Source organism: Oncorhynchus keta, unplaced genomic scaffold (genome assembly GCF_023373465.1).
Source record: "Oncorhynchus keta strain PuntledgeMale-10-30-2019 unplaced genomic scaffold, Oket_V2 Un_contig_24173_pilon_pilon, whole genome shotgun sequence".
Lineage (NCBI taxonomy): Eukaryota > Metazoa > Chordata > Actinopteri > Salmoniformes > Salmonidae > Oncorhynchus > Oncorhynchus keta.
This window is the reverse complement of record NW_026283761.1, coordinates 1-69,981: the sequence shown is the minus strand read 5'-3', so window position 1 is coordinate 69,981 and position 69,981 is coordinate 1. Positions and strand designations below refer to the sequence as shown.

Below are 69,981 nucleotides of genomic sequence, written 5' to 3'. Positions count from 1 at the left end.
ATGAAGACATGCTAGTCTAGCCAGGGTACTGTAGGAGGGAGGGGCTGTTAGATGAAGACATGCTAGTCTAGCCAGGGTACTGTAGGAGGAGGGGCTGTTAGATGAAGTCATGCTAGTCTAGCCAGGGGTACGGTACTGTAGGAGGGAGAGACTGTTTAGATGAAGACATGCTAGTCTAGCCAGGGTACTGTAGGAGGGAGATGAAGACATGTGCTAGCCAGGGTACTGTAGGATGTTAGATGAAGACATGCTAGTCTAGCCAGGGTACTGTAGGAGGGAGGGTCTGTTGTTAGATGAAGACATGCTAGCCAGGGTACTGTAGGAGGGAGGGCTGTTAGAGACATGCTAGTCTAGCCAGGGTACTTCAGGAGGGAGGGGCTGTTAGATGAAGACATGCTGTTGTAGAGGGAGGGCTGTTAAGACATGCTAGTCTAGCCAGGGTACTGTAGGAGGGAGGGGCTGTTAGATGAAGACATGCTAGTCTAGCCAGGGTACTGTAGGAGGGAGGCTGTTAGATGAGGTCATGCTAGTCTAGCCAGGGTACGGTACTGTAGGAGGAGAGACTGTTAGATGGACATGCTAGTCTGCCAGGGTACTGTAGGAGGGAGGGCTGCTGTTAGATGAATGACATGCTAGTCTAGCCAGGGGGTACTGTAGGAGGAGGGCTGTTAGATGAAAGCTGTTAGCCAGGGGTACTGTAGGAGGAGGGGCTGTTATGAAGACATGCTAGTCTAGCCAGGGGTAGTGTAGGAGGGAGGGCTGTTAGATGAAGACATGCTAGCCCGGGGTACTGTAGGAGGGAGGGGCTGTTAGATGAAGACATGCTAGTCTAGCCAGGGTACTGTAGGAGGGAGGGGCTGTTAGATGAAGACATGCTAGCCTAGCCAGGGTACTGTAGGAGGGAGGGCTGTTAGATGAAGACATGCTAGTCTAGCCAGGGTACTGTAGGAGGGAGGGGCTGTTAGATGAAGACATGCTAGCCTAGCCAGGGTACTGTAGGAGGGAGGGCTGTTAGATGAAGACATGCTAGTCTAGCCAGGGTACTGTAGGAGGGAGGGGCTGTTAGATGAAGACATGCTAGTCTAGCCAGGGTACAGGGGGAGGGGCTGTTAGATACTGTAGGAGGGAGGGGCTGTTAGATGAAGACATGCTAGCCTAGCCTGTTAGGGTACTGTAGGAGGGAGGGCTGTTAGATGAAGACATGCTAGTCTAGCCAGGGTACTGTAGGAGGGAGGGCTGTTAGATGAAGACATGCTAGTCTAGCCAGGTTACTGTAGGAGGGAGGGGCTGTTGTTAGATGAAGACATGCTAGTCGAGCCAGGGTACTGTAGAGGAGGGAGGGGCTGTTAGATGAAGACATGCCAGCCAGGGTACTGTAGGAGGGAGGGTCTGTTGTTAGATGAAGACATGCTAGTCTAGCCAGGGTACTGTAGGAGGGGAGGGGCTGTTAGATGAAGACATCCTGCGGGTGTCCTGTTTCGGTGTCAACCTCTAGTTAGGAGAGACGATGTGAGGAATAGATGGATTGAGAGAAAGAGCCAATGCATTTACCCATGACCAATTTTCATTATAATGAATTACCACCTGCCGAGACCTGAATGGTGTCTATCTCGGTCTGAATGGTGTCTATCTCTGTCTGAATGGTGTCTATCTCTGTCTGAATGGTGTCTATCTCTGTCTGAATGGTGTCTATCTCTGTCTGGATGGTGTCTATCTCTGTCTGAATGGTGTCTATCTCGTCTGAATGGTGTCTATCTCGGTCTGGATGGTGTCTATCTCTGTCTGAATGGTGTCTATCTCTGTCTGAATGGTGTCTATCTCTGTCTGAATGGTGTCTATCTCTGTCTGAATGGTGTCTATCTCTGTCTGAATGGTGTCTATCTCTGTCTGAATGGTGTCTATCTCGGTCTGATGGTGTCTATCTCTGTCTGAATGGTGTCTATCTCGGTCTGGATGGTGTCTGGATGGTGTCTATCTCGTCTGGATGGTGTCTATCTCGTCTGGATGGTGTCTATCTCGGTCTGGATGGTGTCTATCTCGGTCTGGATGGTGTCTATCTCGGTCTGGATGGTGTCTATCTCGGTCTGGATGGTGTCTATCTCGGTCTGGATGGTGTCTATCTCGGTCTGGATGGTGTCTATCTCTGTCTGAATGGTGTCTGAATGGTGTCTGTTTCAGGCATGTAACCAGGTGGACACCTTTCTGGAGCAGCACGGAGGCCCAGGGATCCAGCACATTGATTGTACACACAGGACATCGTGTCCACAGCACAGACCATGGGCCGGGCAGGAGTCCACTTCTTCTCTCCTCCTCCTGCCTACTACACCGAGGTTTGTCTCACTCCGTCACCATGGCACCCCAATGGCACCATGGCACCCAATCATCCCCAAACGGAACCCCGATGACATATGTCAGAGTCAGGGCCCGCGGGCCACGTCCGGCCCGCGAGAAGGTTTTTACGGCCCCTGGGATGATCTTGATTTATTATTAGAACCGGCCCGTACTGCAGGAGGGCAGCCCGCAGATCTTTTACACGCACCAATACTACATTTCCCACAATGCAACGGTGACGCACTGTAGGAGCAGTAGGCTGCTTCATTTCAATATTTATTGGCACAGCAGTTGTCAGCATCACAGTAAAATTAACTTTCGGGATACCCATCAAAAATGGCAAACGGAAGGTGGACACTGAGAACCGGGGTTTCAAACAAGGTGGGAGTCGGAGTATTTGTTCACGGAGGTAGCTGGAAAACCTGTGTGTCTTCTGTGTGGAGAAAGTGTGGCGGTACTGAAAGAGTATAATCTGAGACGACATTATGAAACGAAACACGCGGACAAAAACAAGAATATGGACATGGAACAAAGGCTACAAAGGCAGAGGAATTAAAACGAGGCTCAAATCTCGACAGGCTCTGTTCAAAAAAGCCAAATCACAAGGCCAGGCTGCTGTCAAGGCCAGTTTTATTTTGGCAGAAGAGATCGCTAAATCAGCCCGGCCATTTACGGAGGGGGATTTCATCAAAAACTGCATGATTAAAGTTTGTGACGAAGTTTGCCCAGAAAAAAGGCAACTCTTTTAAATGTGAGTCTGAGCAGAAACACCATTGCCGAGAGAGTAGACCAGTTGTCCATCAATCTAAAAGAGCAGCTTGTGAAAAAGGGAAAGATTTCATTGCATATTCCTTGGCTGTGGATGAGAGCACCGACATTTCTGACATTGCCCAGTTGTCAATTTTCATCCGCGGAGTGGACTCCAGCCTAAGCGTGACAGAGGAGTTTTTGGTTTACGTCCTATGCATGGCACAACTACGGGGCATGATTTGTATGAAGAGGTGTCAATCTGTGTAAATGAGATGGAGCTGCCTTGGGAAAAACTGAATGGGTTTGACAACCGACGGAGCACCTGCGATGTGTGGACAAAGGAGCGGACTGGTGGCGAAGATACGGGAAAAGATGCAAGAGGAAAACGCGACAGGTGAGCTGACAGCTTATCATTGTATCATACACCAGGAAGCGTTGTGCGTAAAGCCTTGAAAATGGAGCATGTAATGAGCATCATCACGCGCACAGTTAACTTTATCAGAGCCAAGGTTTGAATCACCGCCAGTTCAAGGCATTTCTGACGGAGTTAGAAACGGGCATGGTGATTTGCCTTATCACACAGAGGTGCGATGGCTAAGCCAGGGAAAGGTGCTTCAAAGATGTTTCGAGCTCGTGAGGAGATTTGTCTGTTCTTGGACAGCAAAGGGAAAGACACAACACAACTCCGAGACGAAATGTTTCTGTGTGAAATGGCTTTTCTGTGTGACATTACGAGTCATCTGAATGCAATGAACTTGCAGCTGCAGGGTCGGGATCGTGTCATCTCTGATATGTACAGTACAGTGAAGGCATTTAAAACCAAACTGACTCTGTGGGAGACGAGATGCGGAAAGAAAATTTGAGCCACTTTCCCAGCTGCCAGACCATGAAAGAGAAGCTCTCTACCAGTGCGTTCCCGAGCGCACAGTTGGCTGATAAAATAGGTATGCTTGCCGCTGACTTTCGACGCCGATTTGCTGACTTTGAAGCACAAAAAGCAGGTTGGAACTGCTCGGTAACCCATTTGCTGTTGACGTGGAAAGCTCACCACCAAACCTCCAAATGGAGTTGATTGACCTCCAATGCAATGATGCACTGAGGGCAAAATATGCAGCAGTGGGTGCTGCGGAGTTCGCCCGTTTCCTCCCGACACAATGCCCCAGCTGCGCATCCAGGCTGCTCAAACGTTGTCTATGTTTGGCAGCACATACCTGTGTGAACAACTGTTTTCTTTGATGAACTTGAACAAAACATCACACAGAAGTCGACTTACTGCTGAACACCTCCACTCAATTCTGAGGATTTCCTCAGCTCAATGAGTGTCTTACCCCGAACATTGGTGAACTTGTGGAAAGATGGGACACCGAAGTATCACCCTCAACCTCAAACAAGTGAACATTACTGTGCAATCACATATTTAGAGTTTTTACTCAGTTCAAGTTTAAAAGTTAAAGTTTAATATTTGTTTTCACTGCATGTTACTTCTCCTAAACAAAGTGTTGTTTTTGATTAATAGATTTTTGCACTTTATTTTATTGTATTTCAATCCAATTATATTTTAAAAAATATTTCAGTTGAGTGGATGATAGAAAAATTGCTATTATTGTTTTTTCTTTGAAGTAAATTTAGCTCACTTTGCTAAAATAGAAAATATAGGCTACTGATGGTGCCTTGAATACCGGTTTCTTTTCATTTAATGTTCATGTTATGGGGATTTTATATAAAGGTTTGTCTTTTGTGTCTGTTGAAAATAAAGATTACTGACAGAGCCATAAGAAAATATTGCTTATTTATCTGATCAGTATTGGAATATATTTGTTAGGTTTTCAGTAGGTTCAATTAGGTTCACTAGACTATATGCGTCATTTAAAACATTTTTCAATGAACATTCGAACAGTCCGGCCCCCGGCTTGTAGCTAAATTTTTTTATCCCCTCCGTCCATTTGACTTTGACACCCCTGCCCTAGAGGATTTGATTGGTATAAGGACAATATGGTGAAACTTCCACTTAGCCTATCAGAGAGCAGGGTGGAGCTTCTACCATATTGATTGCACCTATTAATTATACATTTATTTAACTTTTTATAGCACTTTTCATAATCTACCACAATCTCCTTCACGCATGTCCGTCTGTCTCCTCACACGCATGTCCGTCCGTCTGTCTCTCACATGTCCGTCCGTCTCTCTCACGCATGTCCGTCTGTCTCTCACGCATGTCCGTCCGTCTCTCTCCCACGCATGTCCGTCCGTCTGTCTCTCACGCATGTCCGTCCGTCTGTCTCTCACGCATGTCCGTCCGTCTCTCTCCATGTCATGTCCGTCCGTCTCTCACGCATGTCCGTCCGTCTCTCACGCATGTCCGTCCGTCCGTCTCTCACGATGTCCGTCCGTCCGTCTCACGCATGTCCGTCCGTCTCGTCACGCATGTCCGTCCGTCTCTCACGCATGTCCGTCCGTCTGTCTCTCACGCATGTCCGTCTGTCTCTCTCACGCATGTCCGTCCGTCTCTCGCATGTCCTACGCTCGCATGTCCGTCCGTCCGTCTCTCACGCATGTCCGTCCGTCTCTCACGCATGTCCGTCCGTCCGTCTCACGCATGTCCGTCCGTCTCACGCATGTCCGTCTGTCTCTCACGCATGTCCGTCCGTCTCTCCCACGCATGTCCGTCCGTCCGTCTCTCACGCATGTCCGTCCGTCCGTCTCTCACGCATGTCCGTCCGTCTGTCTCTCCGCATGTCCGTCCGTCTCTCTCACGCATGTCCGTCCGTCTCTCACGCATGTCCGTCCGTCTCTCCACGCATGTCCGTCCGTCCGTCTCTCACGCATGTCCGTCCGTCTCTCTCACTCATGTCCGTCCGTCTCACGCATGTCCGTCTGTCTCTCACTCATGTCCGTCCGTCTCTCACGCATCCGTCCGTCTCACTCATGTCCGTCCGTCTCTCACGCATCCCGTCTGTCTCTCACTCATGTCCGTCTGTCTCACTCATGTCCGTCCGTCTCTCACGCATGTCCGTCCGTCTCTCCACGCATGTCCGTCCGTCTCTCACGCATGTCCGTCCGTCCGTCTCTCACTCATGTCCGTCCGTCTCTCTCACGCATGTCCGTCTGTCTCTCACTCATGTCCGTCCGTCTCTCTCACGCATGTCCGTCCGTCTCTCCTCTCATGTCCGTCCGTCTCTCTCACGCATGTCCGCCCGTCTCTCACTCGTGTCCGTCCGTCTCTAACTTGTGAATGAAACAGGTCTGTGAGATGCCCCAATGCATTGTGGTACATGGATCATTCAAAGGAACCCAAACAGTCCTCTGTAGCTCTACATGCATCTACAGGAAGTTGTTTTCTTGAAGTAGGAAGTTGTAGCGTGATTGAACACGACAGGAAGTTGTTTTCTTGAAGTAGGAAGTTGTAGCGTGCTTGAACATGACAGGAAGTTGTTTACTGGAAGTAGGAAGTTGTAGCGTGCTTGAACACGACAGGAAGTTGTTTACTGGAAGTAGGAAGTTGTAGCGTGCTTGAACACGACAGGAAGTTGTTTACTGGAAGTAGGAAGTTGTAGCGTGATTGAACACGACAGGAAGTTGTTTTCTTGAAGTAGGAAGTTGTAGCGTGATTGAACACGACATGAAGTTGTTTACTGGAAGTAGGAAGTTGTAGCGTGATTGAACACGACAGGAAGTTGTTTACTGAAGCAGGAAGTTGTAGCGTGATTGAACACGACAGGAAGTTGTTTACTGGAAGTAGGAAGTTGTAGCGTGATTGAACACGACAGGAAGTTGTTTTCTGGAAGTAGGAAGTTGTAGCGTGATTGAACACGACAGGAAGTTGTTTACTGGAAGTAGGAAGTTGTAGCGTGATTGAACACGACAGGAAGTTGTTTACTGGAAGTAGGAAGTTGTTGATTGAACACGACAGGAAGTTGTTTACTGGAAGTAGGAAGTTGTAGCGTGATTGAACACGACAGGAAGTTGTTTACTGAAGTAGGAAGTTGTAGCGTGATTGAACACGACAGGAAGTTGTTTTTCTGGAAGTAGGAAGTTGTAAGCGTGATTGAACACGACAGGAAGTTGTTTACTGGAAGTAGGAAGTTGTAGCGTGATTGAACACGACAGGAAGTTGTTTTTCTGGAAGTAGGAAGTTGTAGCGTGATTGAACACGACGAGGAAGTTGTTTACTGGAAGTAGGAAGTTGTAGCGTGATTGAACACGACAGAAGTTGTTTACTGGAAGTAGGAAGTTGTAGCGTGATTGAACACGACAGGAAGTTGTTTACTGGAAGTAGGAAGTTGTAGCGTGATTGAACACGACAGGAAGTTGTTTACTGGAAGTAGGAGTTGTAGCGTGATTGAACACGACAGGAAGTTGTTTACTGGAAGCAGGAAGTTGTAGCGTGATTGAACACGACAGGAAGTTGTTTACTGGAAGTAGGAAGTTGTAGCGTGATTGAAACACGACAGGAAGTTGTTTACTGGAAGCAGGAAGTTGTAGCGTGATTGAACACGACAGGAAGTTGTTTACTGGAAGTAGGAAGTTGTAGCGTGATTGAACACGACAGGAAGTTGTTTACTGGAAGTAGGAAGTTGTAGCGTGATTGAACACGACAGGAAGTTGTTTACTGGAAGTAGGAAGTTGTAGCGTGATTGAACACGACAGGAAGTTGTTTACTGGAAGTAGGAAGTTGTAGCGTGATTGAACACGACAGGAAGTTGTTTACTGGAAGTAGGAAGTTGTAGCGTGATTGAACACGACAGGAAGTTGTTTACTGGAAGTAGGGAAGTTGTAGCGTGATTGAACACGACAGGAAGTTGTTTACTGGAAGTAGGAAGTTGTAGCGTGATTGAACACGACAGGAAGTTGTTTACTGGAAGTAGGAAGTTGTAGCGTGATTGAACACGACAGGAAGTTGTTTACTGGAAGTAGGAAGTTGTAGCGTGATTGAACACGACAGGAAGTTGTTTACTGGAAGTAGGAAGTTGTAGCGTGATTGAACACGACAGGAAGTTGTTTACTGGAAGCAGGAAGTTGTAGCGTGATTGAACACGACAGGAAGTGATTGAAGTTGTAGCGTGATTGAACACGACAGGAAGTTGTTTACTGGAAGCAGGAAGTTGTAGCGTGATTGAACACGACAGGAAGTTGTTTACTGGAAGCAGGAAGTTGTAGCGTGATTGAACACGACAGGAAGTTGTTTACTGGAAGCAGGAAGTTGTAGCGTGATTGAACACGACAGGAAGTTGTTTACTGGAAGCAGGAAGTTGTAGCGTGATTGAACACGACAGGAAGTTGTTTACTGGAAGTAGGAAGTTGTAGCGTGATTGAACACGACAGGAAGTTGTTTACTGGAAGCAGGAAGTTGTAGCGTGATTGAACACGACAGGAAGTTGTTTACTGGAAGCAGGAAGTTGTAGCGTGATTGAACACGACAGGAAGTTGTTTACTGGAAGCAGGAAGTTGTGGCGTGATTGAAAACTGTTGGTGTTGTTGGTGGATATCCTCTCCACGACGTTGAGGACGCGTCCCAGGACTTACAGCTCTGGGAGACACCCAGTGTCCTTTTTACTGACTGAGGCTCCTTACGTCTACTACCACTGTGCCCTTTGACCCCTGTGTCTTGTCCTGTGGCAGGTGGGTAAGCAGGAGATGGAGGGGCGAGGTTACGACCCCAGATGCTGTCTCAGCACAGCATCCTCCTGGACAGACCTGCGCCAGGTCCAGACTGACCCCTCCTGTCAGACTACGGACATGCAGAAGAAAAGGTACCAGATTCATTAGCCTGTAGGTATCAAATGCTAGTGTTCCTTAAAGACTGTCGTGGGTTTTCAATATAGTACTTTATTTCAGCTCTGATGAGACCGCAGTATGTCTACTGCTCTGCTTCATCACAACACAGAGTGTAGAGGGTCAGAGTGTAGAGGTCAGAGTGTAGAGGTCAGGTGTAGAGGTCAGAGGTAGAGGCTGTGAGTGTAGAGGTCAGGAGTGTAGAGGTCAGAGTGTAGAGGTCAGAGTGTCGAGACCGGTCAGTCGGAGTATAAATGTTTTCTAATGATGATCAGAAACCACCTTCAAGGTAGGACACCCAGTGTCCTTTTGCTGACTGACTGAGGTCGAAGCTACCAATATATCTAACCTATGTTCCTCTCTTCTCATTCCCCTCTAAACAGATACCTGCTCCAGGCGTTCACCCAGTCCATCTTCTCATTCCCAGATACCCGCTCCAGACGTTCACCCAGCCCATCTTCTCATTCCCTCTAAACAGATACCTGCTCCAGCCGTTCCACCAAGCCCATCTTCTCATTCCCAGATACCTGCTCCAGGTGTTCACCCATCTTCTCATTCCCTCTAAACAGATACCTGCTCCAGGCGTTCACCCAGCCCATCTTCTCATTCCTCTAAACAGATACCTGCTCCAGCGTTCACCAAGCCCATCTTCTCATTCCCAGATACCTGCTCCAGACGTTCACCAAGCCCATCTTCTCATTCCCAGATACCTGCTCCAGACGTTCACCAAGCCCATCTTCTCATTCCCAGATACCTGCTCCAGACGTTCACCAAGCCCATCTTCTCATTCCCAGATACCCGCTCCAGGCGTTCACCCAGCCCATCTTCTCATTCCCAGATACCTGCTCCAGACGTTCACCCAGCCCATCTTCTCATTCCCAGATACCTGCTCCAGGCGTTCACCAAGTCCATCTTCTCATTCCCTCTAAACAGATATCTGCTCCAGGCGTTCACCCAGCCCATCTTCTCATTCCCCTCTAAACAGATACCTGCTCCAGGCGTTCACCAAGCCCATCTTCTCATTCCTCTAAACAGATACCTGCTCCAGCCGTTCACCAAGCCCATCTTCTCATTCCCTCTAAACAGATACCTGCTCCAGGCGTTCACCAAGCCCATCTTCTCATTCCCTCTAAACAGATACCTGCTCCAGGCGTTCACCAAGCCCATCTTCTCATTCCCTCTAAACAGATACCTGCTCCAGGTGTTCACCCATCTTCTCATTCCCTCTAAACAGATACCTGCTCCAGGTGTTCACCCATCTTCTCATTCCCTCTAAACAGATACCTGCTCCAGGTGTTCACCCATCTTCTCATTCCCTCTAAACAGATACCTGCTCCAGGCGTTCACCCAGCCCATCTTCTCATTCCCTCTAAATAGATACCTGCTCCAGGCGTTCACCCAGCCCATCTTCTCATTCCCTCTAAATAGATACCTGCTCCAGCCGTTCACCAAGCCCATCTTCTCATTCCCAGATACCTGCTCCAGGCGTTCACCCAGCCCATCTTCTCATTCCCAGATACCTGCTCCAGCCGTTCACCAAGCCCATCTTCTCATTCCCTCTAAACAGATACCTGCTCCAGGCGTTCACCCAGCCCATCTTCTCAGAGGACACCTTCTTCCTGGAGCTAATCGAGAGGAGAGGTGCGTCAGGGTTCGGAGAGGGGAACATCAAAGCTCTGTGGAGGTCTGTCCAGGCATCTTCATGGGACACAGAGAGGGCAGAGACTGAGGCACAAGGGAGAGAACACGACTCATTCCTCTAAACATAACCCCAGAACCCATCTTCTCTGCCACAAACGCCTAACATTTTCACAGCGATCTTCTCAGCGAACCTTCTTCCGCTACTCTTTTTCGTCTGTGTGAGGCTGAAATACACTGAGTTGTCCAGGGAAGCTGGGCTCGAGGGGCAAGCTGTGGCTCACCGGGGAAGCTGTGGCTAACCCAGAACCCGGGGAAGCTGTGGCTCGCCGGGAAGCTGTGGCTCTCTTTCGGAAGCTGTGGCTCGCCCGGGGGAAGCTGTGGCTCACCGGGAAGCTGTGGCTCACCGGGAAGCTGTGGCTCGCCGGGGAAGCTGTGGCTCACCGGGAAGCATTGAATGATTGTGTTCATGAGTCTCTTATTAAATGTGTATGTTTTAATGATTTTCATTAAACCCTGTATGACTAATATTTTTATGGCCTTTATAAATGAATTCATGTGGGCAGAATATTATACCTCAAGGCAACAGTTCCGGTCAGAAGTTGAGTTTTTCTTTCTTTTTACTATTTTCTACGTTGTAGAATAATAGTGAAGACATCAGAACTATATAAAATAACACATATGGAATCATGTAGTAAACAAATAAAAGTGTTAAACACATGTAAAGATATTTTAGATTCTTCAAAGTAGCCTCTATTTGCTTTTACAGTTTTCCACACTCTTGAAGTTCACTCAACCAGATTCATGAGGATCTCTTGTCCAATCGTCTTGAAGGAGGTCTTTGGTGGTGGAAAACCAGCTAGTTGCTGCTCCCATTCTCATTTCACCTCTTCGCTGCTGTCGTTGCAATGCCTCAGTGAACTTCCAACCGGTGGGTTATAGGGCTGTTACGGTGACCAAATTACCTCCACAACGGCGGTCAAGTTCAAAGTGATCGTTTAGCTGATGGTCATTAGTAGCCTACCAAACTTGCTAACTGTGGTACTCTGCATTCTGTCTCTAATCTCTCTGACATCAATGCAAATGTTGTGGAAAAAATCTAATCAAACATTAAAGTTTGTGTTGCGCAAAACTTTCATAGGCTATGCAATTGCGTGGCCTCTACTAAAGGAGGAGGATCCCATCAGCTTTCTATAGGCTAGGCCTACTATATTTATTCCTCAACTTTCCTAATATTAAGCACATTGCTTCTCTTTATAACAGGAGCATTGCCTACCTGGCTGGCATGAAAATGAACCGCAGGGAAAAGCACTGCCCTTGCTTCAGGTCCCGAGCTACATTTAGATTTGGGTCATTTCAGGCTAAAATGGAATCCAAAGGGGTACTGATCCTTGGGTAAGCACACCTAATACCTGTTGTATTTGGCGCATGTGACAAATAACATTTGATTTGAGAGTGCAGACACAACAGGGACATGTCACAAGGCAAATTAGTCAATATTAACTATATCTGCAAAGTCTTTTAACTTAAAAAATGATACTATCATTTTATCTAGTTACCAGAGTCCGATGAACTCATGGATTCCATTTTATGTCTTTACATGAAGGAAGCTAAGGTAGTTTTGCTCTCCAATGTTCACAAGTCTTACAACAATGACAGGAAGTCTACCGGTACAGAGAAGACAGAGACACAACAATGACAGGAAGTCTACCGGTACAGAGAAGACAGAGACACAACAAGGACAGGAAGTCTACCGGTACAGAGAAGACAGAGACACAACAATGACAGGAAGTCTACCGGTATAGAGAAGACAAAGACACAACAATGACAGGAAGTCTACCGGTACAGAGAAGACAGAGACACAACAATGACAGGAAGTCTACCGGTACAGAGAAGACAGAGACACAACAATGACAGGAAGTCTACCGGTACAGAGAAGACAAAGACATAACAATGACAGGAAGTCTACCGGTACAGAGAAGGCAGAGACACAACAATGACAGGAAGTCTACCGGTACAGAGAAGGCAGAGACACAACAAGGACAGGAAGTCTGACAGAAGGCGGGACACAGAGAAGACAAAGACACAACAAGGACAGGAAGGATCTGGACGCTGAACATGTCCCAGTTCTTCCATGGCCTGCATACTCCTGAAATGTTACCCATTGGACATGTTTGGGATGCTCTGGATCGACGTGTATGACAGCGTCTTCCAGTATCCAGCAACTTCGGACAGCCGTTAAAGAGGACTGGGACAACATTCTGTACATTCTGGGACACTACACTTCTGGACAACACACTGAATATTACTGTCAAGCATAGACACTACACTTCTGGACAACACACTGAATATTACTGTCAGCATAGACACTACACTTCTGGACAACACACTGGAATATTACTGTCAAGCATAGACGCTACACTTCTGTACCACACACTGAATATTACTGTCAAGCATAGACGCTACACTTCCCACACACTGAATATTACTGTCAAGCATAGACGCTACACTTCTGGACAACACACTGAATATTACCCATAGACACTACACTTCTGTACCACACTGAATATTACTGTCAACATAGACACTACACTTCTGTACAACACTGACTATTACTATCAAGCATAGACACTACACTTCTGGACAACACACTGAATATTACTGTCAAAGCATAGACACTACACTTCTGGACAACACACTGAATATTACTGTCAAGGACACTACACTTCTGTACAACACACTGACTATTACTATCAAGCATAGACACTACACTTCTGGACAACACACTGAATATTACTGTCAAGCATAGACACTATACTTCTGGACAACACACTGAATATTACTGTCAAGCATAGACACTACACTTCTTCTGTACACTTTGTTTTACACAACCAACAACATTGATGGGCATTGCTCCAGAACCCCCCCCTCCCGTTGACACGCTGACCCATCCCCCAAAATGGCCTCCACCTCTACTCCTGAGTCATGGGCTCCCAGAGCCAAAGACAAGGCCCAATCCCAGATGGACTCCTATGTCCTGGGGTCCTTTGCCCCCATTATCCTGGAGGGGCGTTAAGGTTGAATGATCTCATCTCTCTGCTATGAGCTGTGGATGAACTAAATGTCTGACAGGTAGTTGTGTCAATAACTGGGTGTCTATGGCGACCAGATGGTCCTTTCATGTTTTCTGGTCTCATATTAGTTTCCAAAGGTCACCCTGTATTCCCTATGTAGTGCACTACTTTTGACCAGGGCTCATAGGGCTCTGGTGAAAAGTAGTGCACTATGTAGGGAATAGGGTGCCATTTGGGAAAGACGCCTCTGTTGAACAGGGCTCCCGAGTGGCGCAGCGGTCTAAGACACTGCATCTCAGTGCAGAGGCAGTCCCTGGTTCGAATCCAGGCTGAATCACACATGGCTGTGATTGGGAGTCCCGGCCAAACCCAGTGCTGTTCGGGTTTGCCCGAGGTAAGTCGTCATTGTAAATTTGCACATTTGTTTCTTAACTGACTTGCTTAGTGAAATAAAGGTTAAATAATAAAATAATAAAAAAATAATCACCTGCTTGGATTTGGTCAACTGTTTCCATGACAACATTTCCCGTTTGATCAATCGTCAAAACTACTAATTGGTGATTCCACTCAGCAAAAAGAGTTGCTCAACAGAAGTGATATGGATGTAGTTCTGCAACTCTGTCAGTAGGTGTCCCTGTTTTCCTTTTCATGTAAATGTTGTCTTGTCTCGATTGGTAATAAAAGAGATTATACTTAGCTTTGATGGTCTACTACGGGAAAGGGCCCTTTATTGGTAGATGACTAACTGCAACTCACCATCCTCAGTTAGCACCTCTACACCGTTTACAGAAGTGAACATTAGTGACAGTTTGTGCATTTCAAAGTTCGTAACTAGGATGCATGGAAATTACTTACAGTGCAATAAAATGTTTGTTTACAAGCAAAGACAGACATGAAATGGCTTGAATGACCATGAAATAAATTGTGTAGAAATGTATGTATTTATTTTTAATAGGTTTTTTTGCTTTTGTTTTATTGATGAGAGGTGTGTTGTCTTTTTTGAGAGCTTTTAGATCAAAAACAGGCTACTTACTGTATGTTTCAATTAATGATCATTTTAATTAGAAACCCAGATGGCCTGCATACAGTCTCCTGGCTGCACACATCCCCTGCATACAGTCTCCTGGCTGCACACATCCCCTGCATGGGGTTCTGGAGCTAGGACCATTACTTCCTGCATGGGGTTCTGGAGCTAGGACCATTACTTCCTGCATGGGGTTCTGGAGCTAGGACCTTTACTTCCTGCATGAGGTTCTGGAGCTAGGACCATTACTTCCTGCATGGGGTTCTGGAGATAGGACCTTTACTTCCTGCATGGGGTTCTGGAGATAGGACCATTACTTCCTGCATGGGGTTCTGGAGCTAGGACCTTTATTTCCTGCATGGGGTTCTGGAGCTAGGATCATTACTTCCTGCATGGGGTTCTGGAGCTAGGACCATTAATTCCTGCATGGGGTTCTGGAGCTAGGATCATTACTTCCTGCATGGGGTTCTGGAGCTAGGACCATTACTTCCTGCATGGGGTTCTGGAGCTAGGACCATTACTTCCTGCATGGGGTTCTGGAGCTAGGACCATTACTTCCTGCATGGGGTTCTGGAGCTAGGACCTTTACTTCCTGCATACAGTCTCCTGGCTGCACACATCCCCCTGCCTGGGGTTCTGGAGCTAGGACCTTTACTTCCTGCATGGGGTTCTGGAGCTAGGACCATTACTTCCTGCATGGGGTTCTGGAGCTAGGACCATTACTTCCTGCATGGGGTTCTGGAGCTAGGACCATTACTTCCTGCATGGGGTTCTGGAGCTAGGACCATTACTGTCCTGCATGGGGTTCTGGAGCTAGGACCATTACTTCCTGCATGGGGTTCTGGAGATAGGACCATTACTTCCTGCATGGGGTTCTGGAGATAGGACCATTACTTCCTGCATGGGGTTCTGGAGCTAGGACCTTTACTTCCTGCATGGGGTTCTGGAGATAGGACCATTACTTCCTGCATGGGGTTCTGGAGCTAGGACCTTTACTTCCTGCATGGGGTTCTGGAGCTAGGACCTTTACTTCCTGCATGGGTTCTGGAGATAGGACCTTTACTTCCTGCATGGGGTCCTGGAGCTAGGACCTTTACTTCCTGCTTGGGGTTCTGGAGCTAGGACCTTTACTTCCTGCATGGGGTTCTGGAGCTAGGACCTTTACTTCCTGCATGGGGTTCTGGAGTTAGGACCTTTACTTCCTGCATGGGGTTCTGGAGCTAGGACCATTACTTCCTGCATGGGGTTCTGGAGCTAGGACCATTACTTCCTGCATGGGGTTCTGGAGCTAGGACCATTACTTCCTGCATGGGGTCCTGGAGCTAGGACCTTTACTTCCTGCATGGGGTTCTGGAGCTAGGACCTTTACTTCCTGCATGGGGTTCTGGAGCTGGACCTTTACTTCCTGCATGGGGTTCTGGAGCTAGGACCTTTACTTCCTGCATGGGGTTCTGGAGCTAGGACCTTTACTTCCTGCATGGGGTTCTGGAGCTAGGACATTTACTTCCTGCATGGGGTTCTGGAGCTAGGACCATTACTTCCTGCTTGGGGTTCTGGAGCTAGGACCTTTACTTCCTGCATGGGGTTCTGGAGATAGGACCATTACTTCCTGCATGGGGTTCTGGAGATAGGACCATTACTTCCTGCATGGGGTTCTGGAGATAGGACCATTACTTCCTGCATGGGGTCCTGGAGCTAGGACCATTACTTCCTGCATGGGGTTCTGGAGATAGGACCATTACTTCCTGCATGGGGTTCTGGAGATAGGACCATTACTTCCTGCATGGGGTTCTGGAGATAGGACCTTTACTTCCTGCATGGGGTTCTGGAGATAGGACCTTTACTTCCTGCATGGGGTCCTGGAGCTAGGACCTTTACTTCCTGCTTGGGGTTCTGGAGATAGGACCTTTACTTCCTGCATGGGGTTCTGGAGCTAGGACCTTTACTTCCTGCATGGGGTTCTGGAGTTAGGACCTTTACTTCCTGCATGGGGTTCTGGAGCTAGGACCATTACTTCCTGCATGGGGTTCTGGAGCTAGGACCATTACTTCCTGCATGGGGTTCTGGAGCTAGGACCATTACTTCCTGCATGGGGTCCTGGAGCTAGGACCTTTACTTCCTGCATGGGGTTCTGGAGCTAGGACCATTAATTCCTGCATGAGGTTCTGGAGCTAGGACCTTTACTTCCTGCATGGGGTTCTGGAGCTAGGACCATTACTTCCTGCTTGAGGTTCTGGAGCTAGGACCTTTACTTCCTGCTTGGGGTTCTGGAGATAGGACCTTTACTTCCTGCATGGGGTTCTGGAGCTAGGACCATTACTTCCTGCTTGGGGTTCTGGAGATAGGACCATTACTTCCTGCATGGGGTTCTGGAGCTAGGACCTTTACTTCCTGCATGGGGTTCTGGAGCTAGGACCATTACTTCCTGCATGGGGTTCTGGAGATAGGACCTTTACTTCCTGCATGGGGTTCTGAGCTAGGACCTTTACTTCCTGCATGGGGTTCTGGAGCTAGGACCTTTACTTCCTGCATGGTGTTCTGGAGCTAGTTACTTCCTGCATGGGGTTCTGGAGCTAGGACCTTTATTTCCTGCATGGGGTTCTGGAGCTAGGATCATTACTTCCTGCATGGGGTTCTGGAGCTAGGACCATTAATTCCTGCATGGGGTTCTGGAGCTAGGATCATTACTTCCTGCATGGGGTTCTGGAGCTAGGACCATTACTTCCTGCATGGGGTTCTGGAGCTAGGACCATTACTTCCTGCATGGGGTTCTGGAGCTAGGACCATTACTTCCTCCATGGGGTTCTGGAGCTAGGACCATTACTTCCTGCATGGGGTTCTGGAGCTAGGACCATTACCTCCTACGTGAGGTTCTGGAGCTAGGACCATTACTTCCTGCATGGGGTTCTGGAGCTAGGACCATTACTTCCTGCTTGGGGTTCTGGAGCTAGGACCATTACTTCCTGCATGGGGTTCTGGAGCTAGGACCTTTACTTCATGCCTGGGGTTCTGGAGCTAGGACCATTACTTCCTGCATGGGGTTCTGAGCTAGGACCATTACCTCCTACATGAGGTTCTGGAGCTAGGACCTTTACTTCATGCCTGGGGTTCTGGAGCTAGGACCATTACCTCCTACATGAGGTTCTGGAGCTGGACCATTACTTCCTGGGGTTCTGGAGCTAGGACCATTACCTCCTACATGAGGTTCTGGAGCTAGGACCATTACTTCCTGCTGGGGTTCTGGAGCTAGGAACATTACCTCCTACATGAGGTTCTGGAGCTAGGACCATTACTTCCTGTCCTGCATGGGGTTCTGGAGCTAGGACCATTACTTCCTGTCCTGCATGGGGTTCTGGAGCTAGGACCATTACTTCCTGTCCTGCATGGGGTTCTGGAGCTAGGACCATTACTTCCTGTCCTGCATGGGGTTCTGGAGATAGGACCATTACTTCCTGTCCTGCATGGGGTTCTGGAGCTAGGACCATTACTTCCTCCATGGGGTTCTGGAGCTAGGACCTTTACTTCCTGCATCGGGTTCTGGAACTAGGACCATTACTGCCTGGGGTTCTGGAACTAGGACCTTTACTTCCTGCATGAGTTTCTGGAGCTAGGACCTTTACTTCCTGCATGGGTTCTGGAACTAGGACCATTACTTCCTGCCTGGGGTTCTGGAACTAGGACCATTACTTCCTGCATGAGGTTCTGGAGCTAGGACCTTTACTTCCTGCATGGGGTTCTGGAACTAGCCATTACTTCCTGCCTGGGGTTCTGGAACTAGGACCATTACTTCCTGCATGGGGTTCTGGAGCTAGGACCTTACTTCCTGCATGAGGTTCTGGAGCTAGGACCATTACTTCCTGCATGGGGTTCTGGAGATAGGACCATTACTTCCTGCATGGGGTTCTGGAGCTAGGACCATTACTTCCTGCATGGGGTTCTGGAGCTAGGACCATTACTTCCTGCATGGGGTTCTGGAGCTAGGACCTTTACTTCCTGCATGGGGTTCTGGAGCTAGGACCTTTACTTCCTGCATGGGGTTCTGGAGCTAGGACCATTACTTCCTCCATGGGGTTCTGGAGCTAGGACCATTACTTCCTGCATGGGGTTCTGGAGCTAGGACCATTACTTCCTGCATGAGGTTCTGACATTAACCACTATTGATAATGACATTAACCAATACTGATAATGACATTAACCACTACTGATAATGACATTAACCACTACTGATAATGACATTAACCACTACTGATAATGACATTAACCACTACTGATAATGACATTAACCACTACTGATAATGACATTAACCACTACTGATAATGTCATGGGTGTGACCAACCAGTATCTTTGATGAATGGGCCAAGAGCTGGTCTACTCTGCCAATGTCCATCAATGGGGCTCTGGCAAAGACCTCACCTCCAATCCTTACCTCTTGCCTGCTCAACCAACGGTTGTCGATGGGGAGAACAGAATTAGGAATTAGGTAGGTTTAGTCTGATTTGTTCAAACTTCAACATGTTTGTGTTTCAGATATTACCTATACTAACTGCCATTGGTTTAAAAGAAACAGTCACTATTTGTTCTCAGAAACATGTATGGAGCCAGAACATGGAGACTAGCATGATGATGTGAGGGAGTCCAGACTGACAGATGGGTTTGATACTGAGGTCTCTGAATGGACAGAGAGACCTGGCACTCTGACAGACAGGCTTGATACTGATGTCTCTGAATGGACAGAGACCTGGCACTCTGACAGACAGGCTTGATACTGATGTCTCTGAATGGACAGAGACCTGGCACTCTGACAGACAGATACTGATGTCTCTGAATGGAGAGAGACCTGGCACTCTGACAGACAGGCTAGATACTGATGTCTCTGAATGGAGAGAGACCTGGCACTCTGACAGACAGGCTTGATACTGATGTCTCTGAATGGAGAGAGACCTGGCACTCTGACAGACAGATACTGATGTCTCTGAATGGAGAGAGACCAGACAGGCTTGATACTGATGTCTCTGAATGGAGAGAGACCTGGCACTCTGACAGACAGATACTGATGTCTCTGAATGGACAGAGACCAGACAGGCTAGATACTGATGTCTCTGAATGGAGAGAGACCTGGCACTCTGACAGACAGATACTGATGTCTCTGAATGGAAAGAGACCTGGCACTCTGACAGACAGATACTGATGTCTCTGAATGGACAGAGACCTGGCACCCTGACAGGCATGATACTGATGTCTCTGAATGGACAGAGACCTGGCACCCTGACAGGCATGATACTGATGTCTCTGAATGGACAGAGACCTGGCACTCTGACAGACAGATACTGATGTCTCTGAATGGACAGAGACCTGGCACTCTGACAGACAGGCTAGATACTGATGTCTCTGAATGGAGAGAGACCTGGCACTCTGACAGACAGATACTGATGTCTCTGAATGGAGAGAGACCTGGCACTCTGACAGACAGATACTGATGTCTCTGAATGGAGAGAGACCTGGCACTCTGACAGACAGGCTTGATACTGAGGTCTCTGAATGGAGAGATGGCACTCTGACAGACAGGCTAGATACTGATGTCTCTGAATGGAGAGACCTGGCACTCTGACAGACAGGACTGATGTCTCTGAATGGAGAGAGACCTGACTCTGACAGACAGGCTTGATACTGATGTCTCTGAATGGAGAGAGACCTGGCACTCTGACAGACAGATACATGTCTCTGAATGGAGGAGACCTGGCACTCTGAAGACAGATACTGATGTCTCTGAATGGAGAGAGACCTGGCACTCTGACAGACAGATACTGATGTCTCTGAATGGAGAGAGACCTGGCACTCTGACAGACAGATACTGATGTCTCTGAATGGAGAGAGACCTGGCACTCTGACAGACAGATACTGATGTCTCTGAATGGAGGAGACCTGGCACTCTGACAGACAGATACTGAGGTCTCTGAATGGACAGAGAGACCTGGCACTCTGACAGACAGATACTGATGTCTCTGAATGGAGAAGACCTGGCACTCTGACAGACAGATACTGATGTCTGGGACAGAGGGCACTCTGACAGACAGATACTGATGGAATGGGAGAAACCCACTCTGACAGACAGATACTGATGTCTCTGAATGGAGAGAGACCTGGATCACAGACAGATACTGATGTCTCTGAATGGAGAGAGACCTGGCACTCTGACAGACAGATACTGATGTCTCTGAATGGAGAGAGACCAGGCACTCTGACAGACAGATACTGATGTCTCTGAATGGAGGAGACCTGGCACTCTGACAGACAATACTGTGTCTCTGAATGGACAGAGACCTGGCACTCTGACAGACAGATACTGATGTCTCTGAATGGACAGAGACCTGGCACTCTGACAGACCCTGATGTCTCTGAATGGACAGAGACCTGGGACTCACAGACAGATATGATGGAGGGAGAACTCTAACAGACAGGCTTGATACTGATGTCTCTGAACCAGGATCAGTCAATATGGGGAGGAGAAACCCTGTGTATTCTGGACCAGGATCAGGTATCGATATGGGGAGGGAGAATCCCTGTGTATTCTGGACCAAGGATCAGTCGATATGGGGAGGGAGAAACCCTGTGTATTCTGGACCAGGATCAGTCGATATGGGGAGGGAGAAACCCTGTGTATTCTGGACCAGGATCAGTCGATATGGGGAGGGAGAAACCCTGTGTATTCTGGACCAGGATCAGTCAATATGGGGAGGGAGAAACCCTGTGTATTCTGGACCAGGATCAGTCAATATGGGGAGGGAGAAACCCTGTGTATTCTGGACCAGGATCAGTCGATATGGGGAGGGAGAAACCCTGTGTATTCTGGACCAGGATCAGTCAATATGGGGAGGGAGAAACCCTGTGTATTCTGGACCAGGATCAGTCAATATGGGGAGGGAGAAACCCTGTGTATTCTGGAACCAGGATCAGTCAATATGGGGAGGGAGAACCTGTGTATTCTGGACCAGGATCAGTCAATATGGGGAGGGAGAAACCCTGTATTCTGGACCAGGATCAGAGAACTCCTGTTGTACATGGGACACCAGACAGGAAGGTATGCCCACGCTGACATGTTACCATGGTAACCCCATTACCACCACACAGAAAGGTATGAACACTCTCATATGTTACCATGGTAACCCAATTACCACCACACAGGACGGTATGAACATGCGGATATGTTACCATAGTAACCCCATTACCACCACACAGAAAGGTATGAACACTCTGATGTGTTACCATGGTAACCTCATTACCACCACACAGAAAGGTATGAACACTCTGATGTGTTACCACGGTTACACCATTACCACCAGACAGGAATAAGCAAATAGTCCTCAAGAGTCTTATGGCTTGGGGGTAGAAGCTGTTAGGAAGTATTTTTTTATTATTTAGAATTGGCGTTCCGGTACTCCTCTAATCAAGGATAAATAATGAAACATGACTAGTGGTGAAATGCAGTTAACCCTCAAATAAATTGGACCACATTTGCAACTTTTCCTGGACTAAAAACAAGTGTTGTATTTATTTTTTTATTTTTTTTATTTCACCTTTATTTAACCAGGTAGGCTAGTTGAGAACACCTTTATTTAACCAGGTAGGCTAATTGAGAACACCTTTATTTAACCAGGTAGGCCAGTTGAGAACACCTTTATTTAACCAGGTAGGCTAATTGAGAACACCTTTATTTAACCAGGTAGGCTAGTTGAGAACAAGTTCTCATTTGCAACTGCGACCTGGCCAAGATAAAGCAAAGCAGTGTGAACAGACAACACAGAGTTACACATGGAGTAAACAATTAACAAGTCAATAACATAGTAGAAAAAAAAGGGGAGTCTATATACAATGTGTGCAAAGGCATGCTGCATAACATTATGCAAATATCTGGTGGTATTCTCGTGACATCATCCCAACCCATAACGCTTTTAGGTCATTTGAAAACACCTTTTTTTTTTAAAACACTTCCACTGTGAGACTATTTGCTCAGAAAGTCACTCAAATAAAATATCCAACACATTTCAGTAGTTTTGGCAATATAACTAACTATAACTCCTTTATCGTGGTTTACACATACATGTGCATTGTGTAATCCTTGTACATATGACCTACTTTTTCACAAAGTTGTTTACGGTCAGTCAACAACTATTACAAACCTTTAAATCTGATTAATTTTTTTATGTGCTTTCGATTACTGCGGTGCGGATGAGACCATCGTTGAGGTGAGGCGGCCGCTATGTGATCGGTAAAGTCTGATACAGTATCTCTCACTATCTTTACATACTTTTGATTATTGACCGTATCAAAACAGTCATAACCACATAAGGTTATGGCTAAATACGCGACAGCCTTGATATCATGATATTTAATTAATAGACCCGACCACCCCTACGACCAGTAAATGGTTCGCTCCAAAGTGCGTGTCGTCACAGCGTATAAATTCAGACACTGCCTCAAAGTCTGGTAGTTGTGAGAGTTCAGTTCCCTGTGTGTGTCCATGCAGCACGGGAAGTTTTAACTCAATGCTTTGTCTTGTTTTTGTTTGTTGTTGCACTACTGTGTTTTTTGCACCAAAAAAAAACTTGGAAGATGATTCTGCATTTCGAACTGTAAGTTGGTGTGGGAGTCAGACAGACATTGGGACCCATCGAGATGTGCAGCTTGATTCTCGTGAGTTGTAACATTGTTTAGCTACTATAGTTATACATTTTAGCTAGGAGATTCTAGGTTAGCAAGCTAGGTAGCTGACTGTGCTGCTAACTACCAAGCCATCTAGCTGGCTGTGCTGCTAACTACCAAGCCATCTAGCTGACTGTGCTGCTAACTACCAAGCCATCTAGCTGACTGTGCTGCTAACTACCAAGCCATCTAGCTGACTGTGCTGCTAACTACCAAGCCATCTAGCTGACTGTGCTGCTAACTACCAAGCCATCTAGCTGACTGTGCTGCTAACTACCAAGCCATCTAGCTGACTGTGCTGCTAACTACCAAGCCATCTAGCTGACTGTGCTGCTAACTACCAAGCCATCTAGCTGACTGTGCTGCTAACTACCAAGCCATCTAGCTGACTGTGCTGCTAACTACCAAGCCATCTAGCTGACTGTGCTGCTAACTACCAAGCCATCTAGCTGACTGTGCTGCTAACTACCAAGCCATCTAGCTGACTGTGCTGCTAACTACCAAGCCATCTAGCTGACTGTGCTGCTAACTACCAAGCCATCTAGCTGACTGTGCTGCTAACTACCAAGCCATCTAGCTGACTGTGCTGCTAACTACCAAGCCATCTAGCTGACTGTGCTGCTAACTACCAAGCCATCTAGCTGACTGTGCTGCTAACTACCAAGCCATCTAGCTGACTGTGCTGCTAACTACCAAGCCATCTAGCTGACTGTGCTGCTAACTACCAAGCCATCTAGCTGACTGTGCTGCTAACTACCAAGCCATCTAGCTGACTGTGCTGCTAACTACCAAGCCATCTAGCTGACTGTGCTGCTAACTGTGCTGCCTAAGCCATCTAGCTGACTGTGCTGCTAACTACCAAGCCATCTAGCTGACTGTGCTGCTAACTACCAAGCCATCTAGCTGACTGTGCTGCTAACTACCAAGCCATCTAGCTGACTGTGCTGCTAACTACCAAGCCATCTAGCTGACTGTGCTGCTAACTACCAAGCCATCTAGCTGACTGTGCTGCTAACTACCAAGCCATCTAGCTGACTGTGCTGCTAACTACCAAGCCATCTAGCTGACTGTGCTGCTAACTACCAAGCCATCTAGCTGACTGTGCTGCTAACTACCAAGCCGTCTAGCTGACTGTGCTGCTAACTACCAAGCCGTCTAGCTGACTGTGCTGCTAACTACCAAGCCGTCTAGCTGACTGTGCTGCTAACTACCAAGCCGTCTAGCTGACTGTGCTGCTAACTACCAAGCCGTCTAGCTGACTGTGCTGCTAACTACCAAGCCGTCTAGCTGACTGTGCTGCTAACTACCAAGCCGTCTAGCTGACTGTGCTGCTAACTACCGAGCCGTCTAGCTGACTGTGCTGCTAACTACCGAGCCGTCTAGCTGACTGTGCTGCTAGCTACCGAGCCGTCTAGCTGACTGTGCTGCTAACTACCGAGCCGTCTAGCTGACTGTGCTGCTAACTACCGAGCCGTCTAGCTGACTGTGCTGCTAACTACCGAGCCGTCTAGCTGACTGTGCTGCTAACTACCGAGCCGTCTAGCTGACTGTGCTGCTAACTACCGAGCCGTCTAGCTGACTGTGCTGCTAACTACCGAGCCGTCTAGCTGACTGTGCTGCTAACTACCAAGCCATCTAGCTGACTGTGCTGCTAACTACCAAGCCATCTAGCTGACTGTGCTGCTAACTACCAAGCCATCTAGCTGACTGTGCTGCTAACTACCAAGCCATCTAGCTGACTGTGCTGCTAACTACCAAGCCATCTAGCTGACTGTGCTGCTAACTACCAAGCCATCTAGCTGACTGTGCTGCTAACTACCAAGCCATCTAGCTGACTGTGCTGCTAACTACCAAGCCATCTAGCTGACTGTGCTGCTAACTACCAAGCCATCTAGCTGACTGTGCTGCTAACTACCAAGCCATCTAGCTGACTGTGCTGCTAACTACCAAGCCATCTAGCTGACTGTGCTGCTAAACCATCTAGCTGACTGTGCTGCTAACTACCAAGCCATCTAGCTGACTGTGCTGCTAACTACCAAGCCATCTAGCTGACTGTGCTGCTAACTACCAAGCCATCTAGCTGACTGTGCTGCTAACTACCAAGCCATCTAGCTGACTGTGCTGCTAACTACCAAGCCATCTAGCTGACTGTGCTGCTAACTACCAAGCCATCTAGCTGACTGTGCTGCTAACTACCAAGCCATCTAGCTGACTGTGCTGCTAACTACCAAGCCATCTAGCTGACTGTGCTGCTAACTACCAAGCCATCTAGCTGACTGTGCTGCTAACTACCAAGCCATCTAGCTGACTGTGCTGCTAACTACCAAGCCATCTAGCTGACTGTGCTGCTAACTACCAAGCCATCTAGCTGACTGTGCTGCTAACTACCAAGCCATCTAGCTGACTGTGCTGCTAACTACCAAGCCATCTAGCTGACTGTGCTGCTAACTACCAAGCCATCTAGCTGACTGTGCTGCTAACTACCAAGCCATCTAGCTGACTGTGCTGCTAACTACCAAGCCATCTAGCTGACTGTGCTGCTAACTACCAAGCCATCTAGCTGACTGTGCTGCTAACTACCAAGCCATCTAGCTGACTGTGCTGCTAACTACCAAGCCATCTAGCTGACTGTGCTGCTAACTACCAAGCCATCTAGCTGACTGTGCTGCTAACTACCAAGCCATCTAGCTGACTGTGCTGCTAACTACCAAGCCATCTAGCTGACTGTGCTGCTAACTACCAAGCCATCTAGCTGACTGTGCTGCTAACTACCAAGCCATCTAGCTGACTGTGCTGCTAACTACCAAGCCATCTAGCTGACTGTGCTGCTAACTACCAAGCCATCTAGCTGACTGTGCTGCTAACTACCAAGCCATCTAGCTGACTGTGCTGCTAACTACCAAGCCATCTAGCTGACTGTGCTGCTAACTACCAAGCCATCTAGCTGACTGTGCTGCTAACTACCAAGCCATCTAGCTGACTGTGCTGCTAACTACCAAGCCATCTAGCTGACTGTGCTGCTAACTACCAAGCCATCTAGCTGACTGTGCTGCTAACTACCAAGCCATCTAGCTGACTGTGCTGCTAACTACCAAGCCATCTAGCTGACTGTGCTGCTAACTACCAAGCCATCTAGCTGACTGTGCTGCTAACTACCAAGCCATCTAGCTGACTGTGCTGCTAACTACCAAGCCATCTAGCTGACTGTGCTGCTAACTACCAAGCCATCTAGCTGACTGTGCTGCTAACTACCAAGCCATCTAGCTGACTGTGCTGCTAACTACCAAGCCATCTAGCTGACTGTGCTGCTAACTACCAAGCCATCTAGCTGACTGTGCTGCTAACTACCAAGCCATCTAGCTGACTGTGCTGCTAACTACCAAGCCATCTAGCTGACTGTGCTGCTAACTACCAAGCCAGCTAGCTGACTGTGCTGCTAACTACCAAGCCAGCTAGCTGACTGTTAACTACCAAGCCATCTAGCTGACTGTGCTAACTACCAAGCCAGCTAGCTGACTGTGCTGCTAACTACCAAGCCAGCTAGCTGACTGTTAACTACCAAGCCATCTAGCTGACTGCATGGTAAACAGGAGCCAGAGAGGGAGGGGGGTCGTGGTAAACTGTCAGGCGTTTGAGTCGTACGTTACATGTGGTCTTACACCTCTTGATCTTTATCACAGCTGGATGGTAGAATATGTTGTCAGTTGTGGTCTAATTGTTAGTCACAAGGCTCTGTTTTTAGCTGAGACAGCAGGAACTGAACGTTGAGATGACTAGCGGGTTATTGTCCATGTCACTGACCTATTTAAATAGGTCAATGACGGTTAGACTTGTCTTCTTAAAGGTTGTTTGGGAGTGTCTCTAGACTGCTCACAGTACCTCATCTTCCCATGGGTGAGATATTTGGCCTAATGCCGACAAGTCACTTTTATAAAATGTTAGACTTAAGGCCCGTGTTCTAAAATGTTAGGCTTAAGGCCTGTGTCCTAAATGGTGCCCTCGTCCTTTTATAGTGCACTACTTTTGGGGCCCATAGGGCTCAAACTAGTGGACGGTATAGTGGACTAGGATGCAGCCTTCCCATGTTATCAATAGGCCTGCCCTACCTGCAGTGTAGGTTGGCCCTGTTACTGTAATGGGCATGAATAGGCCTGCCCTACCTGCAGTGTAGGTTGGCCCTGTTACTGTAATGGGCATGAATAGGCCTGCCCTACCTGCAGTGTAGGTTGGCCCTGTTACTGTAATGGGCATGAATAGGCCTGCCCTACCTGCAGTGTAGGTTGGCCCTGTTACTGTAATGGGCATGAATAGGCCTGCCCTACCTGCAGTGTAGGTTGGCCCTGTTACTTTAATGGGCATGAATAGGCCTGCCCTACCTGCAGTGTAGGTTGGCCCTGTTACTGTAATGGGCATGAATAGGCCTGCCCTACCTGCAGTGTAGGTTGGCCCTGTTACTGTAATGGGCATGAATAGGCCTGCCCTACCTTCAGTGTAGGTTGGCCCTGTTACTGTAATGGGCATGAATAGGCCTGCCCTACCTGCAGTGTAGGTTGGCCCTGTTACTGTAATGGGCATGAATAGGCCTGCCCTACCTGCAGTGTAGGTTGGCCCTGTTACTGTAATGGGCATGAATAGGCCTGCCCTACCTGCAGTGTAGGTTGGCCCTGTTACTGTAATGGGCATGAATAGGCCTGCCCTACCTGCAGTGTAGGTTGGCCCTGTTACTGTAATGGGCATGAATAGGCCTGCCCTACCTGCAGTGTAGGTTGGCCCTGTTACTGTAATGGGCATGAATAGGCCTGCCCTACCTGCAGTGTAGGTTGGCCCTGTTACTGTAATGGGCATGAATAGGCCTGCCCTACCTGCAGTGTAGGTTGTCCCTGTTACTGTAATGGGCATGAATAGGCCTGCCCTACCTGCAGTGTAGGTTGGCCCTGTTACTGTAATGGGCATGAATAGGCCTGCCCTACCTGCAGTGTAGGTTGGCCCTGTTACTGTAATGGGCATGAATAGGCCTGCCCTACCTGCAGTGTAGGTTGGCCCTGTTACTGTAATGGGCATGAATAGGCCTGCCCTACCTGCAGTGTAGGTTGGCCCTGTTACTGTAATGGGCATGAATAGGCCTGCCCTACCTGCAGTGTAGGTTGGCCCTGTTACTGTAATGGCATGAATAGGCCTGCCCTACCTGCAGTGTAGGTTGGCCCTTCTCTTGTTACTGTAATGGGCATGAATAGGCCTGCCCCCACCTGCAGTGTAGGTTGGCCCTGTTACTGTAATGGGCATGAATAGGCCTGCCCACCTGCAGTGCTGTTGGCCCTGTTACTGTAATGGGCATGAATAGGCCTGCCCTACCTGCAGTGTAGGTTGGCCCTGTTACTGTAATGGGCATGAATAGGCCTGCCCTACCTTCAGTGTAGGTTGTCCCTGTTACTTTAATGGGCATGAATAGGCCTGCCCTACCTTCAGTGTAGGTTGTCCCTGTTACTGTAATGGGCATGAATAGGCCTGCCCTACCTTCAGTGTAGGTTGGCCCTGTTACTTTAACTGGCATGAATATTCATGTAGACATTGACAGGGCTGGTGGAAAGACATCCACCATTCTCTTGTTTCTGAACCATGGAGGCCTGTAAAGACGCCAGCCCACCTGGTGCTGTTGCTTCCTAACCCACCCGGTGCTGTTGCTTCCTAACCCACCCGGTGCTGTTGCTTCCCGACCCACCTGGTGCTGTTGCTTCCCGACCCACCTGGTGCTGTTGCTTCCCGACCCACCTGGTGCTGTTGCTTCCTAACCCACCTGGTGCTGTTGCTTCCCGACCCACCTGGTGCTGTTGCTTCCTAACCCACCTGGTGCTGTTGCTTCCTAACCCACCTGGTGCTGTTGCTTCCCGACCCACCTGGTGCTGTTGCTTCCCGACCCACCTGGTGCTGTTGCTTCCCGACCCACCTGGTGCTGTTGCTTCCTAACCCACCCGGTGCTGTTGCTTCCCGACCCACCCGGTGCTGTTGCTTCCCGACCCGCCTGGTGCTGTTGCTTCCCGACCCGCCTGGTGCTGTTGCTTCCCGGTGCCGTTGCTTCCCGGTGCCGTTGCTTCCCGACCCGCCCGGTGCCGTTGCTTCCCGCCCGGTGCCGTTGCTTCCCCCCGGTGCCGTTGCTTCCCGCCTGGTGCTGTTGCTTCCCGACCCGCCTGGTGCTGTTGCTTCCGGTGCTGTTGTTTCCCGGTGCCGTTGTTTCCCGCCCGGTGCCGTTGCTTCCCCCCCGGTGCCGTTGCTTCCTGACCCACCCGGTGCTGTTGCTTCCTAACCCACCTGGTGCTGTTGCCGTTGCTTCCCGCCCTGTGCCGTTGCTTCCCGACCCGCCCGGTGCCGTTTCTTAATCCACGGTGCCGTTGCTTCCTGACCCGCCCGGTGCCGTTGCTTCCCGACCCGCCCGGTGCTGTTGCTTCCCGACCCGCCCGGTGCTGTTTCTTAACCCACCTGGTGCTGCTGTTTTCCTAACCCACCCGGTGCTGTTGCTTCCCGACCCACCCGGTGCTGTTTCTTAATCCACGGTGCTGTTGTTTCCTAACCCACCCGGTGCTGTTTCTTAATCCACGGTGCTGTTGCTTCCTAACCCACCCGGTGCTGTTTCTTAATCCACGGTGCTGTTGTTACCTAACCCACCCGGTGCTGTTTCTTAATCCACGGTGCTGTTGCTTCCCGACCCACCTGTTGCTGTTGCTTCCCGACCCACCCGGTGCTGTTGCTTCCCGACCCACCCGTTGCTTCCTGACCCACCCGTTGCTTCCTGACCCGCCCGGTGCCGGTGTTTCCCGACCCGCCCGGTGCCGGTGTTTCCCGACCCACCCGGTGCCGGTGTTTCCCGACCCACCCGGTGCCGTTGCTTCCCGACCCACCCGGTGCCGTTGCTTCCCGACCCACCCGGTGCTGTTTCTTAATCCACGGTGCTGTTTCCTAACCCACCCGGTGCTGTTTCTTAATCCAGTGCTGTTGTTTCCTAACCCACCCGGTGCTGTTTCTTAATCCACGGTGCTGTTGTTTCCTAACCCACCCGGTGCTGTTTCTTAATCCACGGTGCTGTTTCCTAACCCACCCGGTGCTGTTTCTTAATCCACGGTGCTGTTGTTTCCTAACCCACGTACAGTGCTGCTGTTGCAGGCTGTAGGCCTTCTTTTTATAAAGTAAACCCACTAAAAAGCAGGCCTCTCTGCCTCGGCTGCCATGCATAGGCTTGCTGGGTGGGTCTTTGTGTTTATGGTAAGTGGCTGGGGCAGCTGCATGCTTATGAAACCATTACTGTGTCCCACTAGTCTCTGACACGGCTCAGGGTCTCCTCAACCATTACTGTGTCCCACTAGTCTCTCAGACACGGCTCAGGGTCTCCTCAACCATTACTGTGTCCCACTAGTCTCTCAGACACGGCTCAGGGTTTTTGACGCACAAAACAATTTAGGCAACAGGGGAACTTGATCCAGAAGGGGGGTTGAATATCTCTGCTGTAACCAAGAAGCTTGATGTTGACATCTAGCCGCTTAGCAAGTTAGAAACCCTGATGCATAGCTGGAGCCCTCTTAGAGTCCTTATAGTTTTATAAGCAGTAGTGTAGCTCGCAGCACTGCAAGGTGAGGGTGCAGCCAACCTCAATGTTTCGGCATGGTAGACTGGCATTTGAATGGGAGAATTATAGTGTCGTGTCCCCAAGTCAACTTCGGGGAAACCCAAGACGATGCCTAGTCGTCTCCTTTCTGTAATGTGGTTTGGTAAGCCTATAGCCTGTAGCGTATAGCCTGTAGCCTGCCAAACAGGACTAATTGATGTACTGTTATCTCCAGAGCACTGTAACCACCAAAAATCCTGCTTTGACAAATTTTACTAAAACACTTTCACCGACCCAGGCCTAACTGTCAAGGTCCTGTATCCTACAACACGTTCACCGACCCAGGCCTAACTGTCAAGGTCCTGTATCCTACAACACGTTCACCGACCCCAGGCCTTACTGTCACAACACGTTCACCGACCCCAGGCCTTACTGTCAAGGTCGTTCACCGACCCCAGGCCTTACTGTCAAGGTTCCTGTATCCTACAACACGTTCACCTGACCCAGGCCTTACTGTCAAGGTCCTGTATCCTACAACACGTTCACCGACCCAGGCCTTACTGTCAAGGTCCTGTATCCTACAACACGTTCACCGACCCAGGCCTTACTGTCAAGGTCCTGTATCCTACAACACGTTCACCGACCCAGGCCTAACTGTCAAGGTTCTGTATCCTACAACACGGTTACTGTCAAGGTCGTCTGTGTCCTACAACACGTTCACCGACCCCAGGCCTTACTGTCACAACACGTTCACCGACCCAGGCCTTACTGTCAAGGTTCTGTATCCTACAACAACACGTTCACCAGGCCTTACTGTCAGGTCCTGTATCTAAACACGTCACCGACCCAGGCCTTCTGTCATCCTGTATCCTACAACACGTTCACAACACTGTCAAGGTTCTGTATCCTACAACACGTTCACCGACCCAGGCCTTACTGTCAAGGTTCTGTATCCTACAACACGTTCACCCCCAGGCCTTACTGTCACCCAGGCCTTACTGTCAAGGTTCTGTATCCTACAACACGTTCACCTGTATCCAACAACACGTCACCCCCAGGCCTTACTGTCAAGGTTCTGTATCCTACAACACGTTCACCGACCCTGTCAGGCCTTTCACCGACTGTCAAGGTCCTGTATCCTACAACACGTTCACCGACCCAGGCCTTACTGTCAAGGTTCTGTATCCTACAACACGTTCACCGACCCAGGCCTAACTGTCAAGGTCCTGTATCACCCGACCCAGGCCTTACAACACGTTCACCGACCCAGGCCTTACTGTCAAGGTCCTGTATCCTACAACACGTCCTAGGCAACACGTTCACCTAACTGTCACCCCAGGCCTTACTGTCAAGGTTCTGTATCCTACAACACGTTCACCGACCCAGGCCTGTCACTGTCACAGGTTCTGTATCCTGTATCCTACAACACGTTCACCGACCCCAGGCCTTACTGTCAAGGTCCTGTCATTCTATTCACCGACCCAGGCCTACTGTCAAGGTCCTGTTCCTACAACCGACCCAGGCCTTACTGTCAAGGTCCTGTATCCTACAACACGTTCACCGACCCAGGCCTTACTGTCAAGGTTCTGTATCAGGCCCCAGGCCTTACTGTCAAGGTTCTGTATCCTAAACACGTTCACCGATCCTTACTGTCAAGGTTCCTGTATCCTACAACACGTTCACCGACCCAGGCCTTACTGTCAAGGTTCTGTATCCTAACCGACCCAGGCCTTACTGTCAGGTTCTGTTTTACTGTCAAGGTTCTGTATCCTACAACACGTTCACCGGAAACCTGACTGGTTCTTCACCAACACGTTCACCCCAGGCCTTACTGTCAAGGTCCTGTGTCCTACAACACGTTCACCGACCCAGGCCTAACTGTCAAGACTCTGGCCTACAACACGTTCATGAGAGGCCTTACTGTCAAGGTCCTGTATCCTACAACACGTTCACCGACCCCAGGCCTTACCAGGTCCTGATCCTAGAACACGTACCAGCCAGGCCTAACTGTCAAGGTTCTGGCCTATGTCAACCTACAACACGTTCAGATGGCCTTACTGTCAGGTCCTGTATCCTCAACACGTTCACCGACCCCAGGCCTAACTGTCAAGGTTCTGCATCCTGTAACACGTTCACCGCCCAGGCCTAACTGTCAAGGTCCTGTATCCTACAACACGTTCACCGACCCAGGCCTTACTGTCACCAGTTCACCGGGCCTAACTGTCAAGGGACCGGGCCTAACTGTCAAGGTTCTGTATCGGGGGCACAACTGATGATTTGCTGATGCAGCAACAAAGAGGTCTGAGCCGGTCTGGAGCGTCACCATATGCTCAGGACAAGGGACTTCTAGGGTCTATGAACCAATGGGCATGATGTCATTTCATTATTGTTCCTCTGACGTACATACCATGGACCATCAGGACCTCCTATGAACAATGGGCTGAGATGGACGTGTGGATCCTCCTTCAAGCTGAATGCAGCTGAAAGAAATGTACCAGCAGCCAATAGGAAGGGTCTAAAACCAATGGGCATGAGATGGACGTGTGGACCTCCTTCAAGCTGAATGCAAAGAAATGTACCAGCAACCAATAGGAAGACGTCTAGGGCCTATGAACCAATGGGCATGAGATGGACGGGGATCCTCCTTCAAGCTGAATGCAGCGCTGAAAGAAATGTACCAGCAGCCAATAGGGAAGGCCTAGGGCCTATGAACCAATGGGCATGAGATGAGTGGATCCTCCTTCAAGCTGGCAACGCTGAAAGAAATGTACTTAGCTGGTAGATACTTTTCAGGAAACATGACTGGTTCTTCTCAAGCACGAGCCTCTAGTCTGGTCCCAGATCTGTTTTGCCAACTCCTATGGTCATTCTCACACTTATGACAATGACCATAGAGGATGACAGAAACTGATCTGGGACCAGGCTACTTGATCACCAGCTAGCAGTAGCATAAATGGGTGATTTTGGGCTAGACTTCATCACCTGGGGTGGAGTTGTTGGGCCTTCCTCAGGTAGGCGCACTGCCTAGCTAGCAGACACTAGGATTAGGCTACAGTACAGACGAGGGCTACAATCCTGAGACTGTTTGACCCAGTCCCCGGTGCTCTGGCGGGACACGGCCGGGGGGCTCTGGCGGGACACGGCCGGGGGGCTCTGGCGGGACACGGCCGGGGGGGCTCTGGCGGGACACGGCCGGGGGGGGCTCTGGCGGGACACGGCCGGGGGGGCTCTGGCGGGACACGGCCGGGGGGGGCTCTGGCGGGACACTTACCCAGCGTCAGATGAACTAGTGGGTAGCGTTTGTATGTGTCTCTGTGTGCAGTATGAAGGAAGTAAGGGCTGGTTTTGAGAGCCAATACTAACTAGCCAGATTCTCACATTATCCCTTTTTAAAAGTTGTCCATTAGATTAGCTGCTTACAGCTTCAGGTCACCAGTTCCTGCTTCCTACTAATGACCAGTAGAGTTTTGTTTATATTTCACCTTTATTTAACCAGGTAGGCTAGTTGAGAACACCTTTTATTTAACCAGGTAGGCCAGTTGAGAACAAGTTCTCATTTATAACTGCGATCTGGTCAAGATGAAGCAAAAGCAGTTTGACACATACAACAACAGAGTTACACGTGGAGTAAACAAGCATACAGTCAATAATACAGTAGAAAACAAAAAGTCTATATACAGCGAGTGACCCGGCTCTCCTATCAGCTCAGAGCATTCTACACTGTGTATATCCATCCTCCTGTCCTCATTTGGCACTGTGGTTTCCTCTAGACCCAGTTGTGTGTCTCTGGTGTTTTCAGTGCGACGGCCTTCGCCGTTTGACAGGCTGACTGTGACCACAGAGGAAGAAGTCTTGGTCTCCCTTCTCCATCGCTCATCAAGCCCAGTGCTGCAGAGAGACCACTTCTAACGCCCCCGTCTACCGTTGACGAGAGGCTCGCTGGTTAAAACTGGCACGTTGTCAGGCCTGTTTATTAATGTGTCCTGTTCCTTTGTAAAAACTAAATAACCAGTCTGTCTGCTGGCAGACCACTCCAGTGTTTAATTGCTAAATTGTAATTATTTTGCCACTACGGCCTATTCATTGCCTTTACCTCCCTAATCTCACCTCATTTGCATACACTCATTTGCGTCACCTTTTCTATTGCGTTATTGACTGTATGTTTGTTTACGCCATGTGTAACTCTGTTGTTTGTGTCGCACTGCTTTGCTTTATCTTGACCAGGTCGCAGTTGTAAATGAGAACTTGTTCTCAACTGGCCTACCTGGTTAAATAAAGGTGTTCTCAACTGGCCTACCTGGTTAAATAAAGGTGTTCTCAACTAGCCTACCTGGTTAAATAAAGGTGTTCTCAACTGGCCTACCTGGTTAAATAAAGGTGAATAAAAAAAAATAAAAAAGACAGAACTAGCAGCATGTTTAGGGACTCCTGGGACAGACAGACCTGGTGTCCAGTCTACTTACTGAGGGCTCCCATGTTACCAGCTTACCAGCTGGTGTCCAGTCTACTTAGTGAGGGCCCCATGTTACTAGCTGGTGTCCAGTCCACTTACTGAGGGCCCCATGTTACTAGCTGGTGTCCAGTCTACTTACTGAGGGCCCCATGTTACTAGCTGGTGTCCAGTCCACTTACTGAGGGCCCCATGTTACCAGCTGGTGTCCAGTCTACTTACTGAGGGCCCCATGTTACTAGCTGGTGTCCAGTCCACTTACTGAGGGCCCCATGTTACCAGCTGGTGTCCAGTCCACTTACTGAGGGCCCCATGTTACCAGCTGGTGTCCAGTCTACTTACTGAGGGCCCCATGTTACCAGCTGGTGTCCAGTCCACTTACTGAGGGCCCCATGTTACCAGCTGGTGTCCAGTCCACTTACTGAGGGCCCCATGTTACCAGCTGGTGTCCAGTCCACTTACTGAGGGCCCCATGTTACCAGCTGGTGTCCAGTCTACTTACTGAGGGCCCCATGTTACTAGCTTGGTGTCCAGTCTACTTACTGAGGGCCCCATGTTACCAGCTGGTGTCCAGTCTACTTACTGAGGGCCCCATGTTACCAGCTGGTGTCCAGTCCACTTACTGAGGGCCCCATGTTACCAGCTGGTGTCCAGTCTACTTACTGAGGGCCCCATGTTACTAGCTGGTGTCCAGTCTACTTACTGAGGGCCCCATGTTACCAGCTGGTGTCCAGTCTACTTACTGAGGGCCCCATGTTACCAGCTGGTGTCCAGTCCACTTACTGAGGGCCCCATGTTACTAGCTGGTGTCCAGTCCACTTACTGAGGGCCCCATGTTACTAGCTGGTGTCCAGTCTACTTACTGAGGGCCCCATGTTACCAGCTGGTGTCCAGTCCACTTACTGAGGGCCCCATGTTACCAGCTGGTGTCCAGTCTACTTACTGAGGGCCCCATGTTACTAGCTGGTGTCCAGTCCACTTACTGAGGGCCCCATGTTACCAGCTGGTGTCCAGTCTACTTACTGAGGGCCCCATGTTACCAGCTGGTGTCCAGTCTACTTACTGAGGGCCCCATGTTACCAGCTGGTGTCCAGTCTACTTACTGAGGGCCCCATGTTACCAGCTGGTGTCCAGTCTACTTACTGAGGGCCCCATGTTACCAGCTGGTGTCCAGTCTACTTACTGAGGGCCCCATGTTACCAGCTGGTGTCCAGTCTACTTACTGAGGGCCCCATGTTACCAGCTGGTGTCCAGTCCAGAGCCAATTTAGCTCTTTTTAAAAAAAAATCATTTAAAATATTTAAAGCTGCAATATGTAAAAATAAAAAAATCTGACCTGATCAAATTCTCAGAAATGTGAGTTATAGACCTGTCGTTCTTATTGAAAGCCAGTCTAAGAAGCGGTTAAGATCTGTTCTATGTGCACTATTTCTAGGCTTCACGTTCTTAAATTTCCTTTTTTTTTTTTTTTTTTTGCGTCTTTCGGTTTTTTACTCCAGTTTCAAACAGATGAAAAATATAATATTTTTGTTTATTTGACAAGATATTTCCCAGCGGTTTAGATGGTACACTCCCCAACCCGGACGACGCTGGGCCGATCACGGCCGGTTGTGATGCAGTCCACTGCATCAATCGGGAGCCCAATTTGGCAACCTAGTAGACTGTTATCAACCAGGAAATGGTGTGACGTCCTGTCTCAAGTTGCTGTGACTTGATGTGATCACTGTTAGGCCTAGTGATGGAGATCACACGGTCACCATGGTCAGTCGGCCCCCTGCAGTCTTGTTGCTGTGACTTGATGTGATCACTGTTAGGCCTAGTGATGGAGATCACACGGTCACCATGGTCAGTCGGCCCCCTGCAGTCTTGTGATGAGTTTATATTCTGACTTCTCTCCTCTCTTGTCAGCTCGTATTGTGTCCCTTTCTCTGTTCATTATGATCAAAACAACTTGCCTTTTGTTCCACAGACAACAGCTCTCTACCCCCTCTCTACCCCCTCTCTCCCTGCTCTCTACCCCCTCTCTCCCTGCTCTCTACCCCCTCTCTCCCTGCTCTCTACCCCCTCTCTCCCTGCTCTCTACCCCCTCTCTCCCTGCTCTCTACCCCCTCTCTCCCTGCTCTCTACCCCCTCTCTCCCTGCTCTCTACCCCCTCTCTCCCTGCTCTCTACCCCCTCTCTCCCAGCGCTCTCAGTTGTTCTGTCATTCATCTGACCCTCTATTCACCCAACCCCTCTGTGCAGTCCTCCTCCTCTGACCCCTCTGTGCAGTCCTCCTCCTCTGACCCCTCTGTGCAGTCCTCCTCCTCTGACCCCTCTGTGCAGTCCTCCTCCTCTGACCCCTCTGTGCAGTCCTCCTCCTCTGACCCCTCTGTGCAGTCCTCCTCCTCCTCTGACCCCTCTGTGCAGCCCTCCTCCTCCTCTGACCCCTCTGTGTAGCCCTCCTCCTCCCCTGACCCTCTGTGTAGCCCTCCTCCTCCCCTGACCCCTCTGTGTAGCCCTCCTCCTCCCCTGACCCCTCTGTGTAGCCCTCCTCCTCCCCTGACCCCTCTGTGTAGCCCTCCTCCTCCCCTGACCCCTCTGTGCAGTCCTCTGATCACTGTCATTTCCATTGCAAACAGATCTTAGATCAGGCTTATGAGAGGAAGCACCTTCAGGGATTCTTACTGACCGCACCACAGTTCAGCTGGGTCACGAGGTCAGGGTTGAGGGTTGTTGAGAAACAAGGTCCTGAACTCCAAAACGGACAGGATTCTAATCCCTTTGTCTCCTGCGACAGAGCAGGGACAGGAAGTAGACATTCCAGGAGGTGCTGAGGATCGTCAAGATGGCCTCCGTCGCCAACCAGGTTCACAGCCAAAATGCCCTGGAATAGAGTGTGGCAGTGGAGATGTGGAGCGGCGTTGCCATGGTGATCATTTACACACAAATTACTGGAAAAGAAGCCGGGTGTCGACGATGTAAAGTCCAAAGTCAAAGAGACCGATTTGGAGCTGGTGAGAAGTTCTACACACACCTTTGTATATGACTTTGTTATTTGCATATATCATATGTTATTTGCATATTTCCTTTGTGATTGTATGTTTGTACTGTGTTTAGTCAGTATGATGTCAACCATCCTGTCAGTCGGTAGGAAACACCAAGCCCAGTGTCGATTTTAAAAGGATACTTTTTATCACATTGAATCATGGTTGAATGGTGAAAGCTCAGCATGTTATCAGGAGGGACTGAAGGAAGGCTGTGTCATGTAGTTCCTTCCATCCCGGAAGCCTCTTGCTTCCTTCCATCCCGGAAGCCTCTTGCTTCCTTCCATCCCGGAAGCCTCTTGCTTCCTTCCATCCCGGAAGCCTCTTGCTTCCTTCCATCCCGGAAGCCTCTTGCTTCCTTCCATTCCGGAAGCCTCTTGCTTCCTTCCATCCCGGAAGCCTCTTGCTTCCTTCCATCCCGGAAGCCTCTTGCTTCCTTCCATTCCGAAGCCTCTTGCTTCCTTCCATCCCGGAAGCCTCTTGCTTCCTTCCATCCCGGAAGCCTCTTGCTTCCTTCCATCCCGGAAGCCTCTTGCTTCCTTCCATCCCGGAAGCCTCTTGCTTCCTTCCATCCCGGAAGCCTCTTGCTTCCTTCCATCCCGGAAGCCTCTTGCTTCCTTCCATCCCGGAAGCCTCTTGCTTCCTTCCATCCCGGAAGCCTCTTGCTTGTTTCCATTCAGGAAGACTCTTGCTTGTTTCCATTCAGGAAGACTCTTGCTTGTTTCCATTCAGGAAGACTCTTGTTTCCTTCCATTCATTACTCTTCTGAAAAACAAAAAGGGCCGTTATCTATAAAGTCCACTACTTTTGACCCGGGCCCATAGGGTTCTGGTCAACAGTAGAGGACTATATCACTCAACCTTTTAGAAACAACAAGGCTGGTCAACTCTGACTCGTGTTTTCTCACCGGAGAAGAGAAATGTTCAGAGTGAAAATTCTCCCTGTAATGTGGACATGAGTTTGTCCTCTGTCCACGGGAAACGTCATCGTCATGCCCAGTCTCAGGAGACTGATCCTCAGTTTAAAGTGGAGACTGGACTGACTAGGACTGTGTCTTTAAAGGGCACCCTATTTCTAATACAGTCACGTGACTTTGGTCCAGAGCCCTATGGGCCAATATGTAGTGGATAAGACGCCATTTTAGATGTGCCCAGGGGGAATCCATTCCACAGCTGCAGTCTCTAACGTCCTCTTTCATGCCACATTTACATAGACCTACAAAAACACCACACACAAACACATTGGTAGACACTATTGACTAGGTGACAGAACGTTAAGCCCCAGTGTTGAGGTGAGGTGACTTGGTGACAGAACGTTAAGCTCCAGTTGAGGTGAGGTGACTTGGTGACAGAACGTTAAGCCCCAGTGGTGAGGTGACTAGGTGACAGAACGTTAAGCCCCAGTGTTGAGGTGACTTGGTGACAGAACGTTAAGCCCCAGTGTTGAGGTGAGGTGACTTGGTGACAGAACGTTAAGCCCCAGTGTTGAGGTGAGGTGACTTGGTGACAGAACGTTAAGCCCCAGTGTTGAGGTGACTTGGTGACAGAACGTTAAGCCCCAGTGTTGAGGTGACTAGGTGACAGAACGTTAAGCTCCAGTTGAGTTGAGGTGACTTGGTGACAGAACGTTAAGCCCCAGTGGTGAGGTGACTAGGTGACAGAACGTTAAGCCCCAGTGTTGAGGTAACTTGGTGACAGAACGTTAAGCCCCAGTCGTGAGGTGACTTGGTGACAGAACGTTAAGCCCCAGTGTTGAGGTAACTTGGTGACAGAACGTTAAGCCCCAGTGGTGAGGTGACTTGGTGACAGAACGTTAAGCCCCAGTGTTGAGGTGAGGTGACTAGGTGACAGAACGTTAAGCCCCAGTGTTGAGGTAACTTGGTGACAGAACGTTAAGCCCCAGTCGTGAGGTGACTTGGTGACAGAACGTTAAGCCCCAGTGGTGAGGTGAGGTGACTAGGTGACAGAACGTTAAGCCCCAGTGGTGAGGTGAGGTGACTAGGTGACAGAACGTTAAGCCCCAGTGTTGAGGTGAGGTGACTAGGTGACAGAACGTTAAGCCCCAGTGGTGAGGTGACTTGGTGACAGAACGTTAAGCTCCAGTGTTGAGGTGAGGTGACTTGGTGACAGAACGTTAAGCCCCAGTGTTGAGGTGACTAGGTGACAGAACGTTAAGCCCCAGTGTTGAGGTGACTTGGTGACAGAACGTTAAGCTCCAGTGTTGAGGTGACTAGGTGACAGAACGTTAAGCCCCAGTGTTGAGGTGACTTGGTGACAGAACATTAAGCCCCAGTGTTGAGGTGACTTGGTGACAGAACGTTAAGCTCCAGTGTTGAGGTGAGGTGACTTGGTGACAGAACGTTAAGCCCCAGTGTTGAGGTGACTAGGTGACAGAACGTTAAGCCCCAGTGTTGAGGTGACTTGGTGACAGAACATTAAGCCCCAGTGTTGAGGTGACTTGGTGACAGAACGTTAAGCCCCAGTGTTGAGGTGACTTGGTGACAGAACGTTAAGCTCCAGTGTTGAGGTGACTTGGTGACAGAACGTTAAGCCCCAGTGGTGAGGTGAGGTGACTTGGTGACAGAACGTTAAGCCCCAGTGTTGAGGTGAGGTGACTAGGTGACAGAACGTTAAGCCCCAGTGTTGAGGTGACTTGGTGACAGAACGTTAAGCCCCAGTGGTGAGGTGAGGTGACTAGGTGACAGAACGTTAAGCCCCAGTGTTGAGGTGAGGTGACTTGGTGACAGAACGTTAAGCCCCAGTGGTGAGGTGAGGTGACTAGGTGACAGAACGTTAAGCCCCAGTGTTGAGGTGACTAGGTGACAGAACGTTAAGCCCCAGTGTTGAGGTGAGGTGACTAGGTGACAGAACGTTAAGCTCCAGTGTTGAGGTGACTAGGTGACAGAACGTTAAGCCCCAGTGTTGAGGTGACTTGGTGACAGAACGTTAAGCCCCAGTGTTGAGGTGACTTGGTGACAGAACGTTAAGCCCCAGTGTTGAGGTGACTTGGTGACAGAACGTTAAGCCCCAGTGTTGAGGTGAGGTGACTAGGTGACAGAACGTTAAGCCCCAGTGGTGAGGTGAGGTGACTTGGTGACAGAACGTTAAGCCCCAGTGTTGAGGTGAGGTGACTAGGTGACAGAACGTTAAGCCCCAGTGTTGAGGTGAGGTGACTAGGTGACAGAACGTTAAGCCCCAGTGTTGAGGTGAGGTGACTAGGTGACAGAACGTTAAGCCCCAGTGTTGAGGTGAGGTGACTAGGTGACAGAACGTTAAGCCCCAGTCGTGAGGTGACTTGGTGACAGAACGTTAAGCCCCAGTCGTGAGGTAACTTGGTGACAGAACGTTAAGCCCCAGTGTTGAGGTGACTTGGTGACAGAACGTTAAGCCCCAGTCGTGAGGTGACTTGGCGAAGGGGCTTTCCAACCCACAGGCAGGTGTTTCCTTATGTGATGTCTTGTGTTTCCACAGATCAAGGCAGAGACCATGAGCCTTCAGGGAACAGCACTCTTCTCTTATGGAGTCATGGGTGAGTGTGGATATAACGGCTGTAGGAGTGGCTGGCTTACTGAGAATGAGATGTTTCTGATTTACCCGAGACCAAATAACAGCTCTGAATTTAGCCTAATAATGGATTCAGTTGGAATTAAGAGTAGCTGCTGCCTGGGCAGGATCTAATGGGGATCCATAATATACCCCAGGAACTAACGGGGATCCATAATAAACCCCAGGAAGAGTAGCTGCTGCCTTGGCAGGATCTAATGGGGATCCATAATAAACCCCAGGAAGAGTAGCTGCTGCCTTGGCAGGATCTAATGGGGATCCATAATAAACCCCAGGAAGAGTAGCTGCTGCCTTGGCAGGATCTAATGGGGATCCATAATAAACCCCAGGAAGAGTAGCTGCTGCCTTGGCAGGATCTAATGGGGATCCATAATAAACCCCAGGAAGAGTAGCTGCTGCCTTGCATCTAATGGGGATCCATAATAAACCCCAGGAAGAGTAGCTGCTGCCTTGACAGGAACTAATGAGGATCCATAATAAACCCCAGGAAGAGTAGCTGCTGCCTTGGCAGGATCTAATGGGGATCCATAATAAACCCCAGGAAGAGTAGCTGCTGTCTGAACTAATGGGGATCCATAATAAACCCCAGGAAGAGTAGCTGCTGCCTTGGCAGGATCTAATGGGGATCCATAATAAACCCCAGGAAGAGTAGCTGCTGCCTTGGCAGGAACTAATGAGGATCCATAATAAACCCCAGGAAGAGTAGCTGTTGCCTTGCAGCTAATGGGGATCCATAATAAACCCCAGGAAAAGTAGCTGTTGCCTTGCAGCTAATGGGGATCCATAATAAACCCCAGGAAGAGTAGCTGCTGCCTTGCAGCTAATGGGGATCCATAATAAACCCCAGGAAGAGTAGCTGCTGCCTTGCAGCTAATGGGGATCCATAATAAACCCCAGGAAGAGTAGCTGCTGCCTTGGCAGGAACTAATGGGGATCCATAATAAACCCCAGGAAGAGTAGCTGCTGCCTTGGCAGGAACTAATGGGGATCCATAATAAACCCCATGAAGAGTAGCTGCTGCCTTGGCAGGAACTAATGGGGATCCATAATAAACCCCAGGAAGAGTAGCTGCTGCCTTGGCAGGAACTAATGGGGATCCATAATAAACCCCATGAAGAGTAGCTGCTGCCTTGGCAGGAACTAATGAGGATCCATAATAAACCCCAGGAAGAGTAGCTGCTGCCTTGCAGCTAATGGGGATCCATAATAAACCCCAGGAAGAGTAGCTGTTGCCTTGCAGCTAATGGGGATCCATAATAAACCCCAGGAAGAGTAGCTGTTGCCTTGCAGCTAATGGGGATCCATAATAAACCCCAGGAAGAGTAGCTGTTGCCTTGCAGCTAATGGGGATCCATAATAAACCCCAGGAAGAGTAGCTGTTGCCTTGGCAGGAACTAATGGGGATCCATAATAAACCCCTGGAAGAGTAGCTGTTGCCTTGCATCTAATGGGGATCCACAATAAACCCCAGGAAGAGTAGCTGCTGCCTTGGCAGGAACTAATGAGGATCCATAATAAACCCCAGGAAGAGTAGCTGCTGCCTTGGCAGGAACTAATGAGGATCCATAATAAACCCCAGGAAGAGTAGCTGCTGTCTGAACTAATGGGGATCCATAATAAACCCCAGGAAGAGTAGCTGCTGCCTTGGCAGGATCTAATGGGGATCCATAATAAACCCCAGGAAGAGTAGCTGCTGCCTTGGCAGGAACTAATGAGGATCCATAATAAACCCCAGGAAGAGTAGCTGTTGCCTTGCAGCTAATGGGGATCCATAATAAACCCCAGGAAAAGTAGCTGTTGCCTTGCAGCTAATGGGGATCCATAATAAACCCCAGGAAGAGTAGCTGCTGCCTTGCAGCTAATGGGGATCCATAATAAACCCCAGGAAGAGTAGCTGCTGCCTTGCAGCTAATGGGGATCCATAATAAACCCCAGGAAGAGTAGCTGCTGCCTTGGCAGGAACTAATGGGGATCCATAATAAACCCCAGGAAGAGTAGCTGCTGCCTTGGCAGGAACTAATGGGGATCCATAATAAACCCCATGAAGAGTAGCTGCTGCCTTGGCAGGAACTAATGGGGATCCATAATAAACCCCAGGAAGAGTAGCTGCTGCCTTGGCAGGAACTAATGGGGATCCATAATAAACCCCAGGAAGAGTAGCTGTTGCCTTGCAGCTAATGGGGATCCATAATAAACCCCAGGAAGAGTAGCTGTTGCCTTGCAGCTAATGGGGATCCATAATAAACCCCAGGAAGAGTAGCTGTTGCCTTGCAGCTAATGGGGATCCATAATAAACCCCAGGAAGAGTAGCTGTTGCCTTGGCAGGAACTAATTAGGATCCATAATAAATACATAAGTCTTGTGTGGCAACCAATCTTTCCAATTTAGCTGTTAGGTTTCGCTACACCGACTGGGTTTTGTTCATCCCACTGGTTTCACGACGGCCATTTTCAGATACAGTCCGTATGCACTTCCTCATTCATTGCTAGAGCTGTTTGGCTGCGTTGTTAGTTCCCCGCTCGCGCTGCACAGATGTTGACACGCGTGAATAAATGCAAATGTTGTGTTGTAGGCTATATGCCCCCCCTGACTATTACCATGTTGTGTTGTAGGCTATATGTCCCCCCCTGACTATTACCATGTTGTGTTGTAGGCTATATGCCCCCCTGACTATTACCATGTTGTGTTGTAGGCTATATGTCCCCCCCGACTGTTACCATGTTGTGTTGTAGGCTATATGTCCCCCCTGACTATTACCATGTTGTGTTGTAGGCTATATGTCCCCCTGACTATTACCATGTTGTGTTGTAGGCTATATGTCCCCCTGACTATTACCATGTTGTGTTGTAGGCTATATGTCCCCCCCTGACTATTACCATGTTGTGTTGTAGGCTATATGTCCCCCCTGACTATTACCATGTTGTTTGTAGGCTATATGTCCCCCCCCATGTTGTGACTATTACCATGTTGTGTTGTAGGCTATATGTCCCCCCTGACTATTACCATGTTGTGTTGTAGGCTATATGTCCCCCCTGACTATTACCATGTTGTGTTGTAGGCTATATGTCCCCCTGACTATTACCATGTTGTGTTGTAGGCTATATGTCCCCCCTGACTATTACCATGTTGTGTTGTAGGCTATATGTCCCCCTGACTATTACCATGTTGTGTTGTAGGCTATATGTCCCCCCTGACTATTACCATGTTGTGTTGTAGGCTATATGCCCCCCTGACTATTACCATGTTGTGTTGTAGGCTATATGTCCCCCCCTGACTATTACCATGTTGTGTTGTAGGCTATATGTCCCCCCCATGACTATTACCATGTTGTGTTGTAGGCTATATGCCCCCCTGACTATTACCATGTTGTGTTGTAGGCTATATGTCCCCCCCCTGACTATTACCATGTTGTGTTGTAGGCTATATGTCCCCCCCTGACTATTACCATGTTGTGTTGTAGGCTATATGTCCCCCCTGACTATTACCATGTTGTGTTGTAGGCTATATGTCCCCCCCCTGACTATTACCATGTTGTGTTGTAGGCTATATGTCCCCCCTGACTATTACCATGTTGTGTTGTAGGCTATATGTCCCCCCCTGACTATTACCATGTTGTGTTGTAGGCTATATGTCCCCCCCTGACTATTACCATGTTGTGTTGTAGGCTATATGTCCCCCCTGACTATTACCATGTTGTGTTGTAGGCTATATGTCCCCCCTGACTATTACCATGTTGTGTTGTAGGCTATATGTCCCCCCTGACTATTACCATGTTGTGTTGTAGGCTATATGTCCCCCCTGACTATTACCATGTTGTGTTGTAGGCTATATGTCCCCCCCTGACTATTACCATGTTGTGTTGTAGGCTATATGTCCCCCTGACTATTACCATGTTGTGTTGTAGGCTATATGTCCCCCCTGACTATTACCATGTTGTGTTGTAGGCTATATGTTCCCCCTGACTATTACCATGTTGTGTTGTAGGCTATATGTCCCCCCTGACTATTACCATGTTGTGTTGTAGGCTATATGTCCCCCCCTGACTATTACCATGTTGTGTTGTAGGCTATATGTCCCCCCCGCTGACTATTACCATGTTGTGTTGTAGGCTATATGTCCCCCCCTGACTATTACCATGTTGTGTTGTAGGCTATATGTCCCCCCTGACTATTACCATGTTGTGTTGTAGGCTATATGTCCCCCCTGACTATTACCATGTTGTGTTGTAGGCTATATGTCCCCCCTGACTATTACCATGTTGTGTTGTAGGCTATATGTCCCCCCCCTGACTATTACCATGTTGTGTTGTAGGCTATATGTCCCCCCTGACTATTACCATGTTGTGTTGTAGGCTATATGTCCCCCTGACTATTACCATGTTGTGTTGTAGGCTATATGTCCCCCCTGACTATTACCATGTTGTGTTGTAGGCTATATGTCCCCCCCTGACTATTACCATGTTGTGTTGTAGGCTATATGTCCCCCCTGACTATTACCATGTTGTGTTGTAGGCTATATGTCCCCCCTGACTATTACCATGTTGTGTTGTAGGCTATATGTCCCCCCCCTGACTATTACCATGTTGTGTTGTAGGCTATATGTCCCCCCTGACTATTACCATGTTGTGTTGTAGGCTATATGTCCCCCCTCACTATTACCATGTTGTGTTGTAGGCTATATGTCCCCCTGACTATTACCATGTTGTGTTGTAGGCTATATGTCCCCCCTGACTATTACCATGTTGTGTTGTAGGCTATATGTCCCCCCTGACTATTACCGTGTTGTAGGCTATATGTCCCCCCTGACTATTACCATGTTGTGTTGTAGGCTATATGTCCCCCCTGACTATTACCATGTTGTGTTGTAGGCTATATGTCCCCCTGACTATTACCATGTTGTGTCGTAGGCTATATGTCCCCCCTGACTATTACCATGTTGTGTTGTAGGCTATATGTCCCCCTGACTATTACCATGTTGTGTTGTAGGCTATATGTCCCCCCCTGACTATTACCATGTTGTGTTGTAGGCTATATGTCCCCCCTCACTATCACCATGTTGTCTTGTAGGCTATATGTCCCCCTGACTATTACCATGTTGTGTTGTAGGCTATATGTCCCCCCCTGACTATTACCATGTTGTGTTGTAGGCTATATGTCCCCCCTGACTATTACCATGTTGTGTTGTAGGCTATATGTCCCCCCCCCCTCACTATCACCATGCTGTGTTTCAGAGACCGGCAGCAGGTGGGGTGACGTGGGTCTGGGGTGTTGTGGAGCCCTGCCTCACCAGAGACCCTCAGTGGAGTCCTGTTGCCTGGAGAACCTGTGGGATGTCCTGCCCTCCGAGGTTCTACCCCGCCACTACTACCCGAGCCCAGTCAGAGACGCAGGACTGGGTCCCATCAGCATCACCTCCAGCCCGGGCGCCATCACCGGCCTGCTACAGGACCTGAGCCTGGGTGAGACGTCAGCCGCTGTAGCCTCCTCACCCTCCACCGCTCCAGCCTCCAAACGCCCGTGCCGCTCCGTCTCCTGCTCAGAGGACCTGGGAGGCCGGTCGTCGGCCTGGAGGCCCCAGGGGTCCGGGGTGTGGACGGCTGTGGCGAAGAGGCGATCCCACAGCGGAGGAAGTGTCCAGAGAGGATTTGCAACAGGAGGAGGGACACGCTCTCAGCAGCTAGGGTTCCCTGCCGTGCAGCGTAGCTTCAGCTTCAGCCTACCAGCTCGCTCCAACACCCTCTCCCTGGATCTCACTGGCTTCACCCCCTGCCCTTCCTACTTCAGCGGCTTAGCCCCTCCCTCTTACTCCTCCCGGTCCTCAGAGCCCCCCAGGCCCTTCCTCTACCTCTCTCATGAACAGATCTGCCTCCCAGAGATCCAGGGAGTGTCGGCGTCGCCCCTGAGCTCCCCAGACTCCAGCCCAGAGATGAAGCGCCGTGCTGGGCAGGGGGGGCTGGCCCGGAGTCGCTCTCAGCCCTGCGTCCTCAGCGACAAGAAGACGGCTATGAAGCGGAGGAGACCAGCCGACTCACACAAACAGAGGCCTTCTCTGGACCTGACCAAGATGACACAGGTGAGAAGGGGACGAATATATAATGGGTTTACCTGTGTTGTAATTCAGGAGGATCTGGTCTGCTAGCCAGCTCAAATCTTTCCTGCACTGTTGGGTAAAGCAAACCAATTTTAAAAAGGTCAAGTTGTGTGTTTCTTCAATCGCTATTATTGAACAAGTCCAATAGTGTCACGTTGAGCCAGGGAAATATTGCATCTCCATGGAAACCAACTGCAGAGTATCTGCCAATGCTGCTCATGGGGACTGACTGAGTATGTCTGTTCAGTATCCTGCATGCTGTGTAGTTCTCTCTCCTCTCTACCCCAGTCCAGTCACGGTTTGCTTTACTTTCTTTTTCCTGTTGTGACCAAATAAATATTCATAACAAAAACATATAAAAAAATATATATATATTTTTTTTATCCACAGAAACTTCAGAATTTCCAAAGCCTCAGCTGCCCTGGGATCACTGGGGACAACGGCTATCAATCAACCCAGGGCCCGCCCCCTCTGAGGACTACTGACCAATGTGAGACTGACTTTAACTCTGCAGGCGATCAGGGATTGGACGAGCCAACCGCCAGAGTTGTCACAGGTGTCTCTGGGGAGGAGGATCCAGCCATCTCCATGGAGGAGCTGGATTGGCTGAGCTCCCCGGTCCGCGATGACGTGACGGAAGGGGCAGCCACGGGCACCAGGAAGGATGTGTATCAGCTGGGAGGAGATCTGGACATCGATCAGATCGAGAGGAACTGAACCCGGGTTGTTTTCATTAGGCACCAAACGGAACAAAACAGACTGAAACGAGGAGAGAGAACCTGGATATGTTCAATGAGAAATGCTGCAAAATGTTAATGCATTTTTTTCCCTCATGTTCCCGAATGAACATGACCCTGAACTATTCTTACCACCCTCAGGCGAATGGGACTGCATGGTACTGAACTATTCTTACCACCCTCAGGGGAATGGGACTGAATGAACATGACCCTGAACTATGCTTACCACCCTCAGGGGAATGGAACTGAATGACCCTGAACTATTCTTACCACCCTCAGGGGATGGGACTGACCCTGAACTATTCTTACCACCCTCAGGGGAATGGGACTGAATGAACATGACTCTGAACTATTCTTACCACCCTCAGGGGAATGGGACTGAATGAACATGACTCTGAACTATTCTTACCACCCTCAGGGGAATGGGACTGAATGACCCTGAACTATTCTTACCACCCTCAGGGGAATGGGACTGAATGAACATGACTCTGAACTATTCTTACCACCCTCAGGGGAATGGGACTGAATGAACATGACTCTGAACTATTCTTACCACCCTCAGGGGAATGGGACTGAATGACCCTGAACTATTCTTACCACCCTCAGGGGAATGGGACTGCATGAACATGACCCTGAACTATTCTTACCACCCTCAGGGAATGGGACTGCATGACCCTGAACTAGTCTTACCACCCTCAGGGGAATGGGACTGCATGAACATGACCCTGAACTATTCTTACCACCCTCAGGGGAATGGGACTGAATGAACATGACCCTGAACTATGCTTACCACCCTCAGGGAATGGGACTGAATGACCCTGAACTATTCTTACCACCCTCAGGGGAATGGGACTGAATGAACATGACTCTGAACTATGCTTACCACCCTCAGGGGAATGGAACTGAATGAACATGACCCTGAACTATGCTTACCACCCTCAGGGGAATGGGACTGAATGACCCTGAACTATTCTTACCACCCTCAGGGAATGGGACTGAATGAACATGACCCTGAACTATGCTTACCACCCTCAGGGGAATGGGACTGAATGACCCTGAACTATTCGTACCACCCTCAGGGAATGGGACTGAATGAACATGACTCTGAACTATGCTTACCACCCTCAGGGGAATGGAACTGAATGACCCTGAACTAGTCTTACCACCCTCAGGGGAATGGGACTGAATGATCATGAACTATTCTTACCACCCTCAGGGGAATGGTACTGAACTAGTCTTACCACCCTCAGGGGAATGGGACTGAATGAACATGACCCTGAACTATGCTTACCACCCTCAGGGGAATGGGACTGAATGAACATGACCCTGAACTATGCTTACCACCCTCAGGGGAATGGGACTGAATGAACATGACCCTGAACTATGCTTACCACCCTCAGGGGAATGGGACTGAATAACCCTGAACTATTCTTACCACCCTCAGGGGAATGGGACTGTGAAAGGAAAGAGGAGTTGGGTGGTACAGTAGGTAAACCCTGCTGACAGTCTTAAAGGACAAAGACAAGTAGAGTACAGTAGTCCATGTGAAGAGACCAGGCTCCTGCTCTGACTAAACCCTGTAGACTACAGTAGTCCATGTGAAGAGACCAGACTCCTGCTCTGACTAAACCCTGTAGACTACAGTAGTCCATGTGAAGAGACCAGACTCCTGCTCTGACTAAACCCTGTAGACTACAGTAGTCCATGTGAAGAGACCAAACTCCTGCTCTGACTAAACCCCTGGAGTGAAAGGTGAAGGAGGATCTCTCTTTGTCGTCTGTCTGGGCTATCGGCATTTCTCTCTTAGCCTGAATGCCTTATCTACAACGATGTACTGGTTTGTATTGTGATGTACTGGGTATGAACAGAATAAACAGCTGGTTTGTATAACGATGTACTGGGTATGAACAGAATAAACAGCAGGTTTGTACTGGGTATGAACAGAATACACAGCAGGTTTGTACTGGGTATGAACAGAATACACAGCTGGTTTGTACTGGGTATTAACAGAATAAACAGCAGGTTTGTACTGGGTATTAACAGAAAACACAGCTGCTTTGTACTGGGTATGAACAGAATACACAGCTGGTTTATACTGGGTATGAACAGAACACACAGCTGGTTTGTACTGGGTATGAACAGAATAAACAGCTGGTTTGTACTGGGTATTAACAGAAAACACAGCTGGTTTGTACTGTGTATGAACAGAACACAGCTGGTTTGTACTGGGTATGAACAGAATACACAGCTGGTTTGTACTGGGTATGAACAGAACACAGCTGGTTTGTACTGGGTATGAACAGAACACAGCTGGTTTGTACTGGGTATGAACAGAACACACAGCTGGTTTGTACTGGGTATGAACAGAATAAACAGCTGGTTTGTACTGGGTATGAACAGAACACAGCTGGTTTGTACTGTGTATGAACAGAACACAGCTGGTTTGTACTGGGTATGAACAGAATACACAGCTGGTTTGTACTGGGTATGAACAGAACACACAGCTGGTTTGTACTGGGTATGAACAGAATAAACAGCTGGTTTGTACTGGGTATGAACAGAACACACAGCTGGTTTGTACTGGGTATGAACAGAACACACAGCTGGTTTGTACTGGGTATGAACAGAACACAGCTGGTTTGTACTGGGTATGAACAGAACACAGCTGGTTTGTACTGGGTATGAACAGAATAAACAGCTGGTTTGTACTGGGTATGAACAGAACACACAGCTGGTTTGTACTGGGTATGAGCAGAACACAGCTGGTTTGTACTGGGTATTAACAGAATAAACAGCTGGTTTGTACTGGGTATGAACAGAATACACAGCTGGTTTGTACTGGGTATGAACAGAACACAGCTGGTTTGTATAACGATGTACTGGGTATGAACAGAATAAACAGCTGGTTTGTACTGGGTATGAACAGAATAAACAGCTGGTTTGTACTGGGTATGAACAGAACACAGCTGGTTTGTACTGGGTATGAACAGAACACAGCTGGTTTGTACTGGGTATGAACAGAATAAACAGCTGGTTTGTACTGGGTATGAACAGAACACACAGCTGGTTTGTACTGGGTATGAGCAGAACACAGCTGGTTTGTACTGGGTATTAACAGAATAAACAGCTGGTTTGTACTGGGTATGAACAGAATACACAGCTGGTTTGTACTGGGTATGAACAGAACACACAGCTGGTTTGTACTGGGTATGAACAGAACACACAGCTGGTTTGTACTGGGTATTAACAGAACACACAGCTGGTTTGTACTGGGTATGAACAGAACACACAGCTGGTTTGTACTGGGTATGAACAGAACACACAGCTGGTTTGTACTGGGTATGAACAGAACACACAGCTGGTTTGTACTGGGTATGAACAGAACACACAGCTAGTTTGTACTGGGTATGAACAGAACACACTGGCTGGTTTGTACTGGGTATGAACAGAACACACAGCTGGTTTGTACTGGGTATGAACAGAACACACAGCTGGTTTGTATAACGATGTACTGGGTATGAACAGAAAACACAGCTGGTTTGTACTGGGTATGAACAGAACACACAGCTGGTTTGTACTGGGTATGAACAGAAAATACAGCTGGTTTGTACTGGGTATGAACAGAAAACACAGCTGGTTTGTACTGGGTATGAACAGAACACACTGGCTGGTTTGTACTGGGTATGAACAGAAAACAGCTGGTTTGTATAACGATGTACTGGGTATGAACAGAATAAACAGCTGGTTTGTACTGGGTATGAACAGAACACACAGCTGGTTTGTACTGGGTATTAACAGAACACACAGCTGGTTTGTACTGGGTATGAACAGAACACAGCTGGTTTGTACTGGGTATGAACAGAATACACAGCTGGTTTGTACTGGGTATGAACAGAACACAGCTGGTTTGTACTGGGTATGAACAGAACACAGCTGGTTTGTACTGGGTATGAACAGAACACAGCTGGTTTGTACTGGGTATGAACAGAATAAACAGCTGGTTTGTACTGGGTATGAACAGAATACACAGCTGGTTTGTACTGGGTATGAACAGAACACACAGCTGGTTTGTACTGGGTATGAACAGAACACACAGCTGGTTTGTACTGGGTATGAACAGAACACACAGCTGGTTTGTACTGGGTATGAACAGAAAACACAGCTGGTTTGTACTGGGTATGAACAGAACACACAGCTGGTTTGTACTGGGTATGAACAGAACACACAGCTGGTTTGTACTGGGTATGAACAGAACACACAGCTGGTTTGTACTGGGTATGAACAGAACACACAGCTGGTTTGTACTGGGTATGAACAGAACACACAGCTGGTTTGTACTGGGTATGAACAGAACACACAGCTGGTTTGTACTGGGTATGAACAGAACACACAGCTGGTTTGTACTGGGTATGAACAGAATAAACAGCTGGTTTGTACTGGGTATGAACAGAACACACAGCTGGTTTGTACTGGGTATGAACAGAACACACAGCTGGTTTGTACTGGGTATGAACAGAACACACAGCTGGTTTGTACTGGGTATGAACAGAACACACAGCTGGTTTGTACTGGGTATGAACAGAACACACAGCTGGTTTGTACTGGGTATGAACAGAAAACACAGCTGGTTTGTACTGGGTATGAACAGAACACACAGCTGGTTTGTACTGGGTATGAACAGAACACACAGCTGGTTTGTACTGGGTATGAACAGAACACACAGCTGGTTTGTACTGGGTATGAACAGAATAAACAGCTGGTTTGTACTGGGTATGAACAGAACACACAGCTGGTTTGTACTGGGTATGAACAGAACACACAGCTGGTTTGTACTGGGTATGAACAGAATAAACAGCTGGTTTGTACTGGGTATGAACAGAACACAGCTGGTTTGTACTGTGTATGAACAGAAAACACAGCTGGTTTGTACTGGGTATGAACAGAACACACTGGTTGGTTTGTATTAATTCTCTGCACTTGGACTAGTGGATGTCGTCCCAATCGATAACCTAAACCTGACGCACGTGTGGGGATCTGAGATGATTTGACCCGTGTCAATCAATAAATGATTTATAATTATTAGGTCAATCAATATGGTCGAACCCCCCCCTTTCCCTCTGATAGGCTAAGGGGGAAGTTTAACCCTATTGCTTATACCAATCAAATCCACCCAGAGGGCGTAGGGCGCTAGGGGTCCGTCTGGGACAGTACATTAACAGGGACGTGAGGATGGTGATGGAGAGGACGTAGGGCGCTAGGGGTCCGTCTGGGACAGTACATTAACAGGGACGTGAGGATGGAGAGGGCGTAGGGCGCTAGGGGTCCGTCTGGGACAGTACATTAACAGGGACGTGAGGACGGCGATGGAGAGGACGTAGGGCGCTAGGGGTCCGTCTGGGACAGTACATTAACAGGGACGTGAGGATGGAGATGGAGAGGGCGTAGGGCGCTAGGGGTCCGTCTGGGACAGTACATTAACAGGGACGTGAGGATGGTGATGGAGAGGACGTAGGGCGCTAATATCCTCCCAGATATTTCTGGATGGAATGGCCCTAGCCCTCACCCTCCGATCCAACAGGTCCCAGACTTGCTCAATGGGATTGAGATCCGGGCTCTTCGCTGGCCATGGCAGAACACTGACATTCCTGTCTTGCAGGAAATCACGCACAGAACGAGCAGTATGGCTGGTGGCATTGTCGTGCTGAAGGGTCATGTCAGGATGAGCCTGCAGGAAGGGTAAGATATGAGGGAGGAGGATGTCTTCCTGTAACGCACAGCATTGAGATTGCCTGCAATGACAACAAGCTCAGTCCGATGATGCTGTGACGCACCGCCCCAGACCATGACTGACCCTCCACCTCCAAATCGATCCCGCTCCAGAGTACAGGCCTCGGTGTAACGCTCACTCCATCGACGATAAACGCGAGTCCGACCATCACCCCTGGTGAGACAAAACCGTGACTCGTCAGTGAAGAGCACTTTTTGCCAGTCCTGTCTGGTCCAGCGACGGTGGGTTTGTGCCCATAGGCGATGCTGTTGCCGGTGAGGTCTGGTGAGGACCTGCCTTACAACAGGCCTACAAGCCCTCAGTCCAGCCTCTCTCAGCCTATTGTGGACAGTCTGGGCTCTGATGGAGGGATTGTGCGTTCCTGGTGTAACTCGGGCAGTTGTTGCTATCCAGGTGTGATGTTCGGATGTACCGATCCTGTGCAGGTGTTGTTACACGTGGTCTGCCACTGCGAGGACGATCAGCTGTCCGTCCTGTCTCCCTGTAGCACTGTTTCAGGTGTCTCACAGTACGGACATTGAAATGTATTGCCCTGGCCACATCTGCAGTCCTCATGCCTCCTTGCAGCATGCCTAAGGCACGTTCACACAGATGAGCAGAGACCCTGGGAATCTTTCTTTTGGTGTTTTTCCAGAGTCATTCGGAAGTCCTCTTTTTAGTGTCCCAAGTTTTCATAACTGTGACCTTAATTGCCTGCCGTCTGTAAGCTGTTAGTGTCTTAACGACCGTTCCACAGGTGCATGTTCATTAATTGATTATGGTTCATTGAACGAGCATGGAAACAGTGTTTAAACCCTTTACAATGAAGATCTGTGAAGTTATTTGGATTTTTACGAATGATCTTTGTAAGTGAGGATCCTGAAAATGGGTTAATTTTTTTGCTGAGTTTATCAGCACTTTGAAGCCTTCTTCATTGATGGGGGGTATATTTATATTTTTTATAGAAGTTCTAAAAGTTAAAAAACTACTTAGATTAATATATGATTATATTATTATTAAATAGATATTAAAAACATCTCTCCTTCATAAATATCTACCTTGTCCTGGACATATTGACCCAGTAGTGTAGAAGGAAGTGTTGCCTAAGAAATGGATAACACAGAGACACACCCCCAAGGTGTATATATATACACACACACACACAGAGACATACCCCCAAGCTGTGTATATACACACACAGACACACACACCCCCAAGGTGTGTGTATATACACACACACACACACACACACACACCCCCAAGCTGTGTATACACACACACACACACACACACACACACTCCCAAGGTGTGTATATACATACACACACACACAGAGACATACACACACACACAGACACACCCCCAAGCTGTGTATACACACACACACACACACACACACACACACACACACACACACACACTCCCAAGGTGTGTATATACACACACACACACACAGAGACACACACACAGAGACACACCCCAAGGTGTGTATATACACACACACACACACACAGAGACACACCCCCAAGGTGTGTATATACACACACACACACACAGAGACACACCCCAAGGTGTGTATATACACACACACACACACAGAGACACACCCCCAAGGTGTGTATACACACACACACACAGAGACACACCCCCAAGGTGTGTATATACACACACACACACACACACAGAGACACACCCCCAAGGTGTGTATATACATACACACACACACACAGAGACACACACACAGAGACACACCCCAAGCTGTGTATACACACACACACACACACACACACACAGAGAGACACACCCCCAAGCTGTGTATACACACACACACACACACACACAGAGACACACCCCCAAGGTGTGTATATACATACACACACACACACACACAGAGAGACACACACACAGAGAGACACACCCCCAAGCTGTGTATACACACACACACACAGAGACACACCCCCAAGCTGTTTATACACACACACACACACACACACACACACAGTTGAAGTAGGAAGTTTACAGACACTTAGGTTGTAGTCATTAAAACTCGTTTTTCAACCACTCCACAAATTTGTTGTTAAACAAACTATAGTTTTGGCAAGTTGGTTAGGACATCTACTTTGTGCATGATGACAAGTCATTTTGACAACTATTGTTTACAGATTATTTCACTTATAATTCCAGTGGATCAGAAGTTTACATACACGTTGAGTTGACTGCCTTTAATAAACAGCTTGGAAAATTCCAGAAGATGATGTCATGGCTTTAGAAGCCTCTGATAGGCTAATCGACATAATTCATAAATCGACATGAGTCAATTGCAGGTGTACCTGTGGATGTATTTCAAGGCCTACCTTCAAACTCAGGGCCTCTTTGCTTGACATCATGGGAAAATAAAAATAAATCAGCCCCCAAAAAATGGTACACCTCCACAAGTCTGATTCGTCCTTGGGAGCAATTTCCAAACACCTGAAGGTACCACGTTCATCTGGACAAACAATAGTACGCAAGTATAAACACCATGGGACCACGTAGCCATCGTACCGCTCAGGAAGGAGACGCGTTCTGTCTCCTAGAGATAAATGTACTTTGGGGCGAAAACTGCAAATCAATCCCAGAACAACAGCAAAGGACCTTGTGAAGATACTGGAGGAAACCGGTACAAAAGTATCTATATCCACAGTAAAACGAGTCCTATATCGACATAACCTGAAAGGCCGCTCAGCACCAAACCGCCATAAAAAAGCCAGACTACGGTTTGCAATTGCACATGGGGAGAAAGATCGTACTTTCCTCTGGTCTGATGAAAACAAAATAGAACTGTTTGGCCGTAATGACCATCGTTTGACCATGTGTTTGGAGGAAAAAGGAGGAGGCTTGCAAGCCGAAGAACACCATCCCAACCGTGAAGCACGGGGTGGCAGCATCATGTTGTGGGGTGGTTTGCTGCAGGAGGGTGCAGGTGCACTTCACAAAATAGATGGCATCATGAGGGTGGAAACTTACGTGGATATATCAAAGCTACATCTCAAGACATCAGTCAGGAAGTTAAAGCTTGATTGCAAATGGTTCTTCCAAATGGACAATGACTCCAAGCATACTGGGGTTAGATGGGACTGTTAGATGGGGTTAGATGGGACTGTTATGGGGTTAGATGGGACTACAGGAGGGACTGTTATGGGGTCAGATGGGACTGTTCTGGGGTCAGATGGGACTGTTCTGGGGTCAGGAGGGACTGTTCTGGGGTCAGATGGGACTGTTCTGGGGTCAGGAGGGACTGTTCTGGGGTCAGGAGGGACTGTTCTGGGGTTAGATGGGACTGTTCTGGGGTCAGATGGGACTGTTCTGGGGTCAGGAGGGACTGTTCTGGGGTCAGGAGGGACTGTTCTGGGGTCAGGAGGGACTGTTATGGGGTCAGATGGGACTGTTCTGGGGTCAGATGGGACTGTTCTGGGGTCAAGAGGGACTGTTCTGGGGTCAGATGGGACTGTTCTGGGGTCAGGAGGGACTGTTCTGGGGTTAGATGGGACTGTTCTGGGGTCAGATGGGACTACAGGAGAGACTGTTCTGGGGTTAGATGGGACTACAGGAGAGACTGTTCTGGGGTTAGATGGGACTGTTCTGGGGTCAGGAGGGACTGTTCTGGGGTTAGATGGGACTGTTCTGGGGTCAGGAGGGACTGTTCTGGGGTCAGGGGGACTGTTCTGGGGTCAGGAGGGACTGTTCTGGGGTCAGATGGGACTGTTCTGGGGTCAGATGGGACTGTTCTGGGGTCAGGAGGGACTGTTCTGGGGTCAGGAGGGACTGTTCTGGGGTTAGATGGGACTGTTATGGGGTTAGATGGGACTGTTCTGGGGTCAGATGGGACGTTTTGTGTCCCTGTACAGGGCTGTAGGGCTGTAGGGCTGTAGGGCTGGGACCTCTAATCATTTGCTGTTGTTGCTCTTCCACTTCCTTGATCACACACAGCACCGTTCTCCTCAACCTGACACAGCACCGTTCTCCTCAACCTGACACAGCACCGTTCTCCTCAACCTCACACAGCACCGTTCTCCTCAACCTGACACACAGCACCGTTCTCCTCAACCTCACACAGCACCGTTCTCCTCAACCTCACACAGCCCCGTTCTCCTCAACCTCACACAGCACCGTTCTCCTCAACCTCACACAGCCCCGTTCTCCTCAACCTCACACAGCACCGTTCTCCTCAACCTCACACAGCCCCGTTCTCCTCAACCTCACACAGCACCGTTCTCCTCAACCTCACACAGCACCGTTCTCCTCAACCTGACACACTCACACAGCACCGTTCTCCTCAACCTGACACAGCACCGTTCTCCTCAACCTCACACAGCACCGTTCTCCTCAACCTGACACACAGCACCGTTCTCCTCAACCTCACACAGCACCGTTCTCCTCAACCTCACACAGCCCCGTTCTCCTCAACCTCACACAGCACCGTTCTCCTCAACCTCACACAGCACCGTTCTCCTCAACCTGACACAGCACCGTTCTCCTCAACCTGACACAGCACCGTTCTCCTCAACCTCACACAGCACCGTTCTCCTCAACCTGACACAGCACCGTTCTCCTCAACCTGACACAGCACCGTTCTCCTCAACCTGACACACAGCACCGTTCTCCTCAACCTCACACACAGCACCGTTCTCCTCAACCTCACACACAGCACCGTTCTCCTCAACCTGACACAGCACCGTTCTCCTCAACCTGACACACAGCACCGTTCTCCTCAACCTGACACAGCACCGTTCTCCTCAACCTGACACACAGCACCGTTCTCCTCAACCTGACACAGCACCGTTCTCCTCAACCTGACACAGCACCGTTCTCCTCAACCTGACACAGCACCGTTCTCCTCAACCTGATACACAGCACCGTTCTCCTCAACCTCACACAGCACCGTTCTCCTCAACCTGACACAGCACCGTTCTCCTCAACCTGACACACAGCACCGTTCTCCTCAACCTCACACAGCACCGTTCTCCTCAACCTGACACAGCACCGTTCTCCTCAACCTCACACAGCACCGTTCTCCTCAACCTCACACAGCACCGTTCTCCTCAACCTGACACACAGCACCGTTCTCCTCAACCTCACACAGCACCGTTCTCCTCAACCTGACACAGCACCGTTCTCCTCAACCTCACACAGCACCGTTCTCCTCAACCTGATACACAGCACCGTTCTCCTCAACCTCACACAGCACCGTTCTCCTCAACCTGACACAGCACCGTTCTCCTCAACCTGACACACAGCACCGTTCTCCTCAACCTCACACAGCACCGTTCTCCTCAACCTGACACAGCACCGTTCTCCTCAACCCCACACAGCACCGTTCTCCTCAACCTGACACAGCACCGTTCTCCTCAACCCCACACAGCACCGTTCTCCTCAACCTGACACAGCACCGTTCTCCTCAACCTGACACAGCACCGTTCTCCTCAACCTCACACAGCACCGTTCTCCTCAACCTGACACAGCACCGTTCTCCTCAACCTCACACACAGCACCGTTCTCCTCAACCTGACACAGCACAGTGCAAGGAGGAGCAGGAGGAGCACTGCCAGAGCCCTGCAAAATGACCCCAGCAAGCCACAAATGTGCATGTGTCTGCTCAAACGGTCAGAAACAGACTCCATGAGGGTGGTAGTATGAGGGCCTGACGTCCACAGATGGGGGTTGTGCTTACAGCCCAACACCGTGCAGGACGTTTGGCATTTGCCAGAGAACACCAAGATTGGCAAATTTGCCACTGGCGCTCTGTGCTCTTCACAGATGAAAGCAGGTTCACACTGAGCACATGTGACAGTCTGGAGACGCCGTGGAGAACCTTCTGCTGCCTGCAACAACCTCCTGATGTCTGTCCTATCAACTGATGTCAGCCAGTCTGTCCTATCAACTGATGTCTGTCCTATCAACTGATGTCTGTCCTATCAACTGATGTCAGCCAGTCTGTCCTATCAACTGATGTCTGTCCTATCAACTGATGTCTGTCCTATCAACCGATGTCTGTCCTATCAACCGATGTCTGTCCTATCAACTGATGTCTGTCCTATCAACTGATGTCTGTCCTATCAACTGATGTCTGTCCTATCAACTGATGTCTGTCCCATCAACTGATAATGAGTGATAATGTATGATAATAATATGATAATGCACGATAACAGCATGATAATAGCATGGTAATTTATGATAATAGCATGATAATGAGTGATAATGGCATGATAATACTATGATAATGCATGATAACAGCATGATAATAGCACGATAATGTGTTATAGTATGATAATGTATGATAATAGCATGATAATGAGTGATAATGGCATGATAATAGCCTGCTTATGCATGATAATAACACGACCATGCATAACAGCACGATAATGCGGGATAATAGCATGATAATGTGTGATCGTATGATAATGCATGATAATAGTATGATAATAGCATGGTAATAACATGATAATGCACAATAATAGCATGATAATGTGTGATCGTATGATAATGCATGATAATAGTATGATAATAGCATGGTAATAACATGATAATGCACAATAATAGCATGATAATGTGTGATCGTATGATAATGCATGATAATAGTATGATAATAGCCTGCTAATGCATGATAATAGCATGGTAATAACATGATAATGCACAATAATAGCATGATAATGTGTTATAGTATGATAATGCATGATAATAGTATGATAATAGCCTGCTAATGCATGATAATAGTATGATAATAGCATGGTAATAGCATGATAATGAATGGGAATAGCATGGTAATAGCACGATAATGCATGGTAATAGTATGATTAATGCATTTTAATAGCATGGTAATGCATGGTAATAGTATGATAATGCATTACAATAGCATGATAATAACATGGTACTAGTATGATAATGCATTATAATAGCATGGTAATAGCACAATAATCCACGGTAATAGTATGATAACGCATGGTAATAGCACGATAATACACGGTAATAGTATGATAACGCATGATAATAGTACGATAATGCACGGTAATAGTATGATAATGCATGATAATAGCATGGTAATAGCACAATAATCCACGGTAATAGTATGATAACGCATGGTAATAGCACGATAATGCATGGTACTAGTATGATAATGCATTATAATAGCATGGTAATAGCACGATAATGCACGGTAATAGTATGATAACGCATGATAATAGTACGATAATGCACGGTAATAGTATGATAATGCATGATAATAGTACGATAATGCACGGTAATAGTATGATAATGCATGATAATAGTACGATAATGCATTATAATAGTATGATAACGCATGATAATAGTACGATAATGCATTATAATAGCATGGTAATGCATGATAATAGTACGATAATGCACAGTAATAGTATGATAACGCATGATAATAGTACGATAATGCATTATAATAGCATGGTAATGCATGATAATAGTACGATAATGCATTATAATAGCATGGTAACGCATGATAATAGTACGATAATGCACGGTAATAGTATGATAACGCATGATAATAGTACGATAATGCATTATAATAGCATGGTAACGCATGATAATAGTACGATAATGCACGGTAATAGTATGATAACGCATGATAATAGTACGATAATGCACGGTAATAGTATGATAATGCATGATAATAGTACGATAATGCACGGTAATAGTATGATAACGCATGATAATAGTACGATAATGCACGGTAATAGTATGATAATGCATGATAATAGTACGATAATGCACGGTAATAGTATGATAATGCATGATAATAGTACGATAATGCATTATAATAGCATGGTAATGCATGATAATAGTACGATAATGCACGGTAATAGTATGATAATGCATGATAATAGTACGATAATGCATTATAATAGCATGGTAATGCATGATAATAGTACGATAATACACGGTAATAGTATGATAATGCATGATAATAGTACGATAATGCACGGTAATAGTATGATAATGCATGATAATAGTACGATAATGCACGGCCCCGTGTTGCAAGGATCTTGCCTGCTCACGTCATCTGAGGGTTAACTGACACATGCTCTAATTCATTAATAGACATCAAGGGCGTGTGTCCCAATGGCACCCTATTCCCGACATAGTGCACTACTACCCTATAGACCCTGGTTCAAAGTAGTGCACTGTGTAGGGAATAGGGCGCCATTTGAGATGATTCGGCCTGTGGTTGAGACGAGGAGGTATCCCTTCAGCTCTGGGATTCTAGGATCCTGGGTCAGTGTGACAGGACCACTCAGGCTGAATGGCCTCCCTGCTACAGAGGGCAACCTCCCTGGTTGAATGGCCTCCCTTCTACAGAGGACAACCAGACCACTCAGGCTGAATGGCCTCCCTTCTACAGAGGGCAACCAGACCACTCAGGCTGAATGGCCTCCCTTCTACAGAGGGCAACCAGACCACTCAGGTTGAATGGTCTCCCTGCTACAGAGGACAACCAGACCACTCAGGTTGAATGGCCTCCCTGCTACAGAGGGCAACCAGACCACTCAGGCTGAATGGCCTCCCTTCTACAGAGGGCAACCAGACCACTCAGGTTGAATGGCCTCCCTTCTACAGAGGGCAACCAGACCACTCAGGCTGAATGGCCTCCCTGCTACAGAGGGCAACCAGACCACTCAGGCTGAATGGCCTCCCTTCTACAGAGGGCAACCAGACCACTCAGGTTGAATGGCCTCCCTTCTACAGAGGACAACCAGACCACTCAGGCTGAATGGCCTCCCTTCTACAGAGGGACAACCAGACCACTCAGGTTGAATGGCCTCCCTGCTACAGAGGGCAACCAGACCACTCAGGCTGAATGGCCTCCCTGCTACAGAGGGCAACCAGACCACTCAGGCTGAATGGCCTCCCTTCTACAGAGGACAACCAGACCACTCAGGCTGAATGGCCTCCCTGCTACAGAGGGCAACCAGACCACTCAGGCTGAATGGCCTCCCTGCTACAGAGGACAACCAGACCACTCAGGTTGAATGGCCTCCCTTCTACAGAGGACAACCAGACCACTCAGGCTGAATGGCCTCCCTGCTACAGAGGGCAACCAGACCACTCAGGCTGAATGGCCTCCCTTCTACAGAGGGCAACCAGACCACTCAGGTTGAATGGCCTCCCTTCTACAGAGGACAACCAGACCACTCAGGCTGAATGGCCTCCCTTCTACAGAGGACAACCAGACCACTCAGGTTGAATGGCCTCCCTGCTACAGAGGGCAACCAGACCACTCAGGCTGAATGGCCTCCCTGCTACAGAGGGCAACCAGACCACTCAGGCTGAATGGCCTCCCTTCTACAGAGGACAACCAGACCACTCAGGCTGAATGGCCTCCCTGCTACAGAGGGCAACCAGACCACTCAGGCTGAATGGCCTCCCTGCTACAGAGGACAACCAGACCACTCAGGTTGAATGGCCTCCCTTCTACAGAGGGCAACCAGACCACTCAGGTTGAATGGCCTCCCTGCTACAGAGGGCAACCAGACCACTCAGGCTGAATGGCCTCCCTGCTACAGAGGGCAACCAGACCACTCAGGTTGAATGGCCTCCCTTCTACAGAGGACAACCAGACCACTCAGGTTGAATGGCCTCCCTTCTACAGAGGGCAACCAGACCACTCAGGCTGAATGGCCTCCCTTCTACAGAGGGCAACCAGACCACTCAGGCTGAATGGCCTCCCTGCTACAGAGGGCAACCAGACCACTCAGGCTGAATGGCCTCCCTTCTACAGAGGACAACCAGACCACTCAGGTTGAATGGTGTCCCTTCTACAGAGGACAACCAGACCACTCAGGCTGAATGGCCTCCCTTCTACAGAGGACAACCAGACCACTCAGGCTGAATGGCCTCCCTGCTACAGAGGGCAACCAGACCACTCAGGCTGAATGGCCTCCCTTCTACAGAGGACAACCAGACCACTCAGGTTGAATGGTGTCCCTTCTACAGAGGACAACCAGACCACTCAGGCTGAATGGCCTCCCTTCTACAGAGGACAACCAGACCACTCAGGCTGAATGGTGTCCCTTCTACAGAGGGCAACCAGACACCTCATAGAAACACAGAGAGACACACTTCCACAGGAGAGAGAGGCCTGAACCCAGACCTGGTGCATTAGAGACAGGTATCCTTATGCCTCAGGTGTCTGGACAACGCTGTTCTAGAGACACGCCTCCGGATTAGAACCCCCCTGGACAACGCTGTTCTAGAGACACGCCTCCGGATTAGAATCCCCCCTGGACAACGCTGTTCTAGAGACACGCCTCCGGATTAGAATCCCCCCTGGACAACGCTGTTCTAGAGACACGCCTCCGGATTAGAACCCCCCTGGACAATGCTGTTCTAGAGACACGCCTCCGGATTAGAACCCCCCAGGCTGGACAACGCTGTTCTGGAGACACGCCTCCGGATTAGAACCCCCCTGGACAACGCTGTTCTAGAGACACGCCTCCAGATTAGAAACACCCCCTGGACAACGCTGTTCTCGAGACACTCCTCCAGATTAGAAACCCCCCTGGACAACGCTGTTCTAGAGACACGCCTCCGGATTAGAAACCCCTGGACAACGCTGTTCTAGAGACAAGCCTCCAGATTAGAACCCCTGGACAACGCTGTTCTAGAGACAAGCCTCCAGATTAGAACCCCCTGGACAACGCTGTTCTAGAGACACGCCTCCGGATTAGAACCCCCCTGGACAACGCTGTTCTGGAGACACGCCTCCGGATTAGAACCCCCCTGGACAACGCTGTTCTAGAGACACGCCTCCGGATTAGAACCCCCCTGGACAACGCTGTTCTAGAGACACGCCTCCGGATTAGAACCCCCTGGACAACGCTGTTCTAGAGACACGCCTCCGGATTAGAACCCCCCTGGACAACGCTGTTCTAGAGACACGCCTCCGGATTAGAACCCCCCTGGACAACGCTGTTCTGGAGACACGCCTCCGGATTAGAACCCCCCTGGACAACGCTGTTCTCGAGACACGCCCCAGATTAGAAACCCCCCTGGACAACGCTGTTCTAGAGACACGCCTCCAGATTAGAACCCCCCTGGACAACGCTGTTCTAGAGACACGCCTCCAGATTAGAAACCCCCTGGACAACGCTGTTCTGGAGACACGCCTCCGGATTAGAACCCCCCTGGACAACGCTGTTCTCGAGACACGCCTCCAGATTAGAACCCCCCGGACAACGCTGTTCTAGAGACACGCCTCCAGATTAGAACCCCCCCCTGGACAACGCTGTTCTAGAGACAAGCCTCCGGATTAGAATCCCCCCTGGACAACGCTGTTCTAGAGACACGCCTCCAGATTAGAAACCCCCCTGGACAACGCTGTTCTAGAGACATGCCTCCAGATTTGAAACCCCCCTGGACAACGCTGTTCTAGAGACACGCCTCCGGGATTAGAACCCCCCGGACAACGCTGTTCTGGAGACACGCCTCCGGATTAGAACCCCCCTGGACAACGCTGTTCTCGAGACACGCCTCCAGATTAGAAACCCCCCCGGACAACGCTGTTCTCGAGACACGCCTCCGGATTAGAACCCCCTGGACAACGCTGTTCTAGAGACAAGCCTCCGGATTAGAATTCCCCCCTGGACAACGCTGTTCTAGAGACACGCCTCCAGATTAGAAACCCCCCTGGACAACGCTGTTCTAGAGACACGCCTCCGGATTAGAACCCCCCTGGACAACGCTGTTCTAGAGACAAGCCTCCGGATTAGAATTCCCCCCTGGACAACGCTGTTCTAGAGACACGCCTCCAGATTAGAAACCCCCCTGGACAACGCTGTTCTAGAGACACGCCTCCAGATTAGAAACCCCCTGGACAACGCTGTTCTAGAGACACGCCTCCGGATTAGAACCCCCTGGACAATGCTGTTCTAGAGACACGCCTCCGGATTAGAACCCCCTGGACAACGCTGTTCTAGAGACACGCCTCCGGATTAGAACCCCCCGGACAACGCTGTTCTAGAGACACGCCTCCGGATTAGAACCCCCCGGACAACGCTGTTCTAGAGACACGCCTCCGGATTAGAACCCCCCTGGACAATGCTGTTCTAGAGACACGCCTCCGGATTAGAACCCCCCTGGACAACGCTGTTCTAGAGACACGCCTCCGGATTAGAACCCCCCGGACAACGCTGTTCTAGAGACACGCCTCCAGATTAGAACCCCTGGACAACGCTGTTCTAGAGACACGCCTCCGGATTAGAACCCCCCGGACAACGCTGTTCTAGAGACACGCCTCCGGATTAGAATCCCCCCTGGACAATGCTGTTCTAGAGACACGCCTCCGGATTAGAACCCCCCTGGACAACGCTGTTCTAGAGACACGCCTCCGGATTAGAACCCCCTCCTGGACAACGCTGTTCTAGAGACAAGCCTCCAGATTAGAACCCCCCCTGGACAACGCTGTTCCAGATTAGAACCCCCCTGGACAACGCTGTTCTAGAGACAAGCCTCCAGATTAGAACCCCCCTGGACAACGCTGTTCCAGATTAGAGCCTCAGATTAGTCCCTGGGGTAGAGGTCTGTTTTAGGGGTGATGTGTCCCTGGGGTAGAGGTCTGTTTTAGGGGTGATGTGTCCCTGGGGTAGAGGTCTGTTTTAGGGGTGATGTGTCCCTGGGGTAGAGGTCTGTTTTAGGGGTGATGTGTCCTTGGGGTAGAGGTCTGTCTTAGGGGTGGTGTGTCCCTGGGGTAGAGGTCTGTCTTAGGGGTGATGTATCCCTGGGGTAGAGGTCTGTCTTAGGGGTGGTGTGTCCCTGGGGTAGAGGTCTGTCTTAGGGGTGGTGTGTCCCTGGGGTAGAGGTCTGTGGGTTGGTGTGTGTCGGAAAGAAAGAGAGAGGCCTCCTCCACTCTGCAGTCCACGGAAAGAAAGAGAGAGCCCTCCCTCCACTCTGCAGTCCAGAGACCACGGAAAGAAAGAGAGAGGCCTCCCTCCACTCTGCAGTCCACGGAAAGAAAGAGAGAGCCCTCCCTCCACTCTGCAGTCCAGAGACCACGGAAAGAAAGAGAGAGCCTCCCTCCACTCTGCAGTCCACGGAAAGAAAGAGAGAGCCCTCCCTCCACTCTGCAGTCCAGAGACCACGGAAAGAAAGAGAGAGGCCTCCCTCCACTCTGCAGTCCACAGAGACCACGGAAAGAAAGAGAGAGGCCTCCCTCCACTCTGCAGTCCACAGAGTGGTCTGCTCGTATCAAAACAAGTGGCTGCGGGAGTGTGCAGTAAAGTCTTTGTTGGTCAGCTGACATAACCATTTCCTGTGGAACAGGAAGTGCTTTAAAGAGGAGATGAAAGCTTCAAGGTAACACAGCTGGCAGTCGTTTCGGTGGGCCAACCAACACAGGTGTCCTACAACAACGGCAGTCTGTAGTGTACAGTCTGTAGTGTACAGTGTGTAGTGTACAGTGTGTAGGCAGACCCATGTAAGAAGATCTGTATGCAAACAGATGACAGCCTAGATATTTCTTTCTATGTATCTGTTGGAGAGAGAGAATGTCTCTGTATCCTGAGAGAGAGAGAGAGAGAGAGAGAGAGAGAGAGAGAGAGAGAGAGAGAGAGAGAGACAGAGAGAGAGACAGAGAGAGAGACAGAGAGACAGAGAGAGAGAGAGAGAGAGAGAGAGAGAGAGAGAGAGAGAGAGAGAGAGAGAGAGAGAGAGGGGTCAGGATTCTGTTTGCATATAGATCCTCTGACATGGGTCTACACAAAACCCAGACTGCCGTTGTTGTAGGACACCTGTGTTGGGTTGGCCCACCTAAACGACTGCCAGCTGTGTTACCTTGAAGCTTTCATCTCCTCTTTAAAGCACTTCCTGTTCCACAGGTCTGATGGAAAACACTTCATGTGTTTTGAAATGTAATATTTTTCATTGGATATAACCATTTACATTTCTCCTGGAGGAAACGGGTACAGAAGTATCTATATCCACAGTAAAAGTGGTCCTTCTGTAGCTCAGTTGGTAGAGCATGGCGCTTGTAACGCCAGGGTAGTGGGTTCGATCCCGGGACCACCCATACGTAGAATGTATGCACACATGACTGTAAGTCGCTTTGGATAAAAGCGTCTGCTAAATGGCATATATTATTATTATATTATATTAAAACGAGTCCAATATCGACATAACCTGAAAGGCCGCTCAGCAAGGAAGAAGCTACTGCTCCAAAACCTCCATTAAAAAAGCCAGACTGCGGTTTGCAACTGCACATGGGGACAAAGATCGTACTTTTTGGAGAAATGTCGTCTGGTCTGATGAAACAAAAATAGAACTGTTTGGCCATAATGACCATTGTTATGTTTTGGAGGAAAAAGGGTGAGTTGGTGTAATGAGGATCAGTTTGTCTGCATATAGCAGTGGTACGTTGTGTGTAAACTCAGTACTCGGGACAGTAGAGGGCGAGTTGGTGTAATGAGGATCAGTTTGTCTGCATATAGCAGTGGTACGTTGTGTGTAAACTAAGTACTCGGGACAGTAGGGGGCGAGTTGAAGTCGTAGGACTACCAGAGCGCTGGTCGTTCTCTGTCTGTGGCTCTTCTTGTTATATTAGTTGGATTTGGCCCCACAAAGTGGTCAGGCCTCCGACCGACGGAGCTCTGCAAAGATGCCAACAGCCCCTGGCAGAGAAGACAGGGAAGAAATCACCATTCATCTCCCTATAGGCTGCTATAGCCTACACATTCTATCATTTACATGGAATCTTTGTGGTAATTAAATATAATTTATTCAGAATAAATTTACAGAAATATGTTTACCAGCTTCTCCCACTTCCAATGTTGATCATCTCAACTACAGACTCCTCCCACTTCCAATGTTGATCATCTCAACTACAGACTCCTCCCACTTCCAATGTTGATCATCTCAACTACAGACTCCTCCCACTTCCAATGTTGATCATCTCAACTACTGACTCCTCCCACTTGCAGTGTTGATCATCTCAACTACTGACTCCTCCCACTTCCAATGTTGATCATCTCAACTACTGACTCCTCCCACTTGCAGTGTTGATCATCTCAACTACTGACTCCTCCCACTTCCAGTGTTGATCATCTCAACTACAGACTCCTCCCACTTCCAATGGCTTGTTGTAGTCTAACAAAGACTGTTGGGATATGAACTCAGCTACAACTCAGGGCCATGGCTGTGCGTTGGGACACACACACACACACTAGGGCCTTGAGCCCTTAAAAACAGTCTATGATCACCAAGATGTGGCAGAACAAAATGACTAAAGAAAAGAACATGTTTTCCAAATCTCCACACCACTTGGGAGTTTTTATTTTTACAATTTTATTTCACCTTTATTTAACCAGGTAGGCTAGTTGAGAACAAGTTCTCATTTACAACTGCGACATGGCCAAGATAAAGCAAAGCAGTGCGACACAAACAACAACACAGAGTTAGTTACACATGGAA

General features: G+C 48.9%; 1 long non-coding RNA gene and 1 pseudogene across 1 annotated transcript; both read left to right on the top strand.

Moving 5' to 3' along the window:
• The first annotated feature begins 23,064 nt into the window (after nucleotides 1-23,064).
• LOC127921961 (protein FAM53B-like) lies at nucleotides 23,065-48,839 on the top strand (annotated as a pseudogene).
• On the top strand, nucleotides 40,255-41,327 carry LOC127921962 (uncharacterized). Its single transcript, XR_008110084.1, has 3 exons — nucleotides 40,255-40,389; nucleotides 40,849-40,893; nucleotides 41,257-41,327. It is a non-coding gene; the product is annotated as an uncharacterized LOC127921962 (long non-coding RNA).
• Nucleotides 48,840-69,981: the final 21,142 nt, after the last annotated feature.